Raw genomic sequence first — 72,089 nt, forward strand, 5'->3', positions numbered from 1 at the left:
GGCAAGCAGTGGGTTTTCTCTATTTTTACTTTGCCTTCTGATTCCAAGTGATCTGGGCAGTTTTTTTCTATGACTTTTTTTTTTTTTTTTGCTTTTTGGCAGGGCAAGTGGGGTTAAGTGACTTGCCCAAGGTCACACAGCTAGTACATGTGTCAAGTGTCTGAGGCTGGATTTGAACTCAGGTCCTCCTGACTCCAGGGCTAGTGCTCTACTCACTGCACCACCTAGCTGCCCCTTTTCTATGACTTTTTGAAATACAATGTCTAAGGTCTTTTTTATCACAGATTTCCGGCAGTTCAATGACAAATTATTTCTCATTGCTTTGTTTTCTAAGTCAGTTGGTTTTTGATATGAGATACGTTACATAGTTTAAACTTATCTTTAAAAACAACTAAATTTCCTTGTAAAATATAATTATAAAAATTAGACCCAAAATATAATTTTACACAATTAGAGTGTGTCTAACTCCCATACCCTGTATGTACATCAATGGCATAGCATTACAAGAAGTGAGAGAAAATGCATTTTAAAGGCACTGGGTAGGGAAGGGAGAAGGATCTCACTGAAGATGAGAACTATAGAACTAGATCTCATTGAAGATAAAGGTGAGGTATATGTATATATACATATATATACATGCAACCTGTAGTTTGGTGGAAAGGGCTCCAGATTAAAAGCAGAGAACCTTGGTTCAAATCCTACTTTTATTATTTACTGGTCATGTGAGCTATAGTGAATTATTTTTCTTCTCTGGTCATTAATTTTCTCATCCATAAAATGAGTTATTGGAACAAATAATCCTTGAAACCCTTCCCACTTCTAAACCTAAGATTTTCTACAGTTTAATGGTTGTTTAGCACAAACATATGGACTATTTGTGCCCCAAGGGTGGTAGCACCTTCAAGTTCATATTGGTCTGATCAGCCATGGTTGGACACACAGTACACTGATCCTGACATAGTGATGTCATTTTCGTCCTCTTCAAGTCAAAGGATAACAAGGAACACAAACAGACCAAGTATGTGTTAGTGGTATATCATTGATATACTTCCAAGGAAGTCATGGGATGACAAGCCCAAGTAATTATGTGTTAACTGGGTGCTGAGAAGGTTTTTCTCTTTCTCAGTTTTTAATTCTTTTTTTTAAACTTCTTGTTTTACTTCCAATTAGCAATAGTACTTTTAAAGTTCTCCTCTTTAAAAAAAATCTATTTTCACATGTTCAAAAGCAGTCATTTTCATTGGGCATAAAACCATTTTTAAAAAGTAGTTGACAGTTCTGTGGTTTTCTCCTTCATTAACACAGTGCTTCGCACATAACAAATGTTTAATGAATGTTTGCTTCCTTCCTTTCTTTATTTCCATCTCTGACTTTAGATTTAAAAGGAAGAATTCCAAGTACAAAGGGTTTCCTGGGAACTGACATGACATTCAAAAGTAAAATCACCTCATTTTCTTGTTAAGTTTCACTTGGAGTTTTAATTTTACTGTGGATCAATCATTTCTACCAGCTATAATTTCAAAACTACTTTCAAAGTTTATAAAGTGTTTTGTCCTCAACCATGCTGTGAGTAGCTATTGTCACCTATTATCACAGAATCAAGTCTAATACAACCCACAGACAAAATGAAGCCCTCCCCCCACCCCATTCTCCCACTCTGCATAACATGCCAGACAAATGGTTATCTAACCTTTGCATGATATCTCCAAGGAAGGGGAACTCACCACCTCCCAAGGCCCCATTCCACTTTTGAAAGTTTTCCTTCCCTCAAGACTAAATCTGGCTCCTTGTAACTTCCACAGACTGCTTCTGACCTTAGTTCTGACCTTTGTAGCCAAATAGAACAAGTTTAATTCACTTTTGACAACAATTCTTCAAATACTTTCAAGACAATTAAGTTTCCCCTGAATCTCCTCTTCTCTTGGCAAATATATGTGTGTGTATGTGTGTGTATACACACACACACACACATATATATACACACACATCTATTCATGTATATGTATATATGTAATATATATGTGTATATACATACACACATATCTATTCATGTATATGTATATGTGTGTATATATACATACACACATATATAGTTTCTTGAACCAATAAATAACAGACAATTGGCATGGGAGGGGGTGTAGGCACAGTCTTCCAGTTGTCAGGTCAAGCTTGCTTTTCTTGGGCAGTGAATCAGGAAGGCATCATGTGGGGGAAGGAGGTAACTGCCGTCTGGTATTATTTGTTTTTCTCCAGTCACTTCCAGTAAATTCTTTTTTCTTCTTTTTCTCTGTTCTCTGCATTAACAAAAGTATCTGAAGCATTTATATACAATGGATTCAGTCCACAACATCACTTTCTCTCTCTAGCTAAAGGAAAGGGGTGGGGTTGTAACAATTATACATCTTGCCCCTCCATCCTTTTTTTGTGAAATCCTTTCTGCTTCAAGACTGTTATAGAAGTTTAAGTTGCCTCTGATTCTCACTACTTCTGTGACCTTGGACAAGTCATTTAACATTCCTTAGTCTCAGTTTTCTCATATATAAAGTGAGAGGGTTGGGCTACATTTCTCTGTAGTTCCTTACAGCTTTAGATATAGGATTGTATGATCCTATAATTTACTCACATAAAGATATAGGGTCACAAAGAGTCAGACCATGACTGAAACGACTGAACAACAAAAACGTGTGGGGAGAGAAATAGGAATACATACCAGGATTTGCTTCCTTCCTCCACAGGGGGTGGTCCTGAGCCCCCCCCCCCCACCACCCTGGTACATACACCCACAATAGTACACCCCCTGGCTCATGAGTGCCACCCCTCCACACACAGGCTCAAACCCCCTTTATGGTGCTGGGCTATGACCAAAGGATGACACCCCATGCCCTACTGGGCTCCTTTCCTTGTCACCTCTCTTCCATTTTTTTTGTCTCACTCAGTCTCTTCTAGGGAGGTTTCTTCTGCAGTGTGAAGCCTCCTTGGCAAAGGTCCCATTAGACACAAGTCTTGGAAGGGAGAATCTGAAACTGCTGGGAGGGGTGGGGCTCATAGCAAGTGAGCTTTCCATATATGCACAAAATGACTTGAGCCTAAGCAATGGAGTTTCCGTTTCTTTTTAATTATATCCAAGCACACCCAGTTTAATATTGTACCATGCCCATAAATGCAGGTAAAATGTTTTGTAACCCTTAAATTGTTAAAAAAAGATAGGTATTATTAATAACTTCAATACAGCATAGCCACACCCTACTGTACCAACGTGCTAAACCTTTCTCATATCCTTGCTTAGAACCAAGGCTAGCTCCCAGACCTGGCTTAGATAACCCAGCCAGTCCTCTGACTGGCGGAGAACAGTAAAGAGCCTAACCAATCAAAACATAGTTGCTGGGTTCCAACTTCTCTCCTTCCTTTTCCTCCTCCCTGCCCCGCCCCTCCCCCCCCCCCCAGTAAAATGTCTTTCGTGCCAGAATCGCTCCTCCTCTCATCCTGTTGCAATAGTAATAACTAACATTTTCATAGCTCTTAAAAGTTTGGAAAGCTCTTGCTATGTATACTTTAACGCCTTAATAACTCTGGGAGGTAAGTAGTATTATCCCTTGACCATCGGGGAGAACTGAGGCTCAGACTTGCCCATTGTCACAGGACTAGTATTGGCCAGAGGCCAGAATCTAAGCCAATTGTCTCCTGACTTCAAGTCCAGCATTCTATCCTGGAAAACCAAATGATTAGATTAAATTAAAACAAGCATCCATTAAGTATTTACTATATGCAAGGCATGGTACAAAACCAAAACCACTTACTCCTCTCTTACATTTTTTATCTAGGGGTTAAATCATATGGATAGGTGAAGGCACAATACATATCAATTAAATACAATATAATTTCTTTAGAGTGGAAGCACCTGGAGGAAATGAGCTCTCCCATTTCCTCTCTTATAGGAGGTGCTGCTTCACCAAAAGGAGTTAGGGATTCTGAGAGATGGAGGTGGCTGGAGGGGGCAGCCTTAGGGAAGCATTGAGGCAAATGGAATGGCATGTATCCAGATCAGCAAATAGATCAGTCTGATTGAAATTCAGGGTGTGACCAGGGGGAGTAATGAGTAATCATTTTGAAGAGAGAGACAGGTGGTGAAGGGTTTCAAAGGCCAAACGGAGGGGCTTTCATTTTATCATCATGGCAAACAGGGAACCACTGAAGGTGCTTGACTAGGGGAATGACAGTCAGATCTGCACTTTTAGAATATAGTGACTTAGTAACTGTGTGGATGGATTGGAGAGGAGAGAGGCTGTATCTGGGTCAACAGACAGTCAACAAGCATTTGTTAAGCACTCTGTGCTAGGCACTATGCTAAGTGATGGGGATGCAAAGGAAAGAGTCCCTGCCATCAAGAAGCTTACGTTCTAATGGGGAAGGCAACACATAAAAGAAAACTGAAAAAGGTTGGGGGAGCATCCAGAAACAGGACGTGATGGAGAAGTCCAGAAGAATACAGCCTGGACCAGTTATTGCATAGTCCAGGCAAGAGATGATAAGTCTTTGATCCATGTTGCCTACCTCACTACTGTTATTTGCTATCCATAAAAGTGGATCAGAACCATAGGAGTCAGAAGTCATCAAGGTCCACCTGTCACTTGATACAAATGACCTTTCTAGTACAGTTTTCTCATTGGTTGGTGTTGAACACATTGCCTCCTGAGACTGCCTACTGCAATAGTGAATAGCATTAGTTGTTAGAGTTCTTTCTTAGGAAGAAGTGAAGTCTGCCTTCTTATAACTTCCCTTCATTGGCAAAAATTCATGCTTTAGACCTGTAGAAAAAATGTCTGTCTCCCCTTTCCCATGGCAGTCCTTCAGATATTTAAGGACATCCATCTATTTTCTCTTGAATTTCAGATTTTTTTTTGTTCCATAATTGAGTTAATTAGAACTCCTACCGTAAAGACACACTTCACTGATGCAGATTGCCAACTCTCATTTAAATTGTAACATCAGAAATTTGCATGGGGGATTGAGAGGTTCCTCAGCCTATCAATCACCATAGAGCTAATCAGTATCAGGATCTGCATGTGGGTCTTCCTGACTCCACGCACAGCTAAGTGGTTCAGTGGATAGAGGGCCAAGCCTTAAGTCTGGAAGACTCCTCTGCCTGAGTTCAAATTTGGCCTCACACCCTTATTAACTGTGTGTCTCTGGGTAACTTAACCCTGGTTGCCTCAGTTTCCTCATCTGTAAAATGAGCTGGAAAAGGAAATGGAAAACCACTGTACTATCTTTGCCAAGAAAACCCCAAGTGGGGTCATGAAGAGTTGGACAGGACTGAACAACAACTTCCTGACTCCAAGACAGTCCTTCTGTGCACATATCAAGTTGCCTCTCCCCCCCTTTTCTTAACTGTACCCTCACAAATAAAGCTGCCCTGGACTAGGGCTGGTCCTCAAATATGGAATTATTTTATGGGTTAAGAAGCCCCAAGTCACTAGATTAGAAAAATCCATGGTATTCTGTAATTTTGAACAGTTTCTCCAATTTAAAAAAAAAAAGATTCTTTTTCTCCTCGGTGCTATGAAAACTTCTGCTCCAGGCACCTTCTCGGTTCTGGATGTTCATTAGGGCTGGATTGCAGAGGGAAACTCCTTGAGTAGATAAAAATGCCTAAAAGAACAGGGGAAAAAGAATTCTATTGTGCTTTCACTGAATCTCTTCCCCAGCAACTGTTACCTGTTTTATCATTCATACTAGGCGGGGGAGGAAAACTAGCTCGCTATTTTGAGCCTGCAGACGAATAATGAGGCACTGTACTGAACCCAGAGGATTAACCATTGCTCTTCCGGAGTATGCCGTCCCAGAATTGGAGGATGCCAGGAATAGGACGTTATCTTCTAATATCACAGATCTCGGTCAGGAAAGGGACCTGAGAGACCAGCTACTTCAACTCTCATTTTGCAGAAGAGGAAACCGAGGGCCGGGCAGGTTGAGTGAGTTGTCTACGGTCACACAGGCAGTAAATTTCAGAGATAAAACCTTAGACAGGACTTAAGTCTGCCTGATTGCTCTAAATCTGGTGAACTGAATTGCCTGGAGGGGAAAAACACATGAAAGGAAAAGCTCCGAAATACTTCAAGACAGCCACTAGGAGCTTTTCAGAGAGGCTAATGCAGTTGGGACAGCAGCACTGACTGTCGCCTGCTCTGCATTAGCGTGCTGCTCTTTGGGGGTTTTAAAAGTCAATTACAGAGACGTTCTCTTTGTTTAGAAATTCAAGTCTTTCTCACCTGGGCCCCTATCCCTCTCACCCCCTTGCTCTCAGCAAATAACAAAGTGCCTGGAACATAGTAGGCCTTTAAAAATGTTTAATGACTAACTGACTCACTAGCCTTGAAACCATATGGACGACAGGGCAATTAAAAACAAATCAGGCAAATCCAAATGGGACCAAGTTTAAAGCAAAACTGGAATAGGAGCTGGAAAAAAAAAATGTGCCTTCATTCCAGGAGGCAACTTTCCCAGGGGGTCGATCTCTGCAGAGAGGCCAAGGGATTAAAGGACACCAGAAAATTGCTAATACTTTGGAGAGAAAAAAAATCCTATGTCTGCGGGCAGGGGATGTGATTCCTTCCGTCATGATTTCCTCCCCTCCCCCTTTTGGGTTCTGGACTACTTCGGCAGTCTGATGATGCATACGGTCACCTTCTCAGAACGTTCTTAAATTCATAAAATAAACTGCATAGGGTTACAAAGGAAACTAGTTATAATGAATTAAAGATGCCAGGGTTCCAAGTTCACTGTTTATCCACGGTTACCTCACTGGACCCTTAGTTAAGAACGCGAATTCTAACCAGTTCTACACCTCATTTTTCCACGTTCTGGGTTAATGATGTAGAATACTTCGGCTCAGACTCCCTGGAGAGTCTGCACGGTCTCATGGAACACAAGAGTTGAAGTAATAGTGGGTCAGGGCGTTTAGGTAGGGTTGGCGAGGTGGGCGGGACACAAAAGAGGCTGAGGCCTCTGGGGTCCCCGAGGAAGGCACCGGGTGGGCTAAGGGCAAGAGTTCCATGGCCTGGGCGGGGAACGGAGAGCGAGAACTCAGAAGATGGGAGAGAGGAGGTGGCAAGGTGGGTGTGCCCAAGCAATGAAGTGGAACGATGGGGAGCAGGAGAAAAGAAATGGAGGCGGGGGAAATGATAGCTCAAGGAGCTGCAGGTTGGCGGAGAGGCGACGAGCCTAGTGGAGTTGCAGGTGGGGGCTGGGTGGGGCAGCGAGCCTCCAGCCTCATCTCCCTCTCTCTTTTCTCCACCGCCAGTCTCTTCTCCGGCTCCAGCTCCCCCCCCGCCCTCTGGAGTTGCGCAACGTCTTTCTTTGGCTGCCGCAAGGCGCTGGCCACCGCCCCCCGCAGCCAGGAGAGGGAGGGCTCAGAGGCTGCGTCAGTCCCAGCTCGGGTATAAAAGGGGGCGGGCGGCCAGCGGCGAGCCGCACACAGCCATCCGTCCTTCTCCCTTCCTTTCTCCTCTTCCCCATCTCTCTCCTTCCTCCCTCTCGCCGGCCAGGCAGCAGGCAGGCGGCCGGCCGGGCTGCGCGCCTACCGACCACATCCACCGGCAGCATGAGCTCCTTCGGCTACGAGCCGTACTACGCCACGGCGTACAAGCGGCGCTATGCCAGCACCGCCGAGAGCCCGCGAGTGCACATCTCGTCGGTGCGCAGCGGCTACAGCAGCACCGCGCGCTCGGCCTACTCCAGCTACTCAGCTCCTGGCTCCTCCGCGGCGCTCTCCGTTCGCCGCAGTTACTCCTCCAGCTCCTCGCTGCTGCCCAGCCTGGAGAGCCTGGACCTGAGCCAGGTGGCCGCCATCAGCAACGACCTCAAGTCTATCCGCACGCAGGAGAAGGTTCAGCTCCAGGACCTCAACGACCGCTTCGCCAGCTTCATCGAGCGCGTCCACGAATTGGAGCAGCAGAACAAGGTCCTCGAGGCCGAGCTGCTGGTGCTGCGGCAGAAACACGCCGAGCCGTCGCGCTTCCGCGCCCTCTATGAGCAAGAGATCCGAGACCTGCGGCTCGCCGTCGAGGACGCGAGCGCCGAGAAGCAGGCACTGCAGGGCGAGCGAGATGGCCTGGAGGAGACCCTGCGCGCGCTGCAGGCGCGCTACGAGGAGGAGGTGCTGAGCCGCGAGGACGCCGAAGGTCGCCTGATGGAGGCGCGCAAGGGCGCAGACGAGGCAGCCCTGGCCCGCGCCGAGCTCGAGAAGCGCATCGACAGTCTGCTAGACGAGATCGCCTTCCTCAAGAAGGTGCACGAGGAAGAGATCGCTGAGCTGCAGGCGCAGATCCAGTACGCGCAGATCTCCGTGGAGATGGATGTGTCCGCCAAGCCCGACCTGTCCGCGGCGCTCAAGGACATCCGCTCGCAGTATGAGAAGCTGGCAGCCAAGAATATGCAAAATGCCGAAGAGTGGTTCAAAAGCCGCTTCACCGTACTCACCGAGAGCGCCGCCAAGAACACCGACGCCGTGCGCGCAGCCAAGGATGAAGTGTCGGAGAGCCGCCGCCTGCTCAAGGCCAAGACGCTGGAGATCGAGGCGTGCCGCGGCATGAACGAGGCCCTCGAGAAGCAGCTGCAGGAGCTAGAGGACAAGCAGAACGCCGACATCAGCGCGCTTCAGGTAAGCCCCGCCCGGCCCAGGGCACCCGGGGGACTGCGGGGGGCGGGCTGAGGAGGGGGAGAATCGGCCGGGCTGCACGCGCAGGGTGGCGGAGTTCAGCTTGGCAGGTCGGAGGCGGGGGGAGCGGGAGTCTGGAGGGGCAACCTCCTTATTGGTCAGGCGAGGCGAATGAGACTCAGGGCCACTTAGTAGCCATTTCATCCTGCCGCCTCATTTGACATAAGAGAAACTGAGGCGCGGGAGGGATGGGGCGATTTACCGCAGAGTGTGGTCTAAATCTCAGGTTATTCGATTTACATTCCCAAGGTTTTCCAGGACACCACTTTAGAGCCAGCATCAGCACCGAGTGGGGAGGGGTATGGAGAGGGAGGGGTGCATGAGGGAGGAAACCTACGCACTGCAGGTGTTAGAGCTTTTGGGTGGGGGATAGCGTTCCCTTAGGGACAGTTGGATGGAGGTAGGGGTCGCTGTGCGCAACTTGGGCACCGGGTAGTGTTTTTTTGTTTGTTTTTTTTTGGCTAATCCCACCCTGGCACTATGTGTTGAGATCGAGAGGCTGAGAAGTGGAGGGGAGGTGCCTTCTATACGCTGAGTCGGACTGTTCCTGTTTGCCCAGTTAGTAACTGTGTTGAACGTTCCTCTGCCCGCGATAGGTGGCGGTACTTGTGACTTTATCTCCCTGACTCCTCCCCCTCCCTCCCCATACGTTAAGCATCGAGTTAACCAGATAACACGATCAAGTTAAGCGATGGTAACAATAGAAGGCAACATATCAGAAGATTGTAGTGATGTATGACACCAAGGGAAGACCAGAGGATGCTCCAAATAGTCTGTACAGAACAATAAAACAGGGGCGGACTTGGAGTTCATGTACTCTAAGGCTCTTATTGTAGAGATTTATTAAGACGATTATGATTATTGTTGCTGTCAATAATAACTGGCATCTATATAGCAGAGGAAGCCTGCCTTAGCGGCCAGGTGGCTGGCCTCCAAACCAGGGAGATCTGGGTTCGAGTTCTGTTTCTGACTCCCATTGGCTGTTAGACCCTGGTCAAGTTACTTAACCTCTTAATGGCCCAGCTAACTCTCTAAGACTCTTAACTGTCAGGAGATTCCGCTGTACAGAGACAGAAGCAGTTGTGAGTTCGGTATGCCAAAGGAAACCCCAGGCCCTATCCCTATGCTGACAAGTGTTTTAGAGTCAGCAAAATGCCTTGGGGAAGAAACAGACCGGGAGGGCGTGGTGGCTTGCTAATACTTGTCCTGTCCGTAGCTAAAGACGAGATAAGCTAGCGCTCTTCAGAGCTGCAACCCTCCATTGTCCTTGTGTCTTGGGAGCTCTTATCTTGGTCTTTTAAGTCTAATCCAAGCCTTTCTGAATAATAGGCTTTCTCTTTCTGTGGCTGTGCTGGCTTTCGTCCCAGATGTAGGGAAAAGCAGGTTGAAGAAAAGAACTGGGCCGATGTGTGACCGACCCTCAGGTCCCTGGTGGAGAGTGGGCTTTGCTTGTGACAAAAAAGCAGACTTTTCAGCCAGTGCCAGGAGGGGTGGGGCAGGTCTAGGAGGCAGCCTCTCCTCCAACAGAGCCTTGGAGCTCTGGAGGGTCAGCCATGACTGTGCAGTTTGGGAGCTGACATAGGAGAATTCTGGAAGATTCTGGGAACACGACCACTTCTGAGTGAATGGAGCTGAGACTGGGTGTAGACAGGTCAACAGACTCTGACTCTGAAAACGTGCTAGGACGGTCGCTTCCATTTTTCAGAGCAACATGCTTGGAGAAGAAATGGAGGTTTGTGTTCAGCTTCTGTTGTTTCACCCCTGACAGGACACAATCAACAAATTGGAGAATGAATTGAGAACCACCAAGAGTGAGATGGCAAGATACTTGAAAGAATACCAAGATCTGCTCAACGTGAAGATGGCTTTGGATATCGAAATTGCAGCCTACAGGTATGAATGGGGGTGAGGGCAATGTCTGCAGCAGTTATTAAGCTCAGAATGGAGGTGGAATTAGATTCCAGGTCAGGTTCTTTGGGAGTAAGACTCATCATTCTGAGACAGTGTGGACAAGTCAAGGAGATCTGAGTTCAGGGCCTGTTTTAAGCACGTACTAGTTGTGTAACCTTGGGCAAGTCACTTAACTACTTCGTGCCTCAGTTTCCTCAATTGTAAACTGAGTGGGTCTAATTCAACAGCCTCTAAAGTTCCTTTCAGATCTAAGTCTATGACATTGTGATCATTTTAAAGTTTTGGATGGCAGTCAAATCCCCAGGTAGTCCTGTTAATGTCTTTGGTTCCTTTTGGCAGAGATGCTGTCTGTCTCAGGTTCTGACCCAGTTTCCTTAGAAATGCATAGACGGCTGAGGCATGATCTAAATCTGGATATCGACATTTATTTTTAATTGTAGTGGGTAGAATCAGATCTCCTGGCACATAATAATAAATGTCTGTTGACTGACTGTCTTCAGCAAGGGAATAGCAGGTCCTGTAGTGCTCATTTATACTCCCAAAGATTCCTCCTTTGCTTAAAGAAAAAATTCAGATTCTTCACCTAAAAATACCTTAGACATCAGCAACCCTGGTGTGACTTTTAAAATATGGTTTGAACATAAAATTGCCATCAGACAGCTTGCTTATCCAAATTTAAACCATTACAAATGGATTCCCCCTAAAAGAATCAGGCCTAGCTACTAGGGCTGTTTCAAGTTCAGAATGATTTTTATGGGGTTCTGGTGTCTGCTTCCTGACTCAGGGAGAACTATTGCTTTTTCAAGTGAGAATAGTTGCTGAAGAGAGGAATAGGAGATAATTTATTATGCCCAGTGCAGGGGAAGGAAAAAAAAGTCATTGCAAAGCTCAGTATCTTTATTTTGAAGACTTTCAAGGCTGGTCCTTAACATCTAAGTAGCAAGGTTTTAGCTATCTTTTGACCAAGAAGATTGTTCAGTACATAAGAGCTTCACATGTTTCACAGTGGAAAGAGGTGAGCATTTGAAGGCATGTAATCTTCCCTTGGAATGCTGCCTTTGCTGCTCATATCCCTAGGAGACCTTGGTCAAGGTCAGAATGAGGCATCCAGGGGGAAACAGCAGAGACCTATTTAGGGTCTGTGTAAAGAAAGAGTTCCTAATACTGTTTCCTGATCTGTAAAATGGAGGCAGAGGGATTTTAAATTGGATGACCTCTGAGGTTCCTTCCAGCTCCAAGTCAGTGATCCTATAACTCCTGAGTTTGGTTTTCCTCAGTCTGTATTACTGATGATATAGACTTTAAAGAATGATGCCATGATATTTAAAATTTAATTTTAAATTTTTTGAATTCTAGTTTGACTTCTGAATACTATTATTTTGAAAAGTTCTAGCAAGAATTTGCATTACTCCTGCCTTTGCTTTTAATAATAAAAAAAAAAACAAGGATGGTTAGAGAACATGCTGTTGTTGATTTCCAAACCCATGCCCCTCTTCTCCACCACCCACCCTATTTTTGCTCGCTAGGAAATTATTGGAAGGTGAAGAGACCCGCCTGAGCTTCACCAGTGTTGGAAGTCTGACCAGTGGCTATTCCCAGAGCTCCCAGGTCTTTGGGCGCTCTGCCTACAGTGGGCTCCAGACCAGCTCATACTTGATGTCTGCCCGTGCCTTCCCCTCATATTACACCAGTCACGTCCAAGAGGAACAGATTGAGGTGGAAGAGACCATTGAGGCAACCAAAGCAGAAGAAGCCAAAGATGAGCCCCCCTCTGAAGGAGAGGGAGAGGCTGAGGAAGAAGAGAAGGAGGAGGGAGAAGAAGAGGAAGGAGGTGAAGAGGAAGAAGGTAAAAATCAGATTCACTGGAAAGAAAGTTAGAAAGCAAATCCTCAGCATTTTCTGCTGCTGATGTTGTTCTTGGCACGATATAAACCACTGTTCTCTGTGCCCAACACTAGCATGAGGGATCAGGTGCCTAAAGAGTGGCAAAGTCTATAGGAGTTAGTGCTTCAGAGGAGTCTGGCGTTGGCTTCCCAGATGGAAATTTGGTGGCTTTTCAATGGGCCTCCAGTGTCCAATAATGAAAACTCATTCAGTGGGATTGTTCAGTGTGTATGCTTTTGAAAAATGGGAATGAAGTAGGCCATGTGAGTACTGGGATAGAATATTCTTGTGCAGTGTAAAAGTGACTGTGGGGGCAGAGGATCTGGGTTCAAGTAAGCCCTGTCTCTGACAGTTACTACTGGGGTGACCTTGGGTAAGTCACCTGGGTCTTAGTTTCCTCATCAGTAAAATGAGAGGCTTGGCCTAGTTGGTGTCTGAAGTCAGTTTTAGCTATGACCCTATGACTCCAAAAGAACTCTGATGGGTATATTTTATAACAAATGGCATTTGGATAATGCAGCCCTGGGTAGAAATGTTACCGAGAACCTAGTTGATTGTGACATGACTTGCTTCTAACTGTGATGTCCTGCCCCCCCATTCCCCCTCATGTGCCTTTAAAAGGTGCCAAGGAGGAATCTGAAGACAAGGAAGGTGAGGAAGAAGAGGGAGGTGAAGCTGGAGAGGAAGGCGAGGAAGCTGAAGAAGAGGAAGAGAAGAAGGAAGAAGATGCTACTGGAGAAGAAGCTGTAGAGCAGAAGAAGAAAGACTGAGTTCTCTTTTCCTGACTATTTCAGGTTTCCCCCCAATCAGGTCAACAATCCCACCACTACGCAATCTGTTGAGCACTGAATGCTGTAAAGAATAAGAAACCACGTATTTAAAAAACAAAAACAAAAAAAAAAAAAACAACTAATCTGAGATGATATAGATTGAAAGTGATTGTTGTGCTAATGTCTTCCCCTATGCAAGAGTATTTGGTGTGCTTCTTGATAGCTTCCCTGGCTTGCTGCCAGACTGTGCATGGTACATGCTTATGAATTCTGGGTTGACGGCAGTATGGATGATACAGACATTTACAATTAAAAAAACTTGAATAAACAAACTTATTGATATAAATGTTAAACTTGATGAAAAACATAATTAATCTTTGGAAACCTTTGGTGGTTAGAAAATAACGACCCCAAGTTATGTGCAATAACTAGCAAATAAAGGCATCCTGGAACGGCATTATAATCCCTTGTTGTGGCTATTGTGTGTTAATTAAAGTTTCAAATGTGCATTGAAGCAATGTGCAGCTGACAAGTCAGAAGCCAGGCTATTGATCTCAGAATCTCATGGTACCAAAAATAGATATGTAAAATTTTCCCTTTTCTTAAATAATACATTTACCCCCAGTTGGTGCTTTCTAAGGAACTCAAAGCTTAAGTTTTCATTCAGGAATCTTGCCTATCTGCCCCACCCTCTTCCTCCTTACCCTACCTCTCTCCACCCCATAACATTTCCCTGATCCTTCCAAATGTCATCAGTAATTAACAGAAAGAATAAGGGGGAAAAGTTCCCAGGGCTTTCTCCAGCAATACCAGTGTACTGGTCCTACTACAAAGTCACACAGTGTATCTCAGGGACAGGGTTTCATGGTGAGATCTGTGACAAGATGAACTAAATATTCCCCACTGAGAAAATGGGCACATGAGTTAGAGCACCAGTGAAAGACTGCCAACACAAAATGGGTAGAGAGTGCATCTTAACATGCCCAACAGTAAATAGCTTTTTCCTTTTTCTTTAATTGGTCCAAATACAACTATGATAGGCAGATGATAAACAAAAACAAATCATTATCATTTATGTGTAAACAAGATGCTTAAAGATACAGAGATCAAAAGACCAATCCCTCCCTTACGTCTTGCCTACAAACCTGAACCAGTGGTGATTCTGGGTCTTCAGCTTAGTTCCTGGCCTCTTTGTTGCTGCCCCGAAATTCCACAAGCCTCTTAGCTTTTAAAACACCTCAATAAACAATTGATGCCAAATGTCAAAACAATTCTTAGCGCCTAACAGGCAAATTCCATCCTGATGTGGGTCTGTTGAATGTTACTTTGCACATCTTAATTTGAAAATCTAGAAGTCCAGAGAATGATTTCAACTGGTTTAGAACTTCACTGAAATAAAACATTCATAGCTGTCCATGCCTAGAATATCCTATGGAATCCTGATGCTTGTAGGGTATCTAATCTGCTGGGTTAGAGCAGAAGTTACTGATTATATGTTTTCCTGCTTCTGTCCTCAAAAGCTGTTTTATCTGCTGATGCCCCACCCCATATTTGTTATTGTGCAACTGATATCCCTTTCAGGGGGTGGGGGAGCCAATGCGTATACCTGCATTTTCTCTGCCTTCATTTATATGCTGCACTATGCTTTCACCTTTGAGGCTCACTTCTGTCAGATGTTTCAAATTAAAACTGTTAGCAGGCAAATGCATTTTCTGTCATGCTGTGGCTTTGAACCTGAAAGACTATTGTTGACAGGCTTCTGCAAAGATACCTCTATGGATGATAGGAACTAAACTTGTTGCATTTCTGGTCTTGGAAAGTAGGTTTGGAGAACTGAGCGCTGTTAATAGCAAAGTGATATTAAAATGGACCTTTAGCCCAATAGAAACAGTGGGATTTGGGAATTGGTTGAACCAAGTCTGAAAGCAATGACACATTGTATCACTCCTCCCCCCATCCTGTGTGCCACAATAAAAAATACATTAAGAAAAAATTATGATGAGTTTTTCTTTGTTATTCTTATGGGAAGAATGAATGATAATCCCAGAAAAGAGCCAGAAAACAAAGCTTATGGAAATGGCAGGTTCTTGATCAAGGAAGGAAAAAGGGCACTGGTTCGAGGATTATGGGATATGGGTTCTAGTCCTAGCTCCACACGACATTCTTGCATAACTTTAGGCAAATCTTACCTATTTAGGTCTCAGTTTGTTCATCTCTACCATGGAGTTAATTAGCTTTCTTGAAGGTCCCTTCTCATACATTCTATGGAAAATTCTGCCACTTTTGTTGATGGCAACTTTTGGTACACATAGGAGCTTTTCCTATCACTTTAATCTTTCCAGAGGTATAGTCCTAGCAGTGGTATAGGTCAAAGGCTGTTTAGTCATGTCTTGTGTGTTATTCCAAATTGCTTTCCAGAATGGCTGTATAAATTCACAGGTCTACCAACAGTGTATCAATGTGCCTATTTTCTCACAGCCCCTTCAACATTTTACATTCCCCCGTTTAGTCATCTTTGCCAATCTGATGGGTATGAGTGAAAGCTATAGTATATATCTAAAACCAAGAGCCACCATTGTTTATTTGTAATGGAGGTAAACTCCCCAACTATCCATAAAAGCAGCAATTGTCAAAGAAATTTGATGCTGGTTAAAATAAAATAAATCAGTGGAAGAGATTAGATACATAAAGTACAGAAATGAATATAGCTCGTAGCCTAATATTCGGTAAACACAAACAATCCAATTACTTGGATAAGAAGTCACAATTTTATAGAAGAGACAATTAGGTGGTGAGGTAGATAGAGTGCTGGACCTGGAGTCAGGAAGACCTGAGTTTTAATCTGGCCTCAGATGCTTACTAGCTGTATGATCCTTGGCAAGTCACTTTGCCCTGTTTGCCTCAGTTCCCTCATATGTAAAATGAGCTGGAGAAGGACAATGAAAACCATTCCAGTATCTTTGCCCAAATGGGGTCATAAAAAGTTGGACAAGACTGAAACAACTTTGACAGAAACTGCCAGAAATATTGGAGAAATTTGATTTAGACCAACATCTTGTACCTTCTACGAAGATAAGCTCTGCATGGATCAGTGGATAACCTAAATATAAAAAGTCACATCCTGAACAAATCAGGGAAACATGGAGGAAAAAGTATGTACCAGATCTATGGATGGAATCAAAGATCATGACCAAAGGGTAGAGAGAATCACAGAAAATACAGTGGGTAATTTTGATTCCCTAAATTAAAAAGTTGTTTTGCACAAACAAATGTAATAAACCTAAGATTAAAAGAGAGGCAATTAATTGAGAAAAATCTTTGCAGAGAGTTTCTTTGATAATAGTATCCTTTCCAAACTATGTAAAGGATTGATTCAAATTTACAGGAATAAGAACCATTACCCAATTGCGTTCTCCATGGAAGGAACTCAGGCTGTTTGTAACCACAGGGGAAAATGCTCCAATCACCACTAATTACATGAATGCAAATTAAAGGAGCTTATATCAATCAGAATTCAGGTGGCAGGTATGATGAACTGGGCCTATTCTTGTCTCTATCATTTTCTTGTCATGCATTTGGAGCTGGGAATGTGATTAGCAGAAAAGCACAAAGACAAGAAGGCATGCTACAAAAGCGTACTTAGAGGGTGTTTCCTGAGGCTGTGATGGGAGAAATGGAGTCAAACCTTGACCCTGTTTTAATGTGGTGGCTGTCAATTTTTTTTGGAAGATGTGCAGCTTTACTAAATGATTCTGCCATATTTTTTGTGGTCCTCAATCCTCACCAACACAGAGATGTTAATTAGTAATAGAAGGGAGGTGTCAAAGAACTGGGGAGGGGGGAACTAAAACAGCTGTGCAGATGCTGAGGCAGTACTAAAGCCTGGAACAGGCTGCAATTTAAGTGTCCTCTCCTCTTTCATCTTCTCCTTCTCCACCTTTCAACATTCCTTTCCATTTCAGCAGGAAGCCTAGATAAGCCCCCTCTTCATTTTTGACCTGGCTGCACTCCGCTGGGCTTTTCCATCATGTCTCCATTCCAACTTCTTCCTCTCACTCTGCTTTTCTGCTTCCTTTTGTATGTTGTTTTCCCCCAATTAGGTTTAAACTCCTTGAGGGCAGGGACTGTTTTTACTTTCTTTGTATCTCCGGCTTATAGCACATTGCCTGGCACATAGTAGGTGCTTAATAAATGTTTATTGATCAATTGCTTGACTAGAGAGCCTACAAATCTGGCCATTGCACATGGAAGTACGTGGCAGAGTTGACCCCCAAGTCCAGCACACTCACCACCATGTTACTACTATTTGTGGTTAATAGGGTTTTTGACACTTTGGCAATGTGCGGTGTTAACTTTCTCATAATTAAAGCCCTTCATTCTTACTCTACTCTCTCCACATACCAACTTGAAAATGGAGCACAGTCCCCATTGTGTTCTGAACACAGAGGCAGCAGGAGGCCTTTCTGTAGCATGGTGCCTCATCATTTCATCCCCCAGCTCAGTAGTAAAGAAGAAAATCCTGGCTTAGTATAAGGCTCTGCCTTGATCTGCTATGGTGAGCGAGAGCTTCACTTAATTATGTATGATCCAGACTTGGAAACTTATTATCAATTTACCACAGGGCTTTACTTTTCTTTTTTCCCCTGGTGTCAGAGAAGACTATAACTCATCGTAGGAAATGAAAGTGATCCCACCTATTAGTATCGCTTAGTGAAAAGGGGATTGTATTTGGATTTCAATCCTGACTCTTCCACTTATCACCCATCTGACCTTGGGCAAGTTTCTACCTTCCCTTGACTCTATTTCCTTAACTGTAAATGAGGAGGGTGGACTAGAGGGCTCTGGAGGATTCTCCCATCTGGGAAATTCACAACCTTCCTAAGCCTTAGGTTTTCCATCTGCATAATGAGGGATCATATCAGATGGCCACTAACATCCCTTGCGTCTCTACACCTATGAGCATCATGAATGTTCTTGGGAGTCTGGTCCAAGGGAGATGATTAGATTTTGGAGTTATAAGAGGTGAGCTCAAACTCAGGCTCTGCTGTTTCCTGCCTGGGTTATCTGCCTGGTTAACTCACTTCATCTCTCTCAGTCTCATTTTCCTTCCTTATAACTAAGTTTTGAGACTAGGTGATTCCCAAGGTCTCTTGTAGCTTGTCACCCTTACCAATCATTCCTTGGGGAAATTCATAAGCTGAAGAGGTGGGGAAATGAAAGGACAGTATGAGGTAAGGTTCAAGGTCATAGGGAATGGCTTTGAGCTAGGAGGAACATTAGAATCCAACTACCTACTCTTACAATGGAGAGCCAGAATTCGAATCTATGTCATCTGACTCCAAATCCCACCCACCACACCACACACAGGCTCATCTGCAGTACCTCAAACTTGTTCCAACTTATGAGAAACACACTGACTCCTTGTTCCTCATTATTACTTTCAAAAACCTGTGTCTCATTACCTTTTCTCTCCAATGTCGCCACTCTTTGAGGGTAACATCATTCAGAGTTCTTACCCTATCCAGATTGTGGAGAAGGTTTCCTCTCAGCCTGCAGATCATTCTCTTTCTCAAGGACTTTATAGTCTCCTTTCTTTCTTCTAACCCTAACCTTATCCATATATTTGGGGACTTCCCTTTATATGTGGGTGTCTTCCTAGTTAATAAACTTCCCTAAATTCCACGATCTGCTCCTGTAGTTGCAGCCTCACCCCAATCACAAACACTGAAATTCTTCTATCTGATGACATCCTCTTTTCTTTTGATCTTTCCCACCTATGCCTTCATATCAATCCCAGACCATTACCCCTTCTCTGGCCTCCCTTTCTTCCATTCAGAATCTTTCTCCTATAGATAACTAGGTAAGCTAGTCATTTTCCCTCTGTCTTACAGTTGTTCACCACTTTCTAAATCCCAACCTTGGATGACTGAATCCTGATACCCATGATAAGTGTGCTACACATTTTTATTATTAAATCTGAAGGGGGGCCCTTACATCACATACGATTCCTCTTCTTTTCCACACTCCACACATCATATAATCCAAACCTTATCTTCTCTCGTTAGCCTGATTACACCATCACCTCTTGACAGAAGACCTTCATCATACTTCCTTGAAAAACTTGACTTATGTGAGGGTCCCATTTTCCCCAGTTCTTCTTTCTCAATCTACCTCTATGCCATGCAAATTGTTTTCTCCTTTGCTCTATCCTTGGACATAGAGGTGACCCTTCTCCTTTGGCCACATTCTCTTACTTTGAGCTTATCCCTTCCTGCTTGCACCAGGAGCTTGCCCCTTATATCACTGTGTCTCATTTCCATCTCTATATCTCTGTTCTTCACTCTTTTAATTTTCCCATTATCTACTGGCTCCTTCCACCTTGCTCAGGGAGGGATTTCCCAGTTTTCCCTATTTTTTCCCCAGAAAACAAAGCAAAACAAAACAAAAGTCTTCACTTGATCCCACCTTCTCTTTAAAATGTCCTATATTGTCCTAAATTGTCCCTTCATAGCCATACTTCTGGAAAAGGTGCCTCTACTTCTCCTCCTTACTTCTCAATCTCCTGCAATCTATTTAACTATTACTTAATTGAAACTGTTCCCCCAAATTTAGCATTGATTTCTTAATTGATGAATAATATGGACTTTTTCAGTTCTCATCCTTCTTTATCTTTCTGCAGAATTTAATTCTGGTGATCATCTTCTGCTCTTGGACACTGTCTCTTTGAGTTTTCATGACACTGCTCTATCCTTGTTCTCTTCATACCTATGTGTCCACTCCTCCTCAGATTCTTTTGTTGGCTCATTATCGATGTCCCAATCTTTATATGCCAGTGCATTTCAGACTCTGACTAGGAGCAGATTCTGTTTTGTCTCTATCCTCTCTCTCTTGATGACCTCACCACCCTACTCTGAATTTAATGCTCATCCAATGCCATTCAATTAAGAGGTAGCCTGACAGAGTCTTATAGTTATCATTGAGTTTGGAGGCATGAAAGACTGAGATATAAATCCTGTCTTAGATACTTACTAGCTACAGTTAAGTAGCTTGGTGGATAGAGTTCCAGACTTGGAGTCAGGAAGACCAGAGTGGGGTTAATAACATTGTCTACCTTACTGAATTCTTGTTAGTATCAAATGAGATTATATAGGTAAGGTGGTTTACCAACTTTAAAGAGTTATTATGTGAATGTGAATGTTACCTATTAAGGTTGCTGTTGTTAGCTTGTGACTCTGGGCAACTTGCTGAGTCTCAATTTCTGCATCTGTAAAATAGGGGTAAAAATAATACTGACTCACCGGGCTATTGTGAGGATCAAATGAGATACCATAGGGAATGCACTTTGCTAGCCATTATTACTATTTTGGGATTAGAAAAATTCAGCAGACCTTTATTAAGGTGGAATTACTACTACTACTCCTTTAGTTTGTGAGCTTCTTGGGGAGCTATCTCATACCTCTCTTTGTGTCCCAGCACTTAGCAAAGTGACTGGCATATAGTATCCACTTAATAAATGTTTACTGATGTTTTTGTAAAGGATATAAAGCTAAAGGCTTGAAGATACAGAGATTCAGTTCAACAGACAACAACTGGGTCCAGGGCACTTGGGAAAGTTTAGCTAAGAAACCATTGGTATCCTTAGGAAGTTCCTGGTCCAGTGATATGATAATGTGTAAAGAATTTAGCACAAAATTGAATGAAAGTGGTGCAATTACTTAGCTGTGTGACAGTGGGTAAATTGCTTGAACTTCTTTATTTTGGCTTTCCTTAGTTTCCTCATTTGTAAAATGAAAATGTTAAGTTAGGTGCTGAGTTCCTTTCCAGCTCTCAATCTCAATTTCCAATAAATTTCCAAAACCTTCTCCATTGAAAGTGATTAAAACTGGAGGACATTGAAGTAGCCAGATAGGGGACCCAGGGACAAAGGTTTCCCAGAGTAGAAGCACAGTGTGGCTTCCTCTAAGGTATTTCTCCTGCCCAGCTCCTCCTTCCATTTTCCCAGGGCAGTGGTTTTCATATCCAGCCCCTTCCATTCAGAGCATCGGTTTCCAATTCTTAGGCTGTTCTGCGGCTGTACTCTTCCCTGCCAAATCTGCTCCCCTCTGTGTAGAATTCAGCTCTGCCCTTCCTGCTTGGGTGGCCTTGGGCCAGTCACCTCAGGTCTTCAGGCCTGTGTTTTCTCTTTTGTAAAATAAGAGAGTTGGGCTAAATGGCATTGAATAATCCTTCTCACCCCAGATCAATGATCCTAGAAGTCTGTGAACTAGGGAAGATTTTACCGTCGCAGGCTCTTTACTGGAATGGGAGAGAAGCCTCGGCTCCGATTTTCTGCGCTGATGCTCTTCAGTTGGGTGACTCTGCTCTGAGCCCCCAACTTCCTCCTTTGTAAAAGGAGAGTGGTAGTTGCATTGTTGACCTAGCCTGGGCATTATGAGAAACGCTGTGGGCTTTGTGACCCTAGAAAAACGTGAGCCGTCATTCTGATGGTGGGGTGAACCCCAAGCAAAGCATTCGAGGACCTGGAGGAGGACCGACGGTTTAGGTTTGCCCAAGAGATTTTGGCGAATGGGGTGGGGGCGACTGTACCCCATGGAGCATTTGGATGCATTCACCTCCTCCCCTTTTCTCCTCGTTCCCTGTATTCTCCCTCCCTTCCCCTGCATCCTCCATCCCTTCTTCCTTTTCCCTGCATCTTCCTTCTCCCTTTCCCTGCATCCATCCTCTCACCCTCACTTCCCCTCTATTCTCCCTCTCTCCCTCCTTTCCCTGCACCCATCCTCTCTCCTCTTTCCCTTCATTCTCCCTCTCTCCCTTTCCTTTCATTCTCCCTCTCTCCCTTTCCCTGCATCCTCCCCCCTCCCTTTTCCTGCATCAGTGAGTCGGTGCCAACTGAAGTTTCTCTGCCGCCCTGCACTGTAGCTTTTAAATCTCCCTGACAGCTCGCTGCAGTCTGCTCTTTATTAGCTTAATCACTCAGGACCTGCTCGTGATAAATTTAGAAAAGGGTGGGGACAAGAGCCCGGAGCTCTTCTGCTGCGGCCCTGCCCTTGCCTCGGTCCCGCCCTTCCGCAGCCTGGCCTGCGCCAGCACAGAGGTTTCGAACCCTACCTCTACCACTTGGCAATAGTGTAACTTCCCTGGGCCTTAGTTTTCTTGTGAAAACAGGAAGGTTCAGCTTGGCGAGCCTTCCTAGTTCTGAGTCTATGGATGCTTAATTTTCCCACATTGTGAGACTGGGGCAACATATCGCTGTCCTAGGTCTTCCACCTTGAGGATCGGTAACAATAGGAATTCTCAAAGATTTTTAGCATATTAACTATAACATCGGAAGAAAACTTTGGGTCATTTAATCGAACTCCCTTCAGTTTTACAGATCCAGAAAGGGTCACCAAGGGTCAAGGCAGCTTAGATGAGATTTGAATCCAGATCTTCCAACTCCAATCCAGCTTCCACCCTACGGAAACCATTATGATTCGATTATTGGCTTCTTGAGCCCCACCTCCTTCTTTGGCCTGGGCAGTGGGTAGATAGCTTACTATTTCACTCTATTAGCTGAACTTTTTTTTTTTTTTGGTTTCACATAACATCACATAACAAAACACACAACACCACTGCACCTCAGTACAATACCTTAGTACTGTAAAATTAAGATCCAACTTGATGGCCTCAGCCGTTCCCTTCTGGCTTTAAATCCATGATCTTACAAAATGTGCTAGTTGGACTGGATTGGGGTAGCCACTGATGCTATTAGGATCTGGGGATAGGGGGTGAGAATGCTGTGGTGCCCAGTGAGCTGAGGTAGAATGGAGAAATGGAAGAGAGGAAGGTTTGGGGGCTGGGGCTGGGGGTTGTCCTAGCTCCACCCCTCCTCACTGAAGGAGGTTGCTGGGTGGCTCCTGTGGGGCTGGAAGCCTGGTGGGGTTGGCTTGTTAGGGATTGTGTCCATGGATTACCCAGGATTAGGAGACTGGCTAGGCTTTAGATCTGAGCAGAATGGGAGCCCAGGAGAGGACCATGAATCTGGAAAGAAATTTGACAATCAACCTTCTCTCCTACTGTGTGACCTTGGGCAAGGCCCTTAGCCTCTCTGAATCTCATCTGAGGCCCAGAAGATTTGACTAGATGACCATAGCTTCTCTTTATTTCTTTTAGGCTCACACCCAGAAAGTGCAGACTTTATTTTATAAGTGTACTCAACCTTAGGAATTTGGTCTTGGAAGAGATTATATTTTTAGGGCTTCTGTGCCCAAATCCACATCTAACCATGTTTCTTCCCTACTCAAACTCCAGTGGCTCCCTATTGCTTCTAGGACAAAGCATGGAGTCCCATGTTCACATTTTAAATCCCTTCCAAATCTAGCTTCAACTTCCCCTTCTTAGTTCCCTGCCATACTTCGCGATTCACCCACATTGGCCCTTTCCCTTTTCCTTACCCACAACACTCTGTCTACTGCCTCCAAGCCTTTGCACAGCTATGTTCCACATCTTTCCCTCTGAACCATACCTGTTTCCCTCAAGATGCAGCTCAAGCACCATCTTCTACAAAAAGTCTTTCTGGATGCCCCCCACTCTACCCCAGATACTAATATTTTCCCTCCCAAACTACCTTCTATATAACAATTTTGAGTTTATTTGTATTTGTTAGTTTTATAATTATTATGTAAACGCATGCATACATGTAACACACACACACACACACACACACTCACACTTTTGGTCTGTGCAATAGAATGTGAGTCCCTTGAGCATAGAGGCAGTTTCACTTGTTTTTGTATCCCCAACTGGGTTCAAATCCAGCCTCAGATAATTACAGCTGTGTGAACTGGACAAGTGACCTAAACTCTGCTTACCTCAGTTTCTTCACCTCTAAAATAAGGATAATAGTACTTATCTCCCAGGGTTGTGAGTATCAAATGAGATAATAATTGTAAAACACTTAGCACAATACCTGGCATATAGGGAACACTATGCAAATGTTAGCTACTATCATCATCATCATCATCATCATTGCTATTATTATCTAATTAATAAATGTTTGTTGATTGATTGACCAGGAGGTTGAGGGGACTAGAAACTATAACACAAGAGAATTAGTTGAAGGAAATGGAAATGTTTATTCTGGACAAGAGATGGCTTGGAGGTTGGGGCAGTGAGAGGGTCTTCAAGCATTTGAAAAGGTGTGAAGACAAGGGATTAGGTTTGTTCTGCTTGAACTCAAAGGGCTGAATGAGGCAGAATCATTGGACTGAATATAAGGACTCACAAACCAAACCACTTTGTTAGGGGCTGGAGGGGGCTGGCTTTCCTTCTCTCAGAGCTTGAATGATCACCTGGCATGTTGCAGAGATGTTGAAGAGATTCCTAATTTGGTAGGAATTGAACAAGATGATCCTTGGAGATCCCTTCCAGCGCTGAGATTCCATGGTTTCTGCCCTCATGGAGATTAGAGTCCAGTAGGGGTAGCCTCGAGCAGTGAGCTCACACTCAAACAGAAATGGGGGCCACTATGTTGCACATTGGGGTCCCTGTGGGCTGCATATTGACTTAATCTTCCAACGTAATGTTATCTATTATTGTATTTTATTTAGTTTCTTATATGTTTCACGATTATATTTTAATCTGGTTTGGAGACACACAGGGAATGTTTCCGACCAATGCTACCCACCAGCAGTGTGTTTGACACCTCTGGTCTACAAAATGGGAAACTCCTAAGGGATCTGGCAGCACTTCAGTCTCCCTGCCTTAAGATCCCTGGCCCAAATACCAGTCCACGCACCAGCACGTCCCTGAACACTGCTAAATGGATTCGGCCACTTAGACCAAAGCAGATATCTCTTTGAAAACATAACATAGAGGGGAGAAAGACAGAAAATAGCATTTCTAATGAATTCTTAATCTCTGCATATATTTTTAATTAACATGTCATTTTATCTGGGAATTTTCTACTAATAAGAGGAGCAAAGGGAGGCAGATGAACTTCCCAACAATTTAGAGTTTACCTAAAGATTGTGATCTCTGCTGGATTTGTTAACAATTGCTTTATTTGTAGATCAATAAGTAGCAAGCTCCAATAGAGCTAATTAGTGTATAACCTAATGAATGATCATTAATACAAGCCCAGAGTCCTGTGGGAAGAGGTGAACACAACCTGTTTGGTTACATGAGAAAGACAAATAGTAATGAAGAGAGATAAAGTTAGGAGGGAGGAAGGAAGAAGGGGGGGGGAGGAGAGAGAGAGAGAGAGACAGAGAGAGACAGAGACAGAGAGAGAGACAGAGAGAAAGAGACAGAGAGAGAGAGACAGAGACAGAGAGACAGAGACAGAGAGAGAGAGACAGAGAGAGAGAGACAGAGAGAGACAGAGAGGGAAGGAAGGAGGGAGACACACAGAAAGATAGAAAGAATGTGAGAGACAAAAGTAGAGACAGAGAGAGACACAGAGAAGGGGAAAAAGAGAAAAATGGTATAGATAAAGAGACGGGGGTACAAAGAAAGAAAGAAGAAAACATAAAGACAGAGCAACAGAGACAAAATGTCAAAGAAAGAAATGGGGAGAGAAAGAGAGAAGAGACAGAGCCAGAGAAATTCATAGCTAAACATACATATCTGTCCATTTTGTTGAAAGCCAATTTTAGTAGTTCTAAGAAGAAATCTAATGACATGTGTCATTCTCAGAGTTGAAATGGTGCCCACGTTCCTATTAATAGGTACCCAGTTTTCTTGGTACCAGCAGCTAGTAGTGGGTGTGAGTTTTATTTCACCCTCAGTTGTAGGAAAGCTAGGGTTAAATAAGAAATAATCAGCATGGTGGGCTGATGAAAACATCTGGAATCATGAGAGTGCTTATTCATGTTGGTGACCTTATATCAATAAAACATCTTTCTTTTCATAGAGCTCCCGCACGCCTGGAATTTTTGTTTCTTTACAACAGCTCTGCCATTAGGGCAGGTGCTTTTATCCCCCTTTACAAATGAACAATCTGTGTAAAGGAGATAAAATGGCTTACATATCCAACTGGTAGCCAGTGATAGAGTACAACTAAGGATCTCAGGCTCCTGATACCCAGCCCTGGTACCCTTCACTAGTCTGCACTGCCAACTGATGTCACTATCATCCAAAAACATGGAACAGCAAAGACAATAACTGGAGTGTGATTAATGCAATGGGATAAACACTTGCTTGGGAGTCAGGAGACCTGCCTAGTCCTAGTTTGCAGGGTCAAAGATTAATGAATGAAAAGAATATTAAACATAATATTGTCTAGCCTTTTCTCTACAGATGGAGAAACGGAGGCTCGGGAAGGTGAACTCATGTAAATGATGGAGTGGGGATTTAAACCAAGGCCACCTGACTCTATATCTAGTTCTTCCCCTTGCTGTCAGTGTGACTTTTGGCAAGTTGGCTAACATCTGTGAGCTTTTGTTTATTTATAAATAAGGCAGGAGGATTAAATGGTCCCTAAAGACCCAGCTTTAAGACTTGTTGAGTTTCTGCTACTTTGCATTCATGGGGTGTATTCTGCAAGGGGGTTTTCTGCCCCCCTCCAGCTTCCTATGTTTTGGTAGCAATGTCTCTTGGGCAGCTAGGTGACAGTGAATAGAGTGCTGGGTCTGAAGTCAGGAAGACTCATCTTCCCAAGTTCAAATCTGGTCTCAGATACTTACTAGCTGTGTGACCCTTGGCAAGTCATTTAACCCTGATTGACTCAGGTTCCGCATTTGTAAAATGAAGTGGAGAAAGAAATGGTAAACCACTCCAGTATCTTTGCCAAGAACACCCCAGATGCGGTCATAAAGAGTTAGACACTGAAGCAACTGAAAAACAAGGAGTATCTCTCACCAAGCTTTTCCTCCCATTCCATAGTACAATTCTACCCTCCCTCCAACACATGCATACACCCAGACATAGGGCTGTAGCATTAGAAAGGAAAAAAGGCAGAAGAGCATGGGAACAGCAAGAAATTTGGACTCAATAGATCAGGATTCAAATCTCATTTCTGTTACTACATTGGGCAAATCACTTAAGTCCTTTAGGTCTCAGTTTCTTCTCCTGTAAAATTGGGGGTGGGGGTGCCTAGATGATTTCTAAGTTCTTTTGCAGCTATAATTCTTATGATCCTTTGTCCCCATTCCAGATGTGGGAGATGGTCAATACAAAGAACTGGAGACAATAGATGGAGAGTTGTGGGTGAGAAAAAGGGAAAAGGCCAGTTTGGCTGATTCATAAAGTGTGGTGGGGGAGTAATGCCTGGTGAGGCTAGAAGGGGAAGTTGAAGCCAGCTTGTGAGGGCTTTCAGATGTAAACTTAGGATTTTAAATATTATCCTAGAGCCAACAGGGAGACTCTAGAGTTTAAGTAGGGGAGTGACTGGCCAGATGTGGGCCTAAGGAGAACCACTTTGGCTGTGTGGAGGGTGGACTGGTGTGGGAGGAGACATTAGCCTAAGAGACCATTTAGGAGGCCATTATGATCATCTAGGTGAGAGCTAAGGTTGGAATTAAACTCGTAGCAGCTGAATGAGTGGAGATAGTGGGTAATATGTGAGGCTTACAGTAAAGGTAGAAATGGTAAGACAAGGCAACCGATTTGTGTGGACAAGTGAGGAGTCAATGGTGATGCTAAGGCAATGAAAGGATTGCCAGAAATAGGGAAGTTGGGTAGAGGGGTGGGGGAAGGAATGCACTTAGTTTTAGGCATCTTGAGTTTGAGATTCCTCAGTACATCCAATTTGAAATGTCCAGACAGTGATTGATGACACAGGATGCATTTCTCTAACGTAGCCTGTCAACTTTTTTTCTGATTTCTATTATAAAATTTTAGTGAATGATTGACTATATATGTTAATTTAAATGATTGTTGTGTTCTATAAATTTGAGGCTTGGATCCTTTGAAGGATCATCAATAATAAAAGTAACTCAGATGAATATATTTCTTTGCCCCTAGCAGTCCTTCAAGGTAGATCATCCAAGGATCATCATGTCTCTCTCTCTCTCTCTCTCTCTCTCTCTCTCTCTCTCTCTCTCTCTCTCTCTCTCTCTTTTACAGATAAGAAAACTGAGTCTTAGGGAGGTGATTGAACTTGCCCTCAGCCACAGAGTTGGTATCAAGGCTCAGTGAAACAGTAAAGTGTCTGAGCTGGGATTTAGAATGGAAGTCTTCTGACTTGATTTCAGTTTGCTTTTCACTACACCACACCAAAAGTCAAAAATTTTTTAAACAAATATCAACCAAACTGTATTTGGGGATTCCACAGGACTAAAAAGGGATGCTTATGCATGTTTGTAAAGTGGAGAAGGACAGGGGCATTTGACCTGTTTGGTGCTGTTCACATTATACCCTTCCAATTCAATATAGTCCCACCGGGAAGGCAGTGAAATCACTCTTTATTAGGTAGCTTTGTGGATATGAAAGATAGCATGCTGCCCTTTAAGAATCAAAAGGAAAATGTCAGCTTTGATTGAGTCATAGTCCTCTGGCATATAAATTGTTCTTGGTTATGGCACTGTGGGAACCTGCCACTGCAGTAGCCCAAGTGAGGGATGATGAAGACTTAAAGGAGGGTTATGGCCATGTGAATGGATTAAAGGGAGTTGATATGAAAACTATATGTGGAGGTGTAATTGACAAGACTTAGTAACTGGATAGGAGAGATTTGAAAAAAGTGAAGAGATAAGGACGACACAGGAATTACAAACCTGGATGAGTGGAAGGATGGAGTTCCCTTGACAGAAATGGACAAGTTAGAAATGAACAAATGAATGAATGAAAATCATTTTTTAAATACTTAGGAATGTATGAAACACATAGGATAAGGCACTTAGTAAAAAGTTTGTTGAATAAGTTGAAAGTGGGAGTGCCAGGAGTAGCTGGAGATTTTGGATGACTTTGTTCCTTTTGACTTTCTTGATCTTGGTTTTAGTTCCTGCCAATGGGCCTCATAATAGCCCCATGGCTCTTGGGCACCTGTGGACAAACATATGATATAGATGTAAGAGCAAATTCCTTTGCCAAATGGTAATTAGAGAAGGGGAGGCAGGTCTAAAAATAATCAAATCCCAATGACATGTCCTCTTGGAAGGTGGTAGTAATGCAAAAACCTACTTAACTCATGCCACCACAGTGGAGGTGGGCCTCAGCCTTTCAAATGTCACTGGGGTGGGATTTGCTTCTAATTATATTTCTCCATCTGTTCTGCCAGCTCAGTGAACTCAGGGGCTGAACACTAAATGCTTTCCCCATGAACATGGTAATTAATAAGCCTGATCATCAATAAGTCAGTGCCCAGGATATCTGCTCTCAGGCTCTGATGATAACAGATGATAGAGGAGGATGGAAAAAGGGACACAATCTGTTTGGAGGCCAATTTTAATTTTTTATGGCAGAAATCTAAAAAGGTTTTCTTTTGGGTGCACTGTATTAGTGTAATCTATAACTGTCAATTTGTTCATGCAGATAAATATCCCAACTTCATCCTGAATCACATTGAGCACAGGTAATTTTCTTCTTTTTTTCATCGGAGAAGGTGATTTTTATTAAAAGGTAACAGGTAGGCACATAGCACCAGAGGACTAACAATGTCATTCCTGTCTTCATAGAGGGTTATTGTGAGATGGAGAAGAAGTAAGATGATAAGATCTCAGAGACCATCTAGCCCAGGAGTTTTTAATCTTTTCCTTTTTTGTGTGTGTTAGAGACTTTTTGAGAGTGTGGTGAAGCCAGGCTAGTGTCTCCTTCTCTGAATATTTTTTTAAAAATCCACAATTGAAGAAAATGCTAAATATCAGAAGTTGGTGAAAATAAAGATGTGATATTTTCCCCCACCCAAGTTCACAGACTCCCAGGAAATCTATCCATTGACCCCTTGGGGGTTAAGAGTTTTTGATATAGCATCCCTTGTCCTTGAACAGTTATCCTTTCTTCACCATTCCCAACAAGGAATTATTTAGCCTTTTATTAAAGACCTCTAGTGAAGAGGAACCCACCCCTATGCCCGACCTGCTAAGGCAGGCCAGGCCACTTAGGGGTAGCTGAAACTGATAGAAAGGTTTTTAAACCATTAACAAGCCTCAATCTATCTCTTTTCAACTCCCATTCTACTTCCTCCATTGTTCTGTTATTGGGGACCAATGTAATCTGGTTCTATTCTGATAATTTTATGAATTAGAGACAGAGAATCAAAGAGGCTCCAAGGTGACTGGATCCCAGAGGCTAACTTCCATATGAGGGCTCTTTTGACAAAAGAATTCTAGTCTCTGCTTGAGGCATATAGGGCAGGCAACCAATCCTATTATTTGACAATATTTTCTATACCTTAAGACAATGTTTTGGGGTCAATTAGGCAGTGTTGTGGATAGTATTGGAGTTGGAGTCAGGAAGACCTGCGTTCAAATCTGGCCTCAGACACTCAGATACTAGCTATATGACCCTGAGCAAGTCATTTAACCTCTCTATGCCTCAGTTTTCTCATATGTAAAATGGTGATGATAGCAACTACATCCCAGGGTTTTTGTAAAGATAAAATGAGATAATATTTCTAAAGTGCTTTATAAATGCTAGCTTCTCCTCCTCCTCCTCTTCCTCCTCCATCTTCATTTAGTGTCTACTCATTTGTTCTCAGGACTCAGTGGGTCATAGTACTAGACTGTTGTATTCAAGACTTGAACCCAAGTCTCCTGAATTGAAATCTAATGGATTTTTCATGACACTTTGGTGCCCCAGAATGCTTGGTGTCTCTTTATTTTTGCAGAATAGCCTTTGGGGGTGGAGCCAAGATGGCAGCTGGAAGGCAGGGACTTGCATAAATTCCCCCCCAGGTCCCTCCAAACACCTATAAAATGGCTCTGAACAAATTCTAGAGCTGCAGCACCTACAAATAGCAAAGGCAAGTAGGACTCCAGCCCAGGACAGCCTGGATGGTCACGGGGAAGGGTCTATAGCTTGGAGTTGGGAGCGGAGCGGAGCAGAGTCCAGCACGGCTGTGCCAGAACCAACCAGACCAGGAGCAGGGTGGAACAGGCATAGTGCCCTGAATCAGTGAGCTGTGGCAGATATCAGACTTCTCAACCCACAAACGCCAAAGACAACAGAGATTAGTGGGTAGAACTGCTAGAACAGAGTGAAAGGAGTTCACAGTCGGCCACCGCCTCCGGGGGCAGCAGAGGTGGTGCAGCTCTGGGGCTGCTTCCAGCTGCAGTTGCTTCTGGCCCCAGGCCCACCCTGTGGAAGGAATTAAGTGGCAGATCAGAGCAGGAGTGCAGAGCCTGATTGGATCTGAGTCGTGGTCCAGGTTGGCAGTTCTTGAGGGAGGAGGAGCACTGCTGTGGCAGAGCTAGCTGTGTAGAAGTAGCTCTGAAAACAGCAGCACAAGGCCTCTAAAGCTCGGGACAAAGTACTCCCTACTTTACAGGCAGTCATACCTTTCCAAAAAGCTCAAGGGTCAAGTAGTTGGCTGGGAACATGAACAGACAGCAAAAATGGACTCAGATTAAGACTCAGACTTTGGAGTCTTTTTCTGGTGACAAAGAAGAGCAAAACATACAGCCAGAAGAAGTAAACAAAGTCAAAGAGCCTACATCAAAAGCTTCCAAGAAAAACATGAATTGGTCTCAGGCCATGGAAGCACTCAAAAAGGATTTGAAAAAGCAAGTCAGAGAAGTAGAGGAAAAATTGGGAAGAGAAATGAGAGTGATGCAAGAAATCCATGAAAAATGAGTCAATGACTTGCTAAAGGAGACCCCCAAAATATTGAGAAAATAGCACCTTATTAAAGAATAGACTAACTTAAATGCCAAAAGAGCTCCAAAAAGCCAATGAGGAGAAGAATGCCTTGAAAGGCAGAATTACCCAAATGGAAAAGGAGGTCCAAAAGACCACTGAAGAACATACCACCTTAAAAATTAGATTGGAGCAAGTGGAAGCTAGTGACTTTATGAGAAATCAAGATAGTATAAAACAGAACCAAAGGAATGAAAAAATGGAAGACAATGTGAAATCTCTCATTGGAAAAATCACTGACCTGGAAAATAGATCCAGGAGACATAATTTAAAAATTATTGGACTACCTGAAAGCCATGATCAAAAAAGGAGCCTAGACATCATCTTTCAAGAATTTATCAAGGAAAACTGCCCTGATATTCTAGAGCCAGAGGGTAAAATAGTAATTGAAAGAATCCACTGATTGCCTCTTGAAAAATATCCCAAAAAGAAAACTCCCAGGAATATTGTCACCAAAGTCCAGAGTTCCCAGGTCAAGGAGAAAATACTGCAAGTGGCCAGAAAGAAACAATTTTAGTATTGTGGAAACACAATCAGGATAATACAAGATCTAGCAGCTTCTACATTAAGGGACTGAAGGGCTTGGAATATGATATTCCAGAGGTCAAAGGAGTTGGGATTGAAACCAAAAATCACCTACCCAGCAAAACTGAGTATAATGCTCCAAGGCAAAATATGGATTTCCAACAAAATAGAGGACTTTCAAGCTTTCTCAATGAAAAGACCAGAGATGAATAGAAAATTTGAGTTTTAAACACAAGACTCAAGAGAAGCATGAAAATGTAATCAAGAAAGAGAAATCATAAGGGACTTACTAAAGTTGAACTGTTTTGTTTACATTCCTACATGGAAAGATGATGTGTGTAATTCATGAGACCTTTCTCATTATTAGGGTAGTTGAAGGGAATATATAGATACATCGATAGAGGGCACAGGATGAGTTGAATATGAAGGGATGATATCTAAAAAAATAAAATCAATTTAAGGGATGAGGGAGGAATATATTGAGAGAGGGAGAAAGGGAGAGATAGAATCGGGTAAATTATCTCACATAAAAGTGGCAAGGAAAAGAAGTTCTGTAGGAAGGGAAGAGGGGACAAGTGAGGGGGAATGAGTGAATCTTGCTCTCATTGGATATGACTTGAGGAGGGAATAACATACCCACTCAATTGGGTATCGTACCCCACACGAAAGTAGGGGGAAGGGGATAAAAAAGGGGGGAAATAGAAGGGAGGGCAGATAGGAGGAAGAAGTAATTGAAAGCAAACACTTTTGAAAAGGGATAGGGTCAAGGGAGAAAATTGAATAAAGGGGGACAGGATAGGATGGAAGGAAATATAGTTAGTCTTTTACAACATGACTATTTATGGAAGAGTTTTGCATAATGATACATGTGTGGCCTATGTTGAATTGCTTGCCTTCTTAGGGAGAGTGGGTGGGGCAGGAAGAGGGGAAAGAATTTGGAACTCAAAGTTTTAAAAGCAGATGCTCAAAAAAAAGGTTGTTTTTGCATGTAACAGGGAAATAAGATATACAGGCAATGGGGCATAGAAATCTATCTTGCCCTACAAGAAAGTAAGGGGAAAAGGGATGGGGTGGGGAGTGGGGTGAAAGAAGGGAGGGATGACTGGGGAACGGGGCAATCAGAATATATGCCGTCTTGGAGTGGGGGGAGGGTAGAAATGGGGAGAAAATTTGTAACTCAAAATCTTGTGGAAATCAATGCTGAAAACTAAAAAATATCAAATAAAAACTACATGATTAAAAAAGAATAGCCTTTGATCTGGAGGGCCATGAAAGTTGCAATTGGTATTGCCTTGGTCTTCTCACTGCTCTCAAATTTTCCAGCCAGGTGCTGTTGTGAGTCATGCATGTTAAGTAGAATTGCATATGTTATTTAAGGAACTTCAAATAATAGTCTGCCTGGAATTAATCCTTGAATATTTATGGTGGTCGCTGCTCAAACTGAGGTTCTTCTGGGCATGGATAGCCATTCATTAAGCTGCTGAAGACAGACTTGGTAGCTGGAACTTGTGGGGATATTTTCAGAGCCCAGTATGCAATGCCTTCTCTCCTTCAGACTTTGCCTTTTTTAATTTATCTGACATCACTGTGTACTGAGAAGCTTCTATCCCATCTCATTGGGATAGCAGATTCTTTTGAGCCCCAGCAACTGGTCTGGGTGAATTTTCCTTTACAATGCAATATTATCTGTCAGAATCCCTTGTTTGTAAGTGTAAATGTCTGTGAATAAAGGGGAGAGGTAGCCTTAGAATCTGACACAACACACTTAATCTTTCACTGTCTCCGTCACTGCCTGCTCACCATCCCTGGAATGCACTTCACTTCCACCTTACAGAATTCACCTCTTCCTTCAGGACAAAGCTACAGTACTTCATTCTACAGGAAGCCTGTCCTAATCTTCCCAAATGCTAGTTCCCTCTCTCTGTTCCTACATTAAATTTACTCTCTTCCATTCACCCTGCATATAATGTACTGTATATAGGGATGTTTTGTCTTTCCTCCATAGAATATAATTTCCTTGAGATTAGGGATTGTTTTGTTCTTAGTATTTGAATTCTCTGTACTTAGCACCACCAGGCACATAGTAGGAGCTTAATAAATCAATAAGTATTGATTGCTCACTTTCAGTGCTGTAGAAAATTCTTTTAGTGACTTCCATTTGCAATGAGAAGGAAATGGCAACTCACTCCAGTATGTCTGCATCACAAAAGGCCCAAATAGGGTCACAGAGAGTTGGCCATGACTGAACTGACTGCACAACTCTCCACCTGCATAAATAGAGGGAATCCTCTTACTAGGAGGTCTCCTGTATTATTCAAATAACATATCTGGCTATATACAACACTTAAGGTTTACAGAATATTTTCCTTTAAAATTACAATTATTTAGTACTTTGTAGCGTTTACAAAGAGCTTTATATCCATTGTTTTATTTGAACCTCACAGGGCCCCCATGAGATAGATGTTACAGTTACTGTTTTACCCATTTCATAGACAAGGAAACTGAGTAGAGCTAGAAAATATCAGAGGCTGAATTTGAACACTGGTCTTCCAGGCTCCACATCCAGACTTTACCCAGTAAGGGATGCAGCCTCATGATAGCAATTTGAACTAAGCAGGGCAACTAGTAGTATTCCCATTTTACAAATGAGGACACAGAAATTAAGTGATAGCAGGATGATGATGGTGGTGGTGTTGATGATGAAGATAGCTGATATCTCTGAGAGCTGAAATTTTTCAAACCATTTCACATACATTATCTCCTGTTGTGTCCTTTGATAAAAAGACCATCCTAGCACAGTTCCTGACTCATAGCAGGGTGTAAGTAGTCAATAAGCCAAAGCATGGTCCCTTCTCTCAAGGACCACACATTAGAATAGAGCATGGAAAGAACTTGGTCCATACAAGATCTATGCAGAGTACATGGGAGTGTACTGAGTGGGAAAGAAAATGAGGGTACCTCCTGCGCCTCCTGATCCCGCAGATTTGAGCTCAGTCCTGAAGGAAGGCAGGGAGACTAAGAGGCAACCCTCAGGAGGAAGAGGCATAGGACCTAACAGAAAAAGGCAGAGAGGAGAGATGGAGTGCAGCGGTCCAAGAAGAGCAAATAAGGCAGTACTTCAGGATTGTAGAAGGCATGGAGGGGGAGAAAACTGAAAAAAAGACTAGAAATGGGGGATGGGGACAGAGTAGGAAGATCTTCAGATGCTAATCAGAAGCATTTGTACTTGGTCCTGGACCCCTGTGATCTAGGCTAATGATGATGAAAAGCTGACCTAGAGTGGCAATTGTATAAGTAGAAGGAAATGGATATATACAAAAAGGCTGAGAAAACAGAAATAAACCCTGGTTATGAATTATCTATGTGTGGTGAATGAAAATGAGCAATTGAAGATTACATAGTCTGGCTGACTGGAAGTGTGGCTGTGCCCTAGACAGTAGAAGAAGGGAGTTTTAGGGAGATAGTAAGTTTTGTGTTAGACATACTGAGTTTGAAATGCCTTCCAGGGCCATTTGATATGTCTAAAAGGCAATTGATGATTCATGATGATAGCTCAGGAAAGAGGCTAGGGCTGGATATGTCTCTGTATAGAAGTACCATCTTTATATGGAGATGATAATTGAACTCAAGGAAACTGAAGAGATCACAAAGACAAGGTAGGGCCAAAATGAGATAAGGACCCAGGATGAAGTTTGAGGGACACAAGTGAGCATGACGTAGATGAAGAATTGGCACAAGAGACTGAAAATGGGCAGATGGAAAGTCAGGAGGAGAGTCAGGAAGGAGCATCTGGATGAAAAATAGAGAGGAGAACATGTAGAGGTAGAGATGGTGATCAGCAGTGCTAGAGGCTGAAGAGAAGTCAAGAAGGATGAAGCCTGACAAAGGCCATTGGATGAGATAATGAAGAGATTATTAGTAACTTTGGAAGGGACAGTTTTAGTTAAATGAGGTGGCAGAATCCAGATTACAGAAGGTTTAGAAGAGAATGAGAAGGGAGCAGCTGGGGGTGCCATGGTGCATAGAGTACCAGGTCTGGAGTCAAGAAGACTCATTTCCTGGGTTCAAATCTGGCCTCAGACACTTAGTGGCTGTGTGACCCTGGGCAAGTCACTTAACCCTGTTTGCCTCAGTTTCCCCATCTGTCAAATGAGTTAGAGAAGGAAATGGTAAATTATTCTAGTATCTTTGCCAAGAAAACTCCAATTGGGTTCATGAAGGGTCAGACATGACTGAAAAGATTCTCTTTCCTGTCTGAATTCCTTGAGATTTAGGATGATAACTAGCAGGGATGGTCAAATCAAGTGATAGTTTTTAAGCATGGGGACACATGAGTGTATTTGTGACCACTCAGTGACCATCAGCGATGGTGCCATCACGTCATCACATCAGTGATGATGACCATCAGTGAAGGTGCCAGTAGATAGGTAGAGATAAGAGGAACAGTGGGGATGACAGAGGAGGAAGTCTATTGGAGAAGATGGGAGAGAAGGGGATCAAGGGTACATGTAGAAGGATTCACTGTGGCAAGGGGAAAGGGTATCTCTTCTGAGATTGGAGTAAAAGAGGAGATAGCTGGGGGAAGATGTCTGAGTGATATGAAATGAGGAAGAAGTGGAGAAGTGGGACCTATTGGTGAATGACATCATTTTTTTTCTGAAGGAGGGGGTCAAGCATGGGTGAGGTCTTCCCCAGAGAGGTGCAGTGGGAATCATGATGAGAGTTAAGAAGGTTGAAACAGCTGTCAAGGAGAGTGGGATAGTGAACTGACTGGGGAATAGTAGGATTTCCTTGCCACCATGAGGGCCTAGTTGAGATTAGATATTATACACCATAATCCTTAAGATGGGTAAAATCTACTAAAAACACATTTTCAATAGTGGTCACCAACTCGTTTGTTTTGGAAATGAATTTCTCAATGTGTGCATATACTGCCTTTGCACTGACTAGTAAACGAAAGAAATGGTTTGAAACAACACGTTCTTCTCCTAGTGCCTATTAAAGTTACTATGAGAAAAGTCATCACAACATTTTGGAAACCACAAGCTGTTATGACGGCAAGAATGATGCCAACATCACTTTGTACTTTGAAGGTTTATCCTCTCCCTCTCCTCCCATACAAACACAGAGTCTCAATGTAAACATCTCTTAAATTGGAGAACCAGTTGACTGGTTGTCATTGCAACAATGGAGGCAGCTGGTGCTGCAGACGATGGAGTACTGTACCTAAATTCAGGAAGTCCTGAATTCAGATCCAGCCTCAGGCACTTACTAGCTGTGTGACCCTGGGCAAGTCCCTTTAACTTCTGTTTTTCAAACTGTAAAGTAAGGACAACAAAAGTAAGGACCTACCTTACAAGATTATCATAAGAATAATATGTGATAACTGTTTCATGAAAAGTACTTAGACAAGTTCCTGGTGCTAGTAGGCAATACATAAATGTGTATTCCCTTCTATTCCTCAATGGTAGGAATGTATCTACATAAGACGTAATAGGCACATTCATTAAATAGCTGGTTTGAGCCTTTTGACTTCTCACAATCCATACTAATCTCTGTGACTATCAATGGGTCAATGAACCTTGCAAATTATTAGTATGGACAAAGTGAACAGATCAGCCTTGCCATCGTGTACTTATAACAGGCATACATAGATGCAGTGTAAGGCTTCTGAGAAGCTGGGGTTAAGACCAAGAGTAAAATCACATTTTGGTTGATTCCTACAAAAGACAATTAGATCGTGCTTTCATAATATTTGGAAAAAGATCTGATTTCCCATTTGGTTACCTCCTCTATGTCTCATTAACTTTAAACAGAGGAAAGGGAATAAGGGTATTTACTTTGAAGGAGAGAAAACTTAATGGCCATTTGACATCTGTCTTCAAGAATTTAAAGGATTGTCATTTGGAAGAGAAATTGGGCATTGTACTTGGTCCTCAAGAGAGTGATTAGGTGCAGTGGGTTGAAGTTCCAGGAAAGTGGACTTCAGCTCAAGATAAGAAGTTTATAACCTGTAGGGCTGTTCAACAATAGAAGGATGTTCATGGGAGCTACTGCATTCCTTATCACTAGGGCTATTTGCATAGAAGTGAGACAACCATGTCTCAAGGGTGTTGTAGAAGGAATATTTGTATCCAGGAGCAGTTTGGCTATTGTGCTTGTGGGTAGGAATTCTGACAACTGAGGCAATTTCATCTAAGTGGAGATAGTTCGAAAAGGTGTATTCTAGGACAGGAGGTGGGACCTTCGGGAATGTCACAATGCAATTCACAACAGTTCAGAAGGCAATACATCCTCTCCCTGTTAGCACCCCGAGCTGAGCCAATTTCTCTGTCTAAGCTGAGAACCAAATAACCTCAGAGTTCTCTTTGAGGAACATAATAACCATTGGAATTAAGGTTATGAAAGACATGTGGTAGTTATACAGGATATGACTAGGTTAATTATTACAACTATAGATATGTTGATTATGATGACTGACAGTGGGGTTTTGGGAAAAAATATCTGGGACATATGGTCTCAGATACAATAGACAATAGTAAATTATTCCACTTGCAATTCTTCCTTGAGACTTTCCAATTTGAAGATTCATTTGAAAGTGTCTTATACCACTTGCTAATAGCTGTTCAAACTATTTTTTTTAAATCAAGTCCCTAAATAGAAGTACACCATTACTCTAAATCACAGAATTTCTGATCTGGAAGAGAGTTAAATGGCCACCTAATCCAGCCCTTACCAGAAAGGAATAACCATTATAATTTACCTGACAAGTGTCATCCACCCTCTAATTGAGGTTCTCCTATTCTATGCTTCTAGTTTATGCTGGGGCCAAGCCTTCTTGAACATGCTTTTAGCCCTATTCCACAACAAAGGTCCAAATAGGACAGAATAGTAGAAAACCCAGATATATCCACAGGGAATTTTGAATTTGGTTGGCTTCTGCAGAAGCCTCAGCATCTTTTAGCCTTCTGTCTATATTAGAACATGCTTTTGAGAGAAAGTACTTGGGCAGGTGATCGTCAAGAAGCAAAAGCAACAAAAAAGCCAGATGCTTATCTTTTCATCTGAAATCGACTTTTCCTCCTCCAAAAGAATGTAAGCTCCTGGAGGGCAATGACTGTTTTATTTTTAATCATTGCACTCCCAGAGCATAGCACAATGCTTAGTACAAAATAAACATTTAATAAACGCTCCAACTGAATTAGATGGGGGTAGTGGAATTTATGTCAGAAAATTAAAAGACTCTGAAAATCTTTGCTCTCATGGGTATGGATAAGATAAAAGTGATTAGTTAGAGCAGCTTGTATATAATCATCATGGGATGAATTTTTAATGATGATGATAAGATCGAACCTGTGATTTCCTTAGTATAGGAAACACCCAACAACAAAGTTCTGATTGTTAGTACAGAATGGCACCTTTTCTTCAATTTAGACTGTTAGTTGCTTGGGAATATTGAAAGCTTAAATTAGTTGTCCAGGGTCCCATAGCCAGTATAAGTCAGAAGCAGGACTTGAAACCAGGACAGCTGAACCTGGAGATCATGATTATACCTTGTGCTTTCTCCTTAATGAAGAGAGACAGGCAGTGTCTATAGAGCAAAGCTTCAGTAGTCGGGAAGATCTGAAATCAAATCCTGACTGTAATTACCTAGTAATTTAACCTCCCTGAACTTTAGGCAACTAAGACCTATTATACTGCAAATGGATTGTGAATTTTGTTGGTGGAATTCTTACATTAATTAAATAATGGATCATGGATATATTAATGTAATAATAATGACAGAGACATTTATTTAGAATTTTCAAACCAGTTTTCTGAAAAGCTAGACCTTTAGTTATGGAGAAGGATTTGAAATCTTTGTGACAAAGGTGGGGTGTTGACCATGGGAGCTGAACTCAATGGTGTCTAAGGTCTCCCCTAGCAAATCTTTGATCCTATGGACCTGCATTAACACTTAACTTTCATTATAGAATGGGTTGCTAGTTATCCAAAAATAAAGCCCCACTATAAACAGGGGGAAAATATTGATATTCCTTGCTTAAAAATAAACTGGGTAATTATTGGCAATAATATATCTTATGTTAACATGAAATCAGCACCCACAAGACAACCTTTTGGGAAAAAAAGATTCTGTTTTTTAGATTACTGCTATTATCCAAAGAGTTCTTATTTTCATCTCGATTTCTTCTCTATATTAAATCTAGAATTTCTCTGCAGCTCAACCCATCAATACACATGACACCAACATGTCTTCTGTTAAACTGAATGACAATTAGTAGTATCAGTAAACAAAATCAGATTGGAGATTTGGCAATATGCTTAAAATAATATACATTGTATTATAATGTGACAGTGTATTTCAGTATGTACTCTTGTATATTTATGTGGAAATTCTACCTCTTGAAAGAATGAGTTTTTCCTTGTTGGAAAAAAACAGACTGAAATGGCATAGATGAAAGCAATTTGGAGTTTTGAGTGGTAAGGACCACAGCAGGCCCTTCTGAGCTGTCCATAGACTATGGTTCTGAAGATACCATTACGTGTTTGAAGTAGGCTATATAGGCTATAAAGATGTACTTGAAATGTTGCCTTTCCATTTATAGTATTTTGAAGGAGTATATATATTTGTAGATATATTTCCTCTAGGTTGCTTGAAAAAAATGGACAAGACCTTACTGAAAAGCAAATATGTGCTCCCCTCTTTCTATTACCTAGCAAGTTTTAAATGACATTGTTGCTAATAACTTGTGGATCTGTAGGGTCTCTCCACCCATAATCCTACCGAAATCATTCGCTAAATGACAGCCTATCCAGTTTAGTTTTGTTGATAAAAGAGGTAATTTTCTTTTCTTGACTTTCTAAAAATGTAATATCATGAAACTTTTTTTTAAATGATGGAATGCTTTTATCGAAAGAAGAGATTGAATTTACTTTACATTATTTTTCTTTTTTATTGATCAATTTTGCTGATTTTTTAAAAATATTTTTTCTTATATGGAATTATTCTCTGAGATGGGGGATGAGGTGGGATACAGGGGAAATGAATGCAATGTAAATAAATATATATGCATATATACATAGACATGCTATATATAGTCTACACCTATATACATACATGTATATTTTACATATTTATTTGCCAGATACCCCATCCTTTATTTACACATAACTTTATATTATTATTTTTAATGACTCTTTTGCTATTGTAACACTGCTTAAGTGGTTTTATCTGGAAAAAGATTGAATGACACAGGAAATTGACATCTGTTTGAATCCTATCACTCCTGGTAGAGGTAGAAAGACCAGCATCCCTTATCATGATGCTATTGACCTTGGAGATCATTTTCTTCAGGCTTCCTTAACCTTGGATCCACGAACTTAGAATATTTGAGTAATTTAAATGGTTTTCTTTGCCATCCCACATTGTTTCATGCATTTAAAAGCATAATACTGAGATAGTGAGAAGGGGCAGTGGGTTTCACTAGACAGCCAAATGGGTCAGTGGGAGGGAGGGAGGGAGGGAGGGAGAGAGGGGGTGTGAGAGAGAGAGAGAGAGAGAGAGAGAGAGAGAGAGAGAGAGAGAAGAGAGAGGAGAGAAGAGAGAGAGAGGAGAGGAGGGCGGGGAGAGGGAGAGGAGGAGGAGGAAAAGAAGAATAATTTTTGTTTTTGCTAAGTCTTTCATGGTAGAGATGAGGAAACATGCCCTAGGCAAAGTAACCCCCTACCTGTGTAAGCTTGGGCAAATTCAGGAAAAGATTAGAAAGCAGGTTCTCTCACTTCATATCTATTGCTTATATCCCAGTCAGGGGTCATTTCCTTTCACCCAGGAAATGCACTCATTATTACCCACCATATATTCACATTATAAGAAGTATTATTTGCATCTGCCAAACAATTTAAAGATTAATTAACATCATGTGCCTTTTTTGCATTTACACTATACAGGAGTTAGATGAAAACTGACTCAGGGACAACACTCATCTTGCGCCTTCCTTTTGGCCCCATTTTCCAAATCTGTCAAATTATCATGATGGAAGTAGATGAGGTGACTTGCTAGCTCCTTTCTAAATTTCTCCTGGGATATTATCAGAGGTCTAGAGACTCGAGCTTTCAAAATTCATGCTGGTTTTTCCCCCTTTCTTACCTGATCGCATTCCACTTTTAACACTAGGGGAGGGGAATCACTTTGCACATAGGCCACTGAGCACCTTTTCCTAATTAAAGACTCTTGAGAGGTAGCAGAAGAGAGAGGGGACCAAATCTGGAATTATGGATACCTAGAGGGGAATCATGGAGTAGTGTATAGGGAGGGTTTTGGACTTGGGGTAAAGGAAGACCTAGGTTTAAATTTCCCCCCAACACCAGCTGGATAACCTGAAACGGTGACAGGAGTGGAGACACTGAAAAGTTCCCACAAGGATGAAATAAGATCCTTCTTCCCCGTCTCCCTTCCCAATGAAATCTCTATCTACAAATAAACCAGAAAACCTCTTCTAGGGGAATGACTTGATATTTGGCCCTTATAATCCCTCCCAGTGGGGCCTCCCCACCCCCATTAATTTGCTTTTCATGACAGACCTAAGAAGCAGAGATTTTACTGTAAAAGTGAGACTATCAAACAATTAGACATGTTTCCAATATGACCTTTATTGAGCAAGAACTGCTGGGACATTTTACATCAATCCACAAAAGGTTGCAAACTGCATGTCAGAGGTTCTCCCATGAACGAATGCCCATCTTAATTGCACCAGTGAGGTAAACATAATTATTCATAAATAGCTTTCTTAAGGCTAAGAGTTCTGTTTCTTTATTATTATTATCATGATCATTATTATTAATATTAATATAGTTTTTGGCTCAGTTGAATCGTTGCATAATACATCTCAATACATCCCTTCAGAGTGTCCCCCCCCTTCCAACAGCTTAGGAAACGGGAAAAAGAAAAATTTCCTAGGTACATTACAGATCATGCATTGTTAATCCCCCGAAAACTGTGAAGGGAGCACACCCTGAGCTTGCATGCAGGTCCCTTATGTTGCACAAAGTAAAATACAGTGTCTGGAGCCCTCATGGGAGAACCGGTTCTGCTTTGAAGCCGTCAATCACATGCATTTTGAAGTTGTCATATGGCTTAACCTTTTGTACCTGACTATTCTCCTAATCGCTCTGGGTGACTTCTTTGACTATAGCATGAGAAGTGACCTTCTCTACCTTTTTTGTGGACACTAGCTTCTCCTCGAAGGTTTCTTCATGCTCCTCTACCTTTTGGGTTACGGTGACAGATTTGGTGATATATTTGGTAGCCCCATCCCCACCCTCACTGGTGATTTTCTCTATCTTTTTGGTCACCACGACTTTCTCTTCACTCTTGTCTCCCTCTTTCTTTTCCTCTGCTGGGCTCAAGTCAAGCCCATTGGTGACCACCCCTTTCTCCTCTTCTCTTCCACTACCTTTTTCTTTGGTTTCCTGCTCCTCCTCCTCTTTGCCTTCTACCTCCCCATTGACAGCTATGTCTTCCTTTGTAGATCCCTTTCCTTCTTCACTCCCTCCCTCCTCCTCTTCAGCCTCTTTCTCAGAACCAACCTTAGTGGGTTTGGTGACAGTGTCCACCTCCTCCACAGGTGTTTTTACGGGGGACTCAGCTTTCTTCTTTTCCGGGACCTCTTTTGCGCTTTCTTCCTTTTTCTCTTCTTTGGGGGCTTCCTTCTCTCCCTCAGCTGCTGCAGCTTCTTCCTTCTCCTCTTCCTCTGCTTTAGCTTTCACCTCCTCCACGGGAGATTTTGGCATTGGTGATTTTGGCATGGGAGACTTTGGTGTGGGAGATTTGGCTGTAGGGGACAGAGCCGCAGGGGACTTTGTTGTTGGTGACTTTGCTGGGGGAGACAGAGCCGCAGGGGACTTTGTTGTTGGTGACTTTGCTGGGGGAGACAGAGCCACAGGGGACTTTGCTGCAGGGGATTTTTCTGGGGGAGACAGGGCCGCAGGGGACTTTGCTGTGGGTGACTTTGCTGGGGGCGACAGGGCTGCAGGAGACTTGGCTTTCTCAGTTTTCACTGATGTAGATTCTACAACAAGCTCCTTTATGACGACTTTTTCCTTAGCTTTCACTTCTGTTTTTTCCTCCTTAGCCTCAAGTTCTTCACCCTCAGCTTCAGTTTCTCCTTCTTCTTGTTCACCCTCATCTTTTTCACTAGATCCTTCCTTTTCAGATCCTCCTTCCTCTGCTTGGTCTGACTTAGCACCCTCATCTTCTTCCTCCTCTTCCTCCTCTTCCCCTTCTTTCTCACCCTCTTCTTCACCTTCCTCAGCTTCTGGGGCAGCAGCCTCCACAGCTGCTTTTTGGGTGGCCACAACTTCTTCCTCTCCAGCTGCTTCTTCTTCTTCCTCCTTTTCCTCTTCCTCCTTCATGGCACTAGAAGCCAATTCTGCCTCAATAGCTGCCAGGGCATCTTCCATCTCTGACTTCTCATCCTCCACTTTGGTCTCTTCTATGATCTCCTCGACGAATTTGTGCTGAACCTTCAGCTTGGGGGCCTCAACTTTTGTTTTCTGTATTTTACTGGATATTGTGACAGAAGGCTGTCTGTGTGTGTAGAGAGGGCCAGTGATGCTGCCAGAAAATGTACTGAACCTGGTCTCCTCGCCTTCTAGCAATTTTCTGGGGAGACAAAGAACATGGAAATATGACTCAAGAGCTAAACCTGCTAAGCTTTGTGTGGGCCCACTGTGAGTGAGACTAAGTGAAGATTATGTTTGGAGTAAGCTGAGAAAGCCAATCTCCTGTAAGCTCAGCATTAACAGGCAGTAGGCTTATTTCAGTGTCAGAGCTCGAGAATCCTTGGTGGCTAGTCCACTCCCAGTTAATCACTTAAGTTTAGGATCTCCCTGGCTGCTCACTAAATTGCAGGAGAGCTGCTTGGGAGGGAGGGGCACCATTTGGTGCAAAAACTTTAACCCTAGTGGCCAGATAGGGTGGCTGCAGCTTTTTCCTTAAGCATCCTGCTTCTTCCAGAATATGGCTTGGGGTTGGTAGAGACATCAAAACAAAACAAAACAAAACAAAACAAAAAAAAAAAACCAAACCAAACTGTTCTAGTACCTAGACAAACACTTCCCTCTATAGCCACTTAGATTTTAGAAGGAAAAGAGTGATATTTCTGTCTAGATCTGGGGATCTTAATCTTTGCTGTGTTAGCTCCCCCACACCCTCCACTTAAACAGCATGATGAAGTTTATGGACCCATTCTCAGATGAATGGCTTTTAAATAACTTAAAGAAAATGCTAAATTTCTATTAGAGGTTAAGGAAAATGTTTTTTTCCTATCAAAATTCAGGGGTCCCCTGAAATCTATCCATGGACCCCTTTGGGACCCCTAGCTCCCCAGATTAAGAACCCCTGCCCTGGAGCTTGTAACATTTCAATTATGCAAAAAACCTTATTTTAAATAAATAAGCATTTACTGTGTTTTAAACAGGTGTTTCATTAAAAAGACTGTATATTAGTATATTTAAATTGTTGCTGATGAAGGTTGAAATGGTGAAAAAATAAAGGCATCTCTCCTTGAAAAGCTTAAGGGAATTTTGGACTAATGCCCAAATCTAGAAACTGGCTCAGATTAGACTAGATGAGAAACAGGGCTAAACTGGAGAAGACTGAGAAATATTTCCAAAAAAAATACCTCTTCCCTATCATTCACCCAGTTTTTTGGATCTTAAAGGCACAGCAGCGCTTAATGCCATGTCATGATGTTAAAGAACTTTAGATACCACACACACACACAAGCCCCCACCCCTATTCTGAACTTTTGTATATGTATGTGTGTGTAGGCTCACATCAATACCAGCTCTCCCAGGCTGCAGTGTCCCTCCATCTATCTAGGTGGGTGGCGCCAGTTTGCCCAAACCGACTCTGCAGTGCTGTGATTATTCCAGACACGTCCACAGCGGGGCTACCATACCTGTATGCTGCAATCTCAATATCCAGGGCCATCTTGACATTGAGGAGATCCTGGTACTCCCGCAAGTGACGGGCCATCTCCCATTTTGTTCCCCGTAGCTCATTTTCCAACTGGTGAATTGTGTCCTAGAAACAGACAGTCCAAGTTCCCTTCCAGTCAACAACATGCAAGCTGAGATCTCATTCCCTTTCCTTCAGACACCTGGTGTGCCTCTTCTGCCCTCTCCCCAGATCTTAGCTTGCACTCCTAAGAAATGCCCACTAAGCAGAAAGTATTCTATGTTAGCCAGCCCAGTGCTCTAAGATGCATTAAAATACACACACACACACACACACACACACACACACACACCCCCACCCACGCAACCTCTAATCCTCCCTCCACCCTCTATAGCCTAACACCAAAGATGAACTGAACAACAGAAACAAGAAACAAAAACAAACAACAGAAGGCATTTTAATCTTTCAAAGAAAAAAAAAATCTTGTACTTTGCTAGACATGGCATTCTAAAGAGAAACTGTTCAATCTTTACTTTTAAACTAAAATATAACACTTAGGAAATACCCGTTTTTCAACATAGACATATAGAGGCACTCTAAAAGTTCCTTTGCCATCTGAAACCCAAAAGATGAGAAAAACAAGAACTTTTCTTTTAAGACTTTTTAAGGAGCATGCAAAAACTCGGGAAGATCATAAACTGCAAGCAGAGACACATTTTAGGGAAGAGCTAGAGAGGGCGCTCCAGAAGTTTGACACTTTTCTTAGAGTAGGACTGGAACTTTGAAAGGTTTTTTTTTTTTTTTCCTCCTCCTGGGCTAGGCCAACTCTGCACGTAAAGGACCAGGGAGGGGAGACGCTAGGTACTGCGCTGGAGGACACAAAGAGATGGGGAGGGGCTTGTTCTGAAAGGATGTAGGATCGGGACCAGGGTGGAGAGGATCAGAGGGGAGATGCAGGTCTAAAGGGCACAATGACTGCGGAATTTCGGGACGAGGGTTCTGTATCTTGCAGACATGTCAAAGGAGAGAAAGGAGAATAGTTGAGATTTGAGAAGACAAAAAAAGATGAGAAAGTAGGGGCTGATGCAGCGAAAAGAACGGGGTGGTAGTGGTGGTGGGGAGAGCTCCAGAGAGCCAGAAAGGCCGAGAGCAGGTGATGGGGGGAGGAGAATAAGAAATATGCAAGAAGGTCTCGGGAGGATGCAGAGAGAAGGGAGGCTGGGGAGCGGCATGGGAGGGGCACTGCGGCTAGAAGATGTTCTCTTCTCCCTGCTGTCCCCGTCCGTCCAGTCCCGACTCGGCTTACCTGGTAGCTGCTTAGATCGTGATTGTGGCGCTCCTCGATGTCGCTGAGCTGTCTCTCCAGGGACTCCTTGGTGCCGCGCACGGACTCAAGCTCGATGCTCTTGGACTGCAGCTGGCGCCGGTACTCGGCGATTTCCTCCTTAGCAGAGCGGATGGCCTCCTTATTCTGCTCGGCCGCCTCAGTGAGCTTGGCATAGCGGCACTTGAACCACTCTTCGGCCTGGTGCATGTTCTGGTCCGAGTGGCACTCGAGCTGAGAGCGGATCTCCTTGAGCGCCGACGTGATGTCAGTCTTCATGTAGTCCTTGCGCTCCACGGTGATGTGTGACGCCTGGATCTGCGCCAGCAGGTCAGCCACCTCCTCCTCATGGTTGCTACGCAGGAAGGCTACCTCGTCCTGCAGAGACTGCACCTTCTTGTCCAGCTCCACCTTAACCATGGACGCCTCCTCGATGTCCTTGCGCAGCGCGCGGACCGCAGCCTCTGTGTCATCGCGAAGTCGCGCCTCCTCATCGAAGCGCTCTTTGAGGCGGTGAATGTCCTCTTCTAGGTGCTCTGACTCGAGCTGCACCTGCGCTTTCTCGTGGTTCACCTGCTCCAGGCCGGCGCGAAGCTCGCGCAGTTCCTGCTCATAGACGTCGCCAAGTTGCGCGTGGGACGCCTGCTTCTGGCGCAGAGCCTGGATCTCGGCCTCGATCTCCTGGTTCTGCTGCTCCAGCGAGTGTACCTTCTCGATGTAGCCGGCAAAGCGGTCGTTGAGGCCCTGCAGCTGCTCCTTCTCGTTGGCGCGCACCAGCTTGAAGTCGACGCCCACGCCACCGGGGCCGGTGGCCGTCCCGTTCAGTAGCGAGGATGACTGGCTGAAGTCCAGGCTGCTCTCTGCTGAGCTGAGCAGCGCGGAGCCCAGGCCGCCGTAGGCGCTGCGGGGGATAGCTCGCTTGTAGGACACGGACATGGCCGAGCTGCTCAGGCTGCCGCCGCCGGCTGAGCCGCGGGACCAAGACTGTGAGCGGAAGCCGCTGGACGGCGAGCCGCCGCTAGTGCGGCTGTAGCTGGCGCGGGTCTCGGTGACCCGCCGGTAGGCGGCCGGCGCGCCCAGCGACTCTAGCGCGTAGCTCATGGTGGACCGCTCGGGGAGGCACGGGGCCGGCTCAGCGCTCTGCCGGCCGCCGCGCGCCCCCTTATATAGGCGGCCGCGGCGCCCGCGGGGCAGGGCGGGGAGCCGCCCCGCCGACGCACGCCCCGTGCCGTGGCCGCAGAGGCACGGGGGGCGGGACCAAGAGCCGGGGGGCGGGGCACGGGGCGGGACTAGGCCCCCGGAGCTGCTGGCCTGCTGCCTGGGTGGACTAGCCGGCCTCCCTCGCCCCCCTCCTACTTCCCCCTCCCTCCCCTCCCCCGCTCCCTGCACAGCTTCCAATCTTTTCTCCTTCCCTGCCCCCTCTTCCATTGCTCCTCGGCGGGGGCCCTGCCCCTCTCGCAGCTCCTTCCACCCCAACCCCGCTCCGGGTCCTCTCCTTGGGGCCCCACCCTTTCAGCTCCCTTGTTCTTGTCCCCCTCCCCCATTGATGCTGGGTCCCAGCCCCCTCTACACTCCTTCCATCTCTCGCGTGTCTGGTTTATCCCTCCCCCCAGAATCTCTCGGTGTGTTTTTTACTCCCCAAACCCCATTTTCTGCTCTCCTCTGCTCCTTTTTGCCGTTCAACCCTCTTTCCCCCTCCCCTCTTCTGGGCTCTGACTGTCCGCGCTACTTTCATCTCCTGTCCCCTTCCTCCAACACTACTCGGCCCAGTCCTTACTATTCTTCTTTCACCACCCAACCACCCCTCCCTCACTCTGCTTCTGGGCCCTGGCCCTCTAGGATCCCCTTTCACCCCAAGCCCCTTTTCCTGAGCCCCTCCTTGCTCCCAGACCCCAATATTTGCTCTTCCACCCTCTCCCTCTTTTTTCTATCTGTTTCTTGTCAGTACCCCTTTTCCCCTAGCCACCCCGCCCCATTCTCTGTCCTCTCCCTGCTTTGTTTCTCAGCCGTGTCCCTCTGAGCTCCTTCCACTCCAGTCCCCTTTCCCCTTTACCCCGTACCCTGTGGTTCTCTTCTCCTGGCTGCTTTTTTTGATCCTCTCCCCTCACCCGCGCCATTGCTCCTCCACTTTGGCCCTCTACTTATTTTTTCACCTCCAGCAGCGTCCTCTTCCCTCCCCCACGTCCTCCCTGCCCCCAACTTCTCATCCCTAGGAAGATCCTTGCCCTTTCCACTTCCAGCCTCTCTCATATGTCTTCCCCCCACAACTCCTGTCCCACCACCCACCTATTGCTTCTCACTGTCTGTGTTCTCCTTCCACCCTAAGTCCCCCCTTCTTAGATCTTTCCCCACAGACGGCACTCTCCTCGCCACCATCCTTCTCTATGTACTTTTTCTGTAACTAGATCTTCCCTCCTCAGTTCTTTATTTCCTCTCACCCCTTGATTCCTCTTATTTTGCTGGAAGGTCCCCCCACCCCGGCCTCATTTCCTTCTTTCTCAGTCTTTCCGTCGCCCTGCCTGCATCACCCCTTTCTCCATGTTTTCATTCACCCCTTTTTCCTGTATTTCCCTCTTTCTTCCCACTTCCACTTTCTCTACTTAAGCCCCACCCCCAACAATTCTATCAGGGCTGCCTGAGGTACCTCCTCCCCTTCTCAGCCGCATTTCACATCTCTAACCATGTTTCCTCCCCCTTCACCCGTGTCCCCCTCTTTCTCCAATTTCTTTTCCTGAACCCCTGTTTTTTTCCTCCTTCTTCTCTCGCTTTGTCTCTTCTCTCCTCCCACCCCCCACCCCGGCCGTATACCAGTCGGAGATGAGCTCATTGGAGTCAGGCCAAGGAGAGAAAAAAAAGCCAGAAGGCTTAGGGAGGGCTAGGTTGGGGTTTTGGGGAGGGCTGGGTCGGAATTTTTGGTTGCTCGTTCTAAAAGGGGGATCCTGCCAGACGCCCTGTCTTAAATGTGGGAGACAGTTCGTTGCAACGGCCAGGGGAGAAGGTAAGGCGTGTGTGTGCGAGCGCGCTATGGCGGCCATCAGCACCAAGGCCAGCGCCCCAGCCTGGCAAACCGGGGATATCCACCACACACCATTAACAGCGGCACAGGGGACCCCGTACCCAGAATTTCCCATCTAGTTATCGAGGGCTTTCCCTCTCCCTCTCCGCATCGATGCACTGTAGCATTTTTCTTTTTTTCTTTTTTTGAGCCACGTTGGGAATGCATAGTGTCTTGCCTGCAATGCAGTGAGCACATGTACAAGGCACAGCTTAAAACAGGCAGATGAAGCAAATCCAACACCGTAATTCATCTCTGGAATAATATATTCTTTGCCTAGGAGAGAATGGAGGGAAGTAGAAGGATACAGGGACGGATATTTGAAGGTCAAATAAGAGCTTTGCTCAGGAAAATGCTCCTTTTTATGATTTCAAGTCATGAACAATTCACTTGCTGATGTTTCCGTTCAAATATTTAGTTAATGGGAAGGGGGACATGCAGATAGATCAGATAACCAGCTACATTTACTCAAAATCCTAGCAACAGTGACATCAAAATCCTGAATGAAGTGGAATACTACTTCTCAGTTTTTGAAATTAAAGTGATTTTTTTTTACCCCACCCCACCCCATAGTACATCCCTTTATTTGGGTTCTTGATGTGAAAAGGGAACATGAAATCTTTTAAAATTTAACTATGTGTGTGTTCATTAGTGAGCTATCTACACAACTGAGTGCCTGGTGCAGTTGGCAAATAAATTAAAAAAAATTGAACTCATTTTTTAGGATGAGAGATGTAGAAATTAACAGCAGGAAGTTTATCAGTGTTTGAGCTGGCCACAAATATGTGTAAAGTTGGTCTCAGTAAGAAATACGGCCAGTTTCTAAGAAGAAATTTACTCTTCCAGAGGACTCCTCAACACTATGCTAACCCTAAGCTTGCCTCCTTTTCCAAGTGGGTGATCCATAACTCAGCCTATATTGTGAAGCCCCCAAAGGATGGCTTTAAGTGATCCATATGGGATGAAAATGAGGAAGCTAGGCTGGCGTGTGAGCTGTCAAGCAGGCTCCCTGCCCCATCTGGAGCCTGTGACAGAGGGGAATTGAAATTGCAGAACTTCTCTTGCTTCATTAATATGACCAGACTGCAGCATTGCAGTCTGTGTGGGAGAGTCCTGAGCACTTTGGTCCATTTGATTTAGCTGAAACTCCAGCCAAGGAGAACCCCTGTGTTGATAACTCAGGGATGAGAGACCCAGATGGCAAAGATAGGGGGCTTGTAAATTGTGGGGAAAAATCTGTGATTTTAAAATTTGGATCAATAGTCTTTGATCCAAAGAAAGAGAAGAGAAATAAAACCTGACCTCTGTAGATCTCTGCAAGATTATGAGGGCACGACTCAGCAGGATGTTGGTACTCAGTTAAGAACTGCATGCAGAAGATTTGTAGGAAGGAAAATTAGTTTCTTGTTACATTCTGCTTTGGTTTGAAAGTGTGTGTGTGTGTGTGTGTGTGTGTGTGTGTGTGTGTGTGTGTGTGTAAAGATGTAAAAATCCTGACATTTGAGGGAGGTGGTTGCAACTGCAGTCAGATAACTGCAATGGTAGCACATGGTTAATAGTTTTCTGGGCTTCTCCCTTTATGCATCCTCAGAGCTTTGGAAATGAGATGACTCTGCAGATAGATATTTGTATGTTTGTTGCTACAGTTAGACTGCTTTTGATTGCAGTCCAACTGGCCCAGGGATTGTGAAGCTTTCAGTTAATTAGAGAAGGATGAAACCTCACTAATACATGAAAAAAATAAATTAAAAAGTATTGTCAACTAGTTAGTGTAACACTGTAGTTTGTAGTTTAAGAAATATAAAGTTACAGGAAATTCAAACAATTTTATTGTGAGTATTGGTTTCTTTATATACAAAATCAATCAATTGATTTTGGTAGGTGAGCTCATCATTTGAAGTAATTTTTATTATTTTATTAGTCAGGGAAAAGAAAAGGCTAAAAGCTTAGAAATGACTGCCAGGTCTGCACCAAAAATTTTTTTACTTCCCTTACTTATTTAGTTTTGCAAATGGTCTTCAGGAAGGTGATATGAATGTTGAATTGTGTCTTTTTTAAAGGTAACAATGTATTTTGTACTTTGCATCAGCCTCTTCTTGGAGAACTAACTCTCTCTCAAGCTGGGAAAATACTGAGGTGCGGCAGTGATCCTTAACACCCCAATAACTAAGCAGAGGCAATTCTTGATAATGTTTATGCAATGAATGTCATAAAAGTTTGGATATGATTTTAAGCCATGAGTTGAAAATATAATCATATTTCACCATTGAATGTCTTTTTTTCCCAAAATTATTTTGTAATGATAATTGTTTGGTTAAGAGACTGTGTAAGTTAAGGCAAGTAAGGCACATATAGAGAAAAAGAATATGTAATATGCTCCAATTAAAGTATGTATGTGTATCTATATTGAATATAGTTAGATATGGGGTTTACATGTGTAATGAAACTACTTCAAAGCATAATAACTTTTCAGTCTCAGAATTGGTTTTAGTCACATCTTAAGAGAAACTCAGAACCTTTTCCAATGATATATGTAGACATATTAACTTTCAGGCTCAGAGATTGCTTTTTGTACTGGTATTTTCAGTGTTTCCTAAGTTCAATTCTTTGGGGGGGACTTCATCAGGCTTGGTGGTGATGGTAGAGGAGTCTATTGATCATAACAAACAGAGGTTTGAGATGCTAAGTCTAGAGCTGGAAGGGTCCTCACAGGCCATCTGATCCAAGTTTTCTTAACCTAGGGGCTATAAAATTGTTTTAAAATATGCATGTATAACTTTATTTTAACATAATTAATTTCCTTTGTCATCCTATATATTTTATCTACTGCATTTAAACATACTATTCTGAAGAATCTGTAGGCTTCATCAGACCACCAAAGGGGTCCATGACAAAAAAAAGGGGGTTAAGAACTCCTGATTTAGTCCTATTTCCCCATTTTACAGATAGATAATATGAAGCCCAAGGAAATTAATTGACTTACCCAGGATCATATAGAGAGTCAGACTCACTGGTGATTCATTCTCAGGTCCTCTGTCTCCATAGGTAGTGCTTCATCCACTGTACCCCACTGCCTCATTGAAATAAAGGTTTGCTGTCTCGTGCATTTTTAGACTTACCTTTTCCAATTCTCGCTCTCTTTTAAAAGAGTCAGGGTGGGCAGAGAGTTGTATGCACCTAGCTAGGAGATTTCTAAGGAAGTTATTAGCTACTCTCGCAGGAAATCACCACCATTCTTTTTGGTAGTCCCTGTCTATCAGAGCAAAGCAAAGTTGCCTTCTCTTGGCTGGGGAGCCTGGGACTAAGGGAGTCAGGGTCCAGTGACAGGGTTCAAGTGAAATGATTATTTCAAAACTGCTCTTTGCTGATGGTCTCAGGGTGTGTTGCTGTAGAAAGGGGGTAATGCAAAGAATGGGAAGGTTGGTGCCAAGGAGATAGGAGATGGATATGCATCCTCTTGGGGCCCTGAGAGCATTTGTAACTTCACAGGCACAAGTGCCTGGCTCTGAAGATCAGGCTTTATAAAAATATCAGAGCTTTCTTGGTTTCCATTATTGTGCATCCTGCAGGCTCCCTAGAACTAGGCTAAATTCAGGCCCAGGGCTGCACCACAATGCAGCTTTCCCAGAAGCAACTTATTGAGCTATTGAATTGTCCAATTCCCCTGCAAAGGGGTTCTCAAACTTTATTTGTCTTATTTTTGTATTCAGTAGTAAGTGATTTCGGGAAGAGACATTGTATGCCTAAAACTGTCAGGAGACCAGAGGGATAACATGGATGTGGGTTCCCCCACATTTAGGGGAAGAGCTTCAGTTTTTGTCTCTAACTTACTTACCTTGCAGAAGTTTTTGCTTCGTAATGCCTTCACACCCCCACTCTAGTTCAGTTCAGCTGGAAAGCTGGAGGAGGGCTCAGCATCCATGTTCTTTTGATGCAGCCTTGCCAAAAGGGATTCTAAAAATACAGCTCAGGAGACGCATGGACAAATGTTAATGCTGTATTAATTTGCAGCATGCTTTTAATTGGCTGCATGGTCTTTTCCCACAGAGCTGAATAGCTTGATTTTTTTTGCATTTGAATTTTTAAAAACCCTGCAATGCACAAACTTTACATCAGTTTGGTCATATCATATTTATGGTATCGTATGCCCGACTTAGCAAATAGATAGGAACTTTTTACTAGAAGCCTGGAATCAAGTTGGGGTTTAGGGAACCAGACCAGATGAGTGGTCTGGCAAGTCTTAACCCCATCTCTTGAAGCAAATAGACCCTGGATACTTGGGAACAAAGCAGGAGTCTCAGGTTAATTCCTTTTACTGTATTAGCAACCTTGTTCTCAGTTGCTTTTTCTGCTGAATCATGAAGGCTCTGAAAATTAGTTTCCAGGACTTGGAAGGGGATAGGCCAGGGGTGTGCCCCTACCAGTTCACAAAAGTTGGTTATTAAATTTCAAATGTGAACATTTGCCCTTCAGAAATTGGCAAATAGTATAAATCAGAGCCTGATTTTATTGCTTTTTTGATTGTCTAGGCTTAAGAATATAATGGAAAAATGTTAACAATGCAGATTAAACTTAAAAGTATGTTGTGAACACATTTTTGAGAGTCAAATGATAAACATTTAAAAGCATACCCCTGGGATAGGCCCACCTGTACATGGCCCTGGGCGGACCACACAGAAAATACTGTTTAGTCCTTTCTTGTTGTTATTGTTCAGTCATTTTCAGCAATGTCCAACTCTTTATTAACTTTTGGGGTTTACTTGGCAAGGATACTGGGGTGGTTTGCATTTCCTCCTCCAACTCATTTTACAGATGAAGAAACTGAGGTAAACAGGGTTAAGTGACTTGCCCAGGGTCACGCAGCTAATAAGTGTCTGAGGCCAGACTAGAACTCAGGTATATGAGTCTTCCCAACTCCAGGCCTCATGCTCTATGCACTATTCCACCTAGCTGCCCATATCTTTAGTCCCAGGTACCCACAATTCAGGAAAGACATTGATAATCTGGAGTGTTTAGGGAAGGGCAGTCAGAATGGAGAAGAGTATAGAGTGCATGTTATATGAGGAGCAGTCGAAGCACCTGGAAATGTCCTTCAGGGAAGGTTTAAGAGTTACCAGTTTCAAACTGTACAGTACAGTGCATAGGGTTCTGGATTCGGAACTAGGAAGACTTTGATTCAAATTATGCCTCAGATACTAGCTTGCTGTGTGATCTTAGGCAGATCATGTTTCTCAGTTTACCCATTTCTAAAATGGAGCTAGTAATAGGACCAGACTCACAGCTTAAGAATCTATATAAGTGCAAACAAATCATTGTAAGAAAGGAATTAGACTTGTCCCATTTTTCCCCAGATGAGCCATAGTGAGGAGAGACAGAAAGACAGATTGAAATTCGATGGAAGAAATTCTAGAATGCTCACCTCCCACATTACCTTTCTATCACCCTTTCCTTGGCCCCTCCAAATGCTAGTGCATTTTTCCCACAAAGAATCACCTAGTTATCTCTTTTATATCCAATTTGTATAAACACACACATACATATCATACAATATACCTATAAATGTATCCACACTTATGTGCACACATACATCCATTTTAATTGCTTGAGATTCCAGGTAGGAAGCATTATTCACATGCAGACATACATACATTTGTGCATGTTGTCATGTCTCCCCTGGATAGACTCTCTCCTTGAAGACAGAAGATGTTTTTACTTTTGTCTTTTTATCACCAATGTCTATTCTAGAACTTAATAAATACTCGATAAATGTTGCTTTGTTGATTTATCAATGGACTAGAAGGAAAATCCTCCTAAATATTAGAGCTATTCCCAAAGTGCAGTGGGCTGCCTTGGATATCATTAATTCTCCTTCACTTTAAGTTTCTAATTAGACTCTGGTTATGAGGTTATGGTTATGGTCATAAGGTATGTTGTAGTGGGGATTATTGTTCAGATATGAGTTAGACTAGATGGTTTATGAAGTTCCATCTAATTCTGAGATGCTGTGATAACTTAGCTGTGTTCAAACTAGAGCATAACTGGCCTCAGGCAGTTATGAGCTGTATGACCCTAGGCAAGTTACTTAAACTTATCTGCCTCAGTTTCCTCAACTTTGAAATGGGGATGATAATAACACCTATTTCCCACAGCTGTTGTGAGGAACTAATGAGATAATGTTAATAAAGTGTTTAGCACAGTGCCTGGAACATAGTATGTGCTTAATAAATGCTTATTCCATTCTATGGCAAAATTCAATGTTCTAAGATCCTTTTTTCTTCTAATAATCTATGTTTCATTCTTCAAGGTCCCTTCTAACTCTTATAGTCTATGTGTGTCTAGTATTCTATATTCCCACACCTACTCTGTAAAGTACCAGGACTTGGACCCAGTGACCTCTTAGGTCCTTTGTAGCTCTGAATCTATGGTGCCACATTTTTCTCTTTCTTTCTGAATGCAAGTTGATCCATCCATCAGAGAGGAAGGAAATTCAGAGACGCACAGCCATGGAGGCCTTGGCCTGTTTTCACTCAGCACCAGCTAGTGCTTTAAATGTAGTGAAGAAGCCTCCTCAAAAAGTAGTTATTCAGCACCTCTCTCCAGACGGCACAACGAAAGACAACAAGTATAGGCCCCTTCCCTGGGAGTTCATAGCCAACCTTAGCCAACACCACCCCTATCAGGGGCTAGAAATACATATCACCCAAGACATCACGAAAGGACCTTATATTAGGCCTTTAAGAGCACAGTGATCTCAGTGTGGGTGGGAGCCAAAGGTTGTGTTAGAAAGGAACCAAGGGCAATTTTCTTTTTCTCATCTTTTTTCCCTTTTGCAGTTTTTCTCTTTTCTTTGCCTTGGCCTGTCTTTAATGTGCTAGTTCCCTTTGTGTTTAGTCTACATCTCTTTCCTACATTCCTGCTCCGCCCCATGAATCCTACTGAAACAGTTAAGCAAAAGTGACAGAGAAACAATGTTTAAATATCTACCTTACATTATGTGTCAGTACCCCCTCAGGTTGTCTGCTGAGAATAGGGAGGTGGGGTTTCACCATTTGCTCTCCAAAACTAAGATTGATTGCTACAATTAATTAGAACTAGTCTTTCTTTTAATGTTTTCATTTGTATCCTTTTTTTCTATTATCAAGTATTCATTTTTCCCCCATCATACCTCCTCCTTGAGTGGAAAATAAAGGAAGGAAGGAAATGAGACAAGGGAGAGGGAGGGAAAAAGAAATAAATGAAAGAAGGAAGATTGGAAAAAAAGAAAGAAAGAAAATGGAAGGAAAGAAAGAAAGAAGGGAGGAAGGAAGGCATAAAGGAAGGAAGGAAGAAAGGAAGGAAAGTAAGGAATGAAATGCTGAATCCCTGTATCGCCTTAGGTTAATCAAGCAAAACACATCCCCACATTAGTCAGATACATTTTTATTATCATTTATTATTATTATCATATAGTATCATTTATTAGCTCTTTTTCTGTCGGTCAGGAAGTGGGCAGCATTCTTCTTAATCAGTCCTCTGGAATCATTGTTGATCATTTAGTTGATCAGCACTCTTGAGTCTTCCAAAAACTGTCCATTTTTATCATCATTATCACCATCTTCATTGTATGTGTAGTTTAAGTTCTGTTTATTTCTCTATGTATCAGTTCTTATGATCTTAATATAAAATAATCACAGTTAGAGCTGGAAAGGACTTTGGAGATCATTTAGTCCATTTGTTTCATTTTATACATGAGGAAAGTGAGGCCCACAGGGGTTAAGTCACTTGCTCATGGTGATAGGTGGGAAGGCTGGGATCTGAACCTGGGGTTTTCTGACTCCAAAGCGAGCAATCTTTTCATAAAACTGAGTTTTCCATTTCTTTATCAATTCCTTATATTTATCATTTCTCACAGAATTCAGCAATTCTCAATCGAAATTTATCCATCTCAATGGATAGATCCCTGATTAATTCTGAGTACTTTGACATCACAAAATCCTACTATGAATGCATACACACACAAGCATATGCACGACTTATATGTATATACACACATACATACACATTGGTATGTGTATAAAATTTCTATCATTATTATTGGGGTTATATTCCCAGTAATTTTCCTGTAAATCAAAGAGTATGAGTATTTCACATACTTTTTTATGTTTTCTTGTCTCTTAATTGCCAAATTTAATGGACTTTTCTCAGTTCTCTTCCTTCTGGGTGTCTCTGCCACCTTTGATGCTGCTAATCACCCTCTTCTCTTTGATTTTCTCTTCTCTCTATATTTTTGTGACATTGCTTTCCCTAGGTTCTTCTAATTATCTAACCACTCCATCTTAGTCCTCTTACTTGGATCTTCATCAAGGTCATACCTCTGAATAACATAACCCCTAAGTTATGTCTTAGGCTTTCTTCTCTTCTCTCTCTATCCTATTTCACTTTGTGATCTCATGAGTTCCCATTGATTCAATTATCTTCATGTACCTTCATTGACTCGTTTCTATTTGTTAACACTAGCCTCTCCAACTCATCTCCAGACTTGTACCTTCAACAGCCTACTGGACATCTCAAACTGGATTTCCTGCAGACATCTTAAACTCAACATGTTCAAAACCTTCTCCTCTTCATAACTTCATTGGTACTGTTGAGTGCACTCCCCATTCCCCATCCTCCCAGTTACCCAGGCAGGTGTGATCCTCAACTCCTCATTCTGTATCATTCCTACGTATCCCATATATTGTGAAGTTCTGTTGGCTTTACCTTCTTAACATCTCTTGTTTATACCTTCTTTTCTCCTCTGACATTGCCATAATCCTGGTGCAGATCCTCATCACCTCATTCCTGAGCTATTACAATAACCTTCTGCTTGGTTGGCCTGCCTCAAATGCCCACTACTGTACTATACCCTCCAATGGGATGTCCAACTGATCTTTCTAAAGTACAGATTTTACCATGTCACCCTCCTATTCAATAAACTCCAGTGGTTCACATTCTGTTTGGATTTTAGAGCCTTTCATAACCTTGTATCTACCTACCTTTCCATCTTTTGGTATTTAACTTACCTCTAAATGCTTTGTGACACATTGATACTGGCCTCCTTGCTGTTTCTTACCCAGGAGATTCTCCATCTTCTGATTCCTGAAATTTTCATTGACTTTTCTTCATTCTAGATTTTCCTCCCTTTTCTCTCTGTTTTCTACCTTACCTGCCTTCCTTCATATCTCAGTTCAAATCTCACCTTCTATAAGAAACTTTTCTCAATGTACCTTAATACTAATACCTTCTTCTCCTTCAAATTATCCTGTGTGCATAATCTGTCTGTCTGTCTGTCTATCTTAAGATTAGTCTTGTTTGTACATAGTTGTTTTCATAATGCCTCTCATTAAACTGAACTTCTTAAGAACTGACTTTTGGCCTTTTTTGTATCCCCCACCACTTTTGTCATGCCTGACACATAGTAAGCACTTAATAAATGACTTTTGACTCGACTTGTTTGCATCCAATTCACTTTCAAGTCATGGCATCACCTTCCTGGACTTCCAGAACTAAGAACAAACAAACAGAAATTGAGGTCTGGCTTATATAATTCCAAATTATATTGGAATGGTTGGAGCACATCACAGCTCCAACAATATATTGGTGTGCTTGAATTCTTCCTCCATCACTGGCTACTTCTGTTGTTTATTATTCTTAAATAATTTCCTATCTTCTATTCACTAAGGATTTTTTTGAGAAGACATCTCAGAAATTAATTAAAGAAATGGTAAGACCTTTGTGAACTTCCTTGGAAAAGAAGACCTTTGTATTGGAAGACATTTCTGAGATGGATAGCATCCTGGGAAAAGGTGTTTAGATGGGAGGAAGAATGCTGTGTGATTTGGTGCTTTGCTTAGGTTTCCCTAAGAAGAACCGGAATGGAATAATAATTCACATTTCTGATGTACTTTGCAAGTTATGGAACACTTTTTCTCATAATTAACCTGTCAGGTGGAAATATAATTAATAGAATTTTACAGATGAACAAATTGAGGCATAGAAAGGTGTTTGATGCCTTTAATTTCATATGGCTAATAAGTGGAAGACTTAGGCAGGTCTCAAGCCCAGGTCAAGCCGAGTATCAGTTCTACTGGCCTTGCTTCCTACTGCATCTCACCATCTTTTTTTAGGCTAAGATTTTGGTTGTAAGCATAAAGATGAAGGCTTGAATGTAGGTTGAATGTAGGAATGTGGGAGGAAAATTCAGCAACTTGGCAAGAGATAGGATGTGTGGATTGAAAGATGGGGATGAGTCAAACTGTTTTACAGTTCTTTGCTTGGAAGTATCTTCAACTGAGAAATCAAAATGGAGTTCAATTCAACATTGTATAAACATAGGGCTCTTTTTGAAAAAATACAGCATTGTGGAGTTGCTAGAGAGCATGTCGCTGTGTTGGCAAGACCTGGGGTGAAGTTTCCACTCTGACACTTGCTGGCTGTATGACACTGGCCAAGTCATTTAACTTCCCACTGCCTTAGAAAGCTCATTTTATAATTTTACCTTGTAAAACAGGTAGCTATCTGCATTAGCAGAGGGACTTACTTCACTGGAAGTTACCTTTGCCAATGAAATGACAATGGAATTTGCCAGGCAATGTACAATGGGAGTATAAAGAAAAACAGTCAATCAGTCTCTGCCCTCATAAAGCTTGTATTTTCATTGGTTACTTGCCAGTCCCTTACTTTGTGGTTAATAAATAATCCAAAGGCTCTTGGAAAGTGTGCCAATGTGACAAGACCAGCAGATTGGGCTGCACCACATGTAACTCCAAGAGGACTTTTACTCATGATTCAGGTTTGAGCAAGGAAGACTGCTATTCCTACTATCTGGTAGACCAAAGCTGTTTATTTGTAAAGGAACACTTAGGAATAAGTGTACTTTGTTTAGAGTCATTATTGGCTCCCAGAATCCAAAGCAAGAATAAAGTTAATCAATATTTAAGTTACAGCTAGAAATCTGACCCCTATAGGCAAGGTCTGGAATATTAAAGGAATGGGAGTGAAGCCTAGACGTGGAGTAAAGCAGGTAGTTATTGAGTCATAGATTTGGACCTAGAAGACACTTCAAAGGTCATGTAGTCCAACCTCTCCATTTTCTCCATGAGAAAACTGAGGCCTAGAGAGAGGAAATGACTTGACCAAGGAGACGCAGCAGTAAGTGATAGAACCATTAAACCTTAGTCCTGTACTTTGAAATTGAAGGCTTGAGTTGAGCAGAGGTGTTAAAGTAAAATTCATTGAGTCTATCCAGTTGGGCCCCTCAAACTCTAATATCTGATGATTTTGGGATTCTAGGCCATGTCCCCATCTTCTGGTCATGTCTTGGACAACTGTTAAAATAATAGAGAGGCAAAAGCAGAGTTAGGGAGGGTGATAGCAAGATCTGAAGCATGAGGCAAGCAAGGCAAACCAGAGTGGAATTACTTGGGGGCTTCTAATACTCAAGTGAAAGAAGTCAGCTTAGGAATGGACTGTCAAAGGAAAGTGTGGATTTTCCATCTCTAGAAACTGCTATGAAAAAAAGCTTCCCATTCATACAGGATAGTTGATGTCTGGTCCTTCTTGGGGACAAAGGAAAGGACCAATAAGTACTTATTTTTTCATAATTGGTGTTTAGTAAATACTTTGTGAATTGGGTGATTTCTCTTCTAGGTTAGGGATTCTATAAAATAAAACAAAACAAAACCAAGACCCTCACAAAAACAGAAATGAAACCCTACAAATTAAGTCATTAGGCATTTCAAAAAAAATTAAGTTACTGATGTAGAAACATTGAATAGATAGATCACTTTTAGTCTAATGAGGGTGGGGAAAGGCTTGGCCCAATACAGAGTGTTAATTCATATTATGATTTTCTAAATAAAAATGATACATTATGCCATGCCCAATATTTTACCATGAGAATTTCTAGATGTAAATATTAGTACTTCTGTGAATTTTGGACTTTTTTTCAGGGAGGCAAGTTTTTATTGCCATAAACATTGCTGGGAAATCTGCCTATTTTGCTTTCAGATGGACAGAACTATTTCTTTTTTTTCATTTGTCTTGATTTACTGAACCCACAGATAAAATTCTATTACAATTATTTAAAAAAAATTTCAGAAGCTTTGCTCAATCCTCCCAGTTATTACCCATATCCTCTTGAAATTATCAAAAAAGATACTTGCTTTTTACATGCTACATCTCTCTCTCCCAATACCCACCCAACAATAGAATGTAAGTTCCTTGAACGCAGGACTATTTTAAGTTTTATCTTTGAATTATCTAGAGCAGCTAGGTGGCACAGTGGATGAGGGGTGGGCATAGAGTCAGGAAGACCTGAGTTCAAATTTTATCCCATACTGACCAGATGTGTGACTGTAGGCAAATCACTTATCAATTTGCCTCAGTTTCCTCCTCTGTAAAATGAAGATAATAATAGCACCTATTTCCCAAGGTTTTTAGGAGAATAAAATGAGATAATATTTGTAGAGTGTTTTACAAACCACAAAACACTGTATCAATATTAATGATTATTATTTTAATATCCCTAGTGCCTGGCACAGAGCAGATTTTTAATGAACACTGGATGGATTGGATTAGATATGGTCCTTTGAAAACAGCTGCCATTTTGTTTCCTAGAGACCAAACTGAGCCATAAATCATGTCAAGAATTTCTTGGTGTATTTTAGCAGGGCATGCAATTGACTGAAAATCAGCTGAACAAAGGAAAAGCAGAAAGCCATGAGGAGGGTTCAGTTGAAACCATGACCTCTGTTTTTCTAGTCAGTATCACAAGATGAACTGTAATAATTTGTTATAAAAAATGATGGGAAATATGTATTTGATTTGTGTTTTACTCGTTTGCATTTATCCCCAAATTTTTATAGTCGTTGCATGTACTGTGTCAAATATTGTAAGATTTCTGGGTTTTGAAATATTAAATATAAATCTCCATGCCTTTGCTGCTGGCTTTTATAAGTATCCCATACATAATATGTGCTTACTAAATGTTTGTTGAGCCAAACTGAGGTGCTTTCGAATTATTGCCTACAACTTGAAAAGCCAAAGCATGCATTCATCAATCTCTCATTCCCCACTGTTACTTGTCGGTTATGTTTCAAACCTTTATTTATCTATATAGCTATCATTTATCTCCTTACCATAATCCATTTATTACATCTCCTATTTCTTCATTTTCTCCTTTCCTTCTCCTTCCCTAGTTATCTTTTTTCCCCAGAATTCCTGCGAGCCTAAAGGATTTTTAACTGACATGATTACCCATTTGTACTGTTTGTCATTTTTATCATTTATCAATTCCTTCATTTCATTCATTAGTTCACCATTTTATCATTTTTGATGGCTTTTTCTTTTTCAATGAGGTGTTTATAATGTTAGATAATTATCGAATTCCTCAAACTACATCTATTCTGAGTCTTCTCCAGGAAGGGGAATTTAAATTTGCCTAGAGTGCCTAGCTTAGCCTCCACCATCATTATTGATACACCATCATATCATGGCAAGTTTTATAAAGAGATGACCTGTGCAGAGGCCACTTTTATGGCCCTATTAAAATGGCCATAGTTTTCAAAGAATCTCTTATAGGCCCATTCTTTCATCTAAAGGCAAATCGAACACCTTTTATGGGCTCTGAAATAAACTTGTTTGGTGACAAGGTACGTTTCAATTGATTAAAGTTATTTATGAGAGAAAGATTGATGACCCCCTTTCATTTTGCTTTGTGTAAATCCCTTTTTAACTCTGGAGGCATCCAATGGGGTCAGGGTAAAGAAATGGTTCCTTGGTTTTCCTGCCGAATGGCTGACCCTGAGAAGATAGAGTTTATGCCCTGCTGTTAGTCACTGTGGTCCTCAGCAGCTGGACCTTTGTGGGGATTTGAAATGATGAGCTTGGTGCCTAATGACTCAAACCCATCTTTAGTCACCTTAACTGATTTTGCAGAATTTATTCTTCAGTTTTTCCCCCTGCCTCTTGCCTTTGCTCAAATACTCTCCCTGACGGTTATGGAATACAGGCCCTGACTCTTCACCTTCCTTCAGTACCACTTCCTGATTATCCCTCCCCAAACCATGAGTCATTAGTGCTTTTCCCAATTTGCACTGTACATCTATACATCTATTTATCTATCTCTCTATCTTTGTATCTATCTGTCTTTCAGTAGAATAGTAGAATGTAAGTTTCTTGAGGATGTGAACTGCTATGGGACTGTGCATAGAGCCTGGGTTTGAAGGCTGGAGGACCTAAGTTCAAATCCAGCCTCAGACACTGCCTAGATGTATGACCCTGGTCAAGTTACCTGTTAGGTTTAGTTTGATCTCGAAAATAGGGATAATAATTGGACCTACCTCCCAGGATTGTTGTGTAGGTAAAATGAAATAATATTTGTAAAGCACTTTATAAACCTTAAAGCATTATATAGATACATACTGTTATTCTTATTATGACATTATAGGTTTCTATTTGTATCCCTAGTATCTAGCACATGGCTGATATATAGTCTGTCTTAAATGATCAATCAACCAACAGTCTATTTGTTAAATGTCTACTATGTTAAGTATTCATTTAAAATTTTGCTGAGCTGAATTTTTTCAGGGTCACAGTGCATTAGGAGCTGGATTCACCCTATAGTCCACCAAAGTGCTCTTATATGCCTTCGGGAGCAAGGATTTTTCCATTAATAGCCAAATCAACAAATATTTATTGAACCAATAGTGTTTACCTCTAAAGTATTGGGCTAGGATTAGGGCAGGGTATTTGGACAATAGATATGACTGGTTTTGCTTCCAATTTGCTGTGTAAATAAAAGCAAAGTCCCTCTTCTTCTCCAGGACTCAATTTCCTTTTCTGGAACTTAAGAGGATTTGAAAAGATGATTTCTATGGTCCCTTCCAGCTCTGACATTCCACATTCTAAGTGCCCTCTTCAGCTAGGCCAGTCTGTTTTAAGGGCCCATTCTATAAGGTCCTCTTTAGCTTCTAAAAGTCTAGCTGTAGTTCCTTAGGAAATGAACATAGCAGACTGATGTTTTCACTGCCTAAAGAACATTCTATGCTCATTCCTGCCTTTGGTCCTTAGTTCATTTTGATCTCCTAACCTGGAATTTCTCTTTATTGTTCAAAGAGAAAATGTCAGAAGGGACCTCAGACAACCTAAAGCCCAGCGATAATCATCTCTATATCATACCTAACAAATGCCCATTTATTCTCTGCTTAAAGAACTCTAATGAAGGGGAACCAAACATCTCTCAAGACTATTTCACTTTTGGGGGCAGCTAGGTGGCACAGTGAGTAGAGCACTGGCCCTGGAGTCAGGAGGACCTGAGTTCAAATCCGGCCTCAGACATTTGACACATGTACTAGCTGTGTGACCTTGGGCAAGTCACTTAACCCCAGTTGCCCTGCAAAAACAAACAAACGAAAAATATTATTTCACTTTTGGACTGATCGTTAGAACATATTTCTTTATATTGGGTCGAAATTTGGTTTTCTTCAACTCCCACCCATTGTTCTGACCCGTGAGGCCAAGTAAAACAAGTTCAATCCCTGTTACCTGGGATAATTTTTCAAATATATGAAGCCTCATACCCTGACACCCAAGAAACTTCCCTTCAGCCGGTCCTCATGTGGCATGGCCATAAGATTCTTCTAATCCACTCTTTGAGGGCCACCCAAGTCTCCAAGTCCAAGTCCAGGTCCACATAGGGTGCAATTGCTGCTTCATTGGCACTTCAAATATCACCTGAGCCTGGGGATGTGACCTGTATTTGACCCTAAGATGGAGAAAACACTCAATGATATGAATACTACTTGGGTCAGGAAAAGCTCGAGGTAAGTCTTCTTCCCATGTAATTCTTTGCCTTGAGATTTGGTTAAAGTCACCACTCTCCCTAACAGAGCTGTGTGGAGTAAACTCTTGCTGTTGGCGATCAAACATTCGGGTTTCATGACTAACCAGTGGCTGCAATGATTTAGGACTGTCTAGAAATAGCTATCCTCTCTGTCTCCATCTATTCTTCTCTAAACCCCATGTCTGCCAACTAGCCATCAGTATATTCCATTGTGTCAGATCCTGGATATGTTTCAAATATAAGATGAAGACACCCATTTTGCAGAGGAGGAACTAAAGCTAAGGGAGATTAAGTAACTTGGCCAACTTGTAAGTGGCGGGGCAGTCCAAACCCAGTTCTCTTTCTATCCCACCCAGAGCTCTTCCATATGAATTTGTTTTATTCCTTTTGGTTTTGTGGAAGTCCCTCACACTTCACACATTCAGGACTCACCCTGTTGTCTATGACTTGGGTTTGGGCTCACCTTAGGACCCCAATTTTCCTACTAATATCTCGCCTGTTCACTACCCTTTTAGGTGTTTGACAGGATTTGCCTATAAATAAAATATGTGAGAGTCAATTGGTGGGAGTGATGGAAAACTGATAAATATATCCAGACAAAAATACTTACTGTGAGGTGAAAACAGTTATTTATCCCAGCACACTTCATATCTAAAGAATCTGACAGGCAGCTTATTAGTTTTTGGCAAATGGCCAAACCTCCAGAAAAGGATTAAAAAAAATTCTTTTCCCAATGTCATTTCACTAAAATGGCCTTTGTCAGAACCTTTGGAAGTCTCCTGGGCATACCACTTGGTTTGGGGTTTTTGTTATTAAAGAAAAAAAACCTAGGATGATGTGCCAATCTGAATGCAAATTGGTTCCTGTTTAATTACATTATGGGTGTAAATTACACAGTGAGAAACATTTCTGCCCTGGATTTCAGAAGGCAGAGGTAACTCCATCTTCCTAAGTGCCTGCTCTGGGTTCTGTGAGGATCTGAAGTGGCAAAAAATAAAATGGGGGAGCTCTGTGATTGGGGAAAATTGTTTCACTGTACAGCAATTCTCTTCAAAACCTGACTCATTTGATGAGTGTGTATTCATGAAGTAGGGCTCATCCATGGCAGACTCTTCTGTCAGAAGGAAAAGGTCCCAACCAAGCACTCAGGCTGAGAAATGACCAGGAGGTCTGTCATCAATCCACAAGCATTTATTAAGCACCTACTGCGAGCCAAGCACTGTGCCAGCTATTGGGGATATGGAGAAAAAGGGGAAACAGTGTGTGCTTGCAAGGAATTTACATTTTAAAGGGGGAAGTCAGATACCCAGAGATAAAGAGTTAGATAATAGGTAGAAAAACTAATTTAAAGATAAATGTATAGACAGAGATAGAAAAAAAATGGATGGATAGATTGATAAATAGACAGGTAAACAGACAGATAAATATATAAAGCAGAGATTTATTATGTGTTTACTATGTGCCAGGCATTGTCCTAAGCACTGAGAATACAGAGAAAAAAGAGAACCAGTCCCTGCTCTCAAGAAGTTCCATTTGAAAGGAGGAAATTGCATCCATCCATCTTTCTCTATCTCTATCCATCTCTATCTCTATCTGTGTCTAAATCATCTATGTCTATCTAAATCTATTTCTATACCTCTGTCTCTCTTTCTGTCTACACACAGAGAAAGACAGACAGATAGACAGACAGAGCATTTAAGTCCTGCCTCTGTGCCAGGCACTGGGCTAACTATATATTTTTGTTCGTGTTGTTCCACATGCTTAGAACATCTTTGCTTCTAGGCCCCCTCCCATTTTCTCCCACTTCTTTTTTTTTTTGCCTGCTGACTACTTTATTTTTTAAGGCCTGGCTCAAAGTCACCCCTTATAAGCACCTTCACCAATAACCTCATTTGGAAAAATAATAATAATAGTGACAACAGCCGTAACGATAGAATAGCTGGCATTCGCACGTTGCTATATCACTTTATGATTTGCAAAGCGCTTTACAGTTTGTCTCATCATCCCTATAACGACCTTGTGAGGTTAGTGCTATTATTACCCACATTGTCAGTCATCCATTTAGTAAGTGCCTAAGGCAAGCTTTGACCTTGGATCTTCTTTTGTCCAAGTTTAATGTCATATTCCTAAAGGGCCCTTAGAAGTCAGCTGATTAAACCATCTTGTATTGGACATAGGTGCTTCAGCCTCATTTTAGAAGTGGAAGGGACTTCAAGGCCCTTAGCGACCTTTGGGTACAATCTCCCTATTTTACAGATAGGAAAACTGAGGCCAAGAGAAGTGAAGTGATGTGCCCAAGGTCCTATAGACATTTCACAGCTGAGGAAAATGAAGCATAGAGATAGTAAGCAACTGGGCACACAAGTAGAGTGAGTTAAGTTTTGAAGCTATATCTTGACTCAAAATGTTACTTTCTTTTCAATATACCTTCATGCTTTATAATTTATTTTTTTTCCTTGCACTTCACATGGAATTTTGTACTTGGGTCAGTCAGTTAGTCAACTGGAATTTATTAGGTGCTTAGTGTATGCCAGGCACTATGCTAATTGCTGGGGATGCAAAGAAAAGCCAAAACCAGTTCCTGCTCTCAATGAGTTTACAGTCTAGCAGGGGATACTACATATAAGTAAGCCATCCTAAAAGCCTTGTGGGGTATTAAGCTTCAAACTGCAATAAGACTTTGGGGACACACTTCATCCAGGCTCTACCAAAACAAATCAGAAGAAGGAAGGCACTAGCATTAATGGGAATAATGACAGGCTCCTTATGAAAAGCAGAATTTTAGTTGGGACTTGAAGGAAGGCAAGGAAGCCAGGAGGGGCAGATGAGGGGGAAGATATTCCCAGAACTGAGGATCATAGGCTCACCTGATCACAGGATTTAGATCTAGAAATCCTCCAACCCAACCTTCTTATTTTATGGTGAGCCAACTGAGTTGTTAAGCATAGTGGTGTCATTTTGGTCCCCAATGAGAACAAAGGACAACAACCAATAAATGCTTGCCTAAAGTAATGCAGTGAGGAAGTGGCTGAGGTTCAGCTTGATCTCAGGTCTGCAGACTCCAGATCTGATGATCTTTCCGCTAAGTTACTACTTTATCGTGGCTCTGTATTTAGTGTTTGTGTTGGCTTGAAAATTTCAAGATGGCTATAGCTATGCCTTATTTATTTTTGTATTTATTTTATATAGTACAATCCCTTGTTCATTGTAAGGACATAATACATGGTTATTGAATGAATAGATTCAGTGAACTAATATTAATGAATGGATAGAGGGCTGAGCCACAACTCACGGAGAAAAAAAATTTCAGTCTTGAATGCATGATCTGGCTATATGACCAATTAATATTGGAGGATCAAGATGCTAGGATGTAAGGATAAGGGAGAAGAACATGGACCTTCCCTTTGATTTTCCCCAAATCAATGCACCAGAAGCAGTTGTTTCAGAATTTTTGGACCCCTGAAGAGAACTGCCTTACTCTGAGCTACAAATTCACCCATTGAATGTTTCATTGGTTAGTGCGAATCAATTTTGGGGACTGTCCTTTTGATTTGTAACTGTTGAGTTTTAGTCAAGATTATGAAACATGTGTAGCCTAGATATCTACTACATCATGGGGGAGAAAATCCAGAGTTTTGGATGGGCATAATTATGGACAAGCCTGCAGGCAGTTTTGTGAGGAGGTCTGGTGGCAATACCTCCTTGAATGGCAGTTCTAACAGCTATCTGTGGGGTGGAATTATAGGACTGCAGATTTAGAGCGAAAAGGAAATTCAGTAGTGATTGAGTCTATTATCTCGTTTTTTCAGATACACATACTAGGGCCCAGAGCTTCCCTAGGGTCACATGGGCAGTAATTGACAGTGCTGGGGTTGGAACCCAGATTCTTGGATTTCAAAGCCAGCACTCTTTCCACCAATCCTAGCTGCCTCTTGTGGGGACAATTCTTGTTTTTGTGGTACCTGACAGGATCATATATTCATTTCTGATGAGCCAAATACAGGATTAACTACATTTCCCCATTGGAATTCAGGCTCAGCTCAAGTTGTTTGTTTTTTTTTTTCCCCTTGGAAAAAGATAGTAGGAGGGATCTTGTTAGGAAGGTAAGATAAATAGCACCTGTGCTAAACAAGTTTTTTTTTTAATTAAGCTTTTACATCATACTTCATTATCACTGATTTAGAAGTGCTTCAATTTGCCTCACTGCTCCATCATTTTCAATCCTGGTCTCTTGTGTTCATTTTTGGAAGATGAATTATTATGGAAGATTGACAGGGTGGAGGGCATCCAGAAGAGGTCACTCAGGATGAGGAAAGGCTTCCAGTCCATGCTATTAGAAAATCTGTTCAAGGAACTTGAAGATGGATGCCCTGGAGATAATATGAAATGATAACCATGTTCAAGGATTTGAAGGGTTGTCATAAACCAGAAGGATTAGACTAGTTCTTCTTGGCCCTAGAGGACAAAAGAAGTAGCAATGTGGGAAAGTTACATCAAAGCAGATTTTGGTTCAATGTGAGCCCCAAACTTCTGAATCATTTACACTGTCCTGTGGGATGGATGATTTGGGAGCTAGTGGGGCCATAACTGGAAGTTTTCCAGAGAGTGTGAATGGCCACTTGTTGGGGATCGTATAGAGGGACTTTTTCTTTTTATAGGCATAGACCAACATCTTTTTTTTCTTTTTTTAAAAAAAAAATTATTTAGTATTTTATTTTTCACCAGTTACATGTAAAAACAATTTTTAACATTCATCTTTAAAACTTTGAGTTCCAAATTCTCTTCTTTCCTCACTCCTCCCACCCCCCCATTGAGAAGGCAAACAATTCTATATAGGTTATACGTATGTAGTCATGCAAAACATATCAATAATAGTCATGTTGTGAAAGAAAACATAAACAACAAAAAAATCTAGAGGGATGTTTTCCCCTAAAGTACAGGTTGAACCAGGTAGCCACTGGGATCCTTGTCACCTCAGTTTTTGTGATTCATACTGTTCTCCCCATAATTTGTACCATAGCCACACTGTACTACTTGAATTTCCCAGACTACTTTTCAGGCTTTCCCATCTCAATGCGTGTCTCATACTGCCATCTTCCCCATATATAGTGGGATCTTCTCCTGTTCCATTTATTGACATCTTGCCATCCTTGTCATGTCAAATAACACTCCCACAGTAAAGGTTTATATGATTTTTCTAGTCAGAAATGGACTTTTCTTTCTGAGATTTTTACCTAGACCTTTCCTTCTCCTTCTTCTCCTCCGCCTCCTCCTCCTCCTCCTCCTCTTCCTCCTCCTCCTCCTCCTC

The 72,089-nt window shown here is 42.4% G+C and overlaps 2 protein-coding genes across 2 annotated transcripts; one reads left to right on the forward strand and one right to left on the reverse strand.

Annotated features, from left to right (window-relative positions):
- The first annotated feature begins 6,998 nt into the window (after positions 1–6,998).
- Positions 6,999–13,744, forward strand: NEFL (neurofilament light). Its single transcript, XM_036752999.1, has 4 exons — positions 6,999–8,659; positions 10,485–10,609; positions 12,154–12,473; positions 13,133–13,744. The coding sequence occupies exons 1-4, from the start codon at positions 7,601–7,603 to the stop codon at positions 13,279–13,281; spliced, it is 1,653 nt and encodes a 550-aa protein (XP_036608894.1). The 5' UTR covers positions 6,999–7,600; the 3' UTR covers positions 13,282–13,744.
- Positions 13,745–43,210: 29,466 nt separating this feature from the next.
- On the reverse strand, positions 43,211–49,124 carry NEFM (neurofilament medium). The gene is made up of 3 exons (XM_036748253.1): positions 47,847–49,124; positions 46,542–46,666; positions 43,211–45,241 (listed from the first exon to the last, which is right to left on the reverse strand). Exons 1-3 carry the CDS (start codon positions 48,963–48,965, stop codon positions 43,741–43,743), a joined length of 2,745 nt encoding a protein of 914 aa, XP_036604148.1. The 5' UTR covers positions 48,966–49,124; the 3' UTR covers positions 43,211–43,740.
- Positions 49,125–72,089: the final 22,965 nt, after the last annotated feature.

Source organism: Trichosurus vulpecula, chromosome 3 (assembly GCF_011100635.1).
Source record: "Trichosurus vulpecula isolate mTriVul1 chromosome 3, mTriVul1.pri, whole genome shotgun sequence".
NCBI lineage: Eukaryota > Metazoa > Chordata > Mammalia > Diprotodontia > Phalangeridae > Trichosurus > Trichosurus vulpecula.

Excerpts from the sequence above, each read along its gene's own strand:
- NEFM (XM_036748253.1), bottom strand. The coding sequence starts at position 48,965 with ATGAGCTACGCGCTAGAGTCGCTGGGCGCGCCGGCCGCCTACCGGCGG. Across the intron at positions 46,667-47,846 it reads ACGATCTAAGCAGCTACCAG|GACACAATTCACCAGTTGGA; the intron begins GTAAGCCGAGTC and ends GTCTGTTTCTAG. Across the intron at positions 45,242-46,541 it reads ATTGAGATTGCAGCATACAG|AAAATTGCTAGAAGGCGAGG; the intron begins GTATGGTAGCCC and ends TTGTCTCCCCAG.
- NEFL (XM_036752999.1), top strand. The coding sequence starts at position 7,601 with ATGAGCTCCTTCGGCTACGAGCCGTACTACGCCACGGCGTACAAGCGG. Across the intron at positions 10,610-12,153 it reads ATCGAAATTGCAGCCTACAG|GAAATTATTGGAAGGTGAAG; the intron begins GTATGAATGGGG and ends TTTGCTCGCTAG. Across the intron at positions 12,474-13,132 it reads AGGAGGTGAAGAGGAAGAAG|GTGCCAAGGAGGAATCTGAA; the intron begins GTAAAAATCAGA and ends TGCCTTTAAAAG.